This window comes from Centruroides sculpturatus, unplaced genomic scaffold, assembly GCF_000671375.1.
Source record: "Centruroides sculpturatus isolate CEXI.00-Female unplaced genomic scaffold, Cexi_2.0 scaffold140, whole genome shotgun sequence".
Classification (NCBI taxonomy): Eukaryota; Metazoa; Arthropoda; class Arachnida; order Scorpiones; family Buthidae; genus Centruroides; species Centruroides sculpturatus.
The window spans coordinates 777,925-850,013 of record NW_019384503.1 but is presented as its reverse complement, the minus strand read 5'-3'; the positions used below and the strand labels follow the sequence as shown (position 1 = coordinate 850,013).

Genomic DNA, 72,089 nt, shown 5'->3' with positions numbered 1-72,089 from the left:
AGGCGCTTAATTATTTCGGAAAGTAAAAAGTAATTAAACCAGGTTGATTAGTCTGGATAGCGTATAAGTCGCTATCTCCAGGAGAGTACTTTCTATGGGTGTTTAACACGCAAGAAAACCAAGTAACGTGGCTAACACATTAATCGAATTGTACTTTTTAATTGAACTTTTAATTTGAAAAAAAAAAATCCGTAACCTTTTTTCAAGAATGTCTTATCTACTCACTATTTAATCACTATTAAGTAATGAAATTCAAGTGTTTACTTAAATTAATCGCTGGCACGAACTCACCGCCGTATAAGTTAAAGGTCGACAAAGCGGTAGATATCGACCCAATAATATTATTGGGAATCGATGGAAACATTAAAAATAAAAAATTAAAACGTATATGCTAACTATACATATTATTATGTTTTTGAATATTGTTTCAATGAATTTCAAAGTTCAGTACTATATTCTGCAGATTAATTGTCAGTCACAAAAATTAAGGACAACACGAGCACGATAAGAATAAGTGAAATTTTTTGTAACGAATACTGCCATAAACTGTAAGAAAAGCGTTATTTATTGTCTACCAGAATGTACCCTTGTCATAGAACTGGTTGTAGTCAGTTTGAAAATTAAAAAATTTTCATAATAATACTACCTTTAAAAAATATAAAAATAGTTATCAGGCAGGATAGGTAGGTATATAAATTTGTGATATAAGTTGGAATTTACTACTAAAACAAAGAAATACAAGCCCAAAAATCTTATTTAATATTATAACAACGAAATACAAGTTCAAAGGCATATTTAAGCAAAGAAAATGTAAACAAAAATTAATTACAAAAAGAAATCAAACAGATAATAAATTAAAACATTCTAATACAAGATAAAGGCAATATAGGCCAAAATGAATTAGTGAAACAGTAGAAATGAAATATGCTTAACAGCAAATTGTTTATGCCCTATGCCTATCGCAAATAAACTAAATTAACTCGTTTACAACTTCTGTGCAGCCACATCAGCTGACAATTCGCACTTGCAGCAGTTAATCCATTTTTCCTGAGTATTGTTTATTGCAATATACTCAATAAATATGCCTATTTTTATCGTCATTTTCCGGTTCTATAGGACTTTTCTGCCCCTTTAGTAAACTTCGAATCCGATTTTTTTTCAAATTCATTGCATTTCTGCAAGTTCCTGAATTTTTAACTGTACTCTTGTCTTCTAGTTTGGCTTTATATGAAAATTCAGTTATTTCTTCTGCTTGTTGTTGTTTGCGCTCAAATCAAACCATAGCAAAACACGATAGAAAACAAAATCGGCAACTCTGCCGAAGATGTCCCAATAGCCATAATTTGTAAACATTGAGTAGAGCCTTGAGAAATGGGTACCAAGCCATGTTCTGACTACGTAAATAAGTTAACGTTTTATTCTTCTAACAGGTAAAATAACTTTCTTTGTTATGGAATTATAACAAAACATACCAATTCTATATAAATGACAGCAAAATATTATAACAAAATGAATGATACCAAGTATATGAAAACGTAAATTTAATTGTTGCCGAGACGTGCACACATTGATGGCTGCATCTATCGTAAACAGTACGCTTCCTCTCAAATACTGAGTCAAAATTACGGTGCTTTCCTTCCGTTATATATAATGTATAACAGAGCTGGGAAAGCAAAATTAAGCTTCGTGCTATTTTTATAATATTTACTGTGGGAGCTTGGTAGAAGTCAATAATTGGATTACGTGAGTTTACGGTGAAACGGACCCTGTCATCAGGTATGTATTATCGGACACACCTCAGATTTAGACAAGAAAAAACAAAAAGGCAGATAGTTAAGGCGTGAAAGTAAGAGTAATTCCGTCAGCCTACCACGAGGATAAATGTAAAGTCGAGTAAAGTAATTGACGAATAAAAGAGAAAAGCGAAACAACATTTGAAGTTACTGTAAAGTCTTTTTTTATGCGGATTATTTTTATGCGATTTTGAAGTTGTGCGGTTTGTATTTCATCCAAAATTTTCTTGGACAAACATACATGTTTAGGAAGCCCGCGTGTATACAGTCTCCAAAAATCGTGGAACGCTCAAAGATCACTCCATTTGTTCCACTGACATATAACGTTTATGGATGTAAAGGACAGCTAGATCTAGCTTAATTACTTTAGTTCCTAGCAATTTTTGATATAAATGTAATTAAACATAAAAATTACTTAAAACTGAAAAAAAACGAAAGAAATGCGTTAGTTTTGAAGAAAAAGCTTTAAAGTTTAACTTCCTTTGTCTCGCCCTTCTGTGAAATTTAACACNATACAGAACCGGGAATGGTAATTTATGGTTTAGCCTAGTAATAAGTAGATTCGGAGACAAGTAAATTCGACTTACGTCGTTTTTCGACTTACGTCGTTCTCCTGGAACCAATTACCGACGTAAGGCGAGGTATACCTGTATAGCTTTGTAATGAAACGTACATGAAAGTAACATAAAATATTCTTTACTTTTTAAATCTTAACCACTTAGTCAAATAGCTCCCTACGAGTGGAATCAGAGACGGTCCTGCTAGTGTGCGGTGTGTACATGCATGCGGGCTGCCAAATCCCGAGGGTGTGCCGATACCGGTCAATTTGAAATGTCAAAAGACACGACAGGGTTCTTGTAAATTTTAAACGTTTCTCATCATAGCTGTAAAAGTCTAAATATGTTAAACTTAATAGATTGTCCGTCGTTTGTTTTCTAATTCGTTTTAGGAGCAGGTGTTGTCCACGGAAATTTTCAAAATTTACAACTTTTCGGTCACTCTCGTCGAACTGGAAAAATGTCTGTCTTTATTACATCTAATATTTCGAAGAAATCACTCTCACTGTACTCGGCTAGAGATTTGTTCGGTTAGGCTTTTGTTCAAGTAAAATTTCGGCTCTTTCATCAGGGTTTTCTGTCTCCAATTCCCTAATCGCTTAATTATTTAACTACTACTTAAGTAGAAATAAGTCGAAACCGGTTACTTTGTACTCGAATATTTGTAGTCTTGAGAAAAAAATGAAAAGACAAATTTTTATGACAAATAGATACATAAATCGTAAATTTAAGGAAAATAAATTCTAGAGCTTTTTCTGTACCTAGTGCATCTTTCTCGTTCATTAAATTTAGTTGTAAATGACGCTGTCGAAGTAACGGTTAATTTTTAACATTATACAAAAATTATACACGTTTTTTTCTACATGCCCTTAAAGATGGGATATACAAAATCGTAATATCACCGGTTTAACATTGAAATCCGTGAGTAACATAAAATCGGAGAGCGGAATAAATATATCAAATATTTTAATAAATTTTTTTTAACTCCTGTCAACTATACAGAACTATCGTAAAAACATACCAGTAAATTCTTATCGGTTGGGTTAAGTTATAAATCTATTCGTTATTCACGTAATCGGCCAAATATCTGGCGGGCGGGCGGCTAACAGCCCAGAACCGGTCCCGGATAGAATTGGAAGCGTTGGAATGTGTAGCATCGACTCAAGGTCGTAGGCTTCCACCGGCTAAACCAGATGAAATTGACTGGCGTCTAATTACAGAACGATTCCGTAGCCGTAGTTCTGATTTTTACCACGAGATGCCGCTAGTCTCGTGACGTTCAGATAGCGTATACCTCATACTGTACGGTGTGCTTGAAATTTTTTGTGGATATTTTAGCTTTAAAACCATACTTTATTATCGATAATTGGTTTTGAAGTATTCCCGCTACGTTGCTAAGAAATCGTTATGCAAAATATTGCGTTCGATATACCTTGTATTAGAAAATACTTATTGTTATTGCGATAAGCACTTCTCCTCAAAAGGAAATCTTACTAACAAGCATGTAGATTTAGAAGATAAGCAAATCCTGGTGGAGGAAAAGTCTATATTCTGTCGGAAGACTTCATGTTCTGAAGGATTTTCTACTTTCCTTCAATTACGTGAACATCTGGAGAAAGTACTGTACCTGTATAGTACATAAATTTGCCTGTGAAATTGAGAAGCTGGAATTCAAANTATGTTACCTGCCCGAGTTAACTCGGGCGAGGAACTAAAGGCGTTTTAATTAACTCTTCACATCCAGATGTCAGTTATTTGTTTTTAGAGTGAGTATTTTAAGCTTCTATGTGAATTTCTTTCAGACATTCGAAGTAATTTATTAAGCAGCCTATTTCTTTTAATTTCTGCAAAGTTTTTTATGCGGTTTTAAGTTAATTTTAACTCGTTGTTTTGGTTTTATGCGATTTTAGAAAATTAGAAAAAGTATCCCTATTTTTTCAAGGCAAGTGAAGTCTTTTTTTATGCGAATTTTTTATATGCGCTTTTCTGTAGAACGTATCCACTGCATGAAACGAGACCTTACAGTAATTTGAATTAATAGTAAGTACAAAAACATTTTTAGAAAGTTATCCTATTTTTATTTGTAAAACGAGGATCACCTAGCGGAGTATCCGAACTTCGCGACTCACCATATACCAGAAAATGAGTTTTCTTCTCTTCTAGGAGTTGACTTCCTTTCAGGATACTGTGTTTTTTCTTTTTTTCCTTTTCTTCCTTCTGCTTCTGCATTTTTCCTTTCAGGATTCTGTTTCAGATTGTTCCCCAGCTTTCTTCGCAAGATATCCATTCTTCTCGAAATTTGTCTTCCTACTTTATCAAGCGTGAAATTGTGTTTCTGAACACACCGTCATCTCCGCAAGTTGCTAGTAGCTGGTGTTAGGGAATACTCTTCTGATTTGATCGAGCAAATTAAGTCTCTTAGAAAACGTCAATTCTGCTTGTGCATTTTGATTCGAACACTCGAAAACCGATTGGTAATTGTTCCATCTGCCCAACAGACAGTAAAAGACACAAAATCAAAAGTGGGTTAGAAAGTGAGGTACAGAAAAAATAATTTTAAAATAGTTTTGTCATTTTATATGGCAGCGTTACACATCTTGTTGAAACATGTGGTCCGTATGAGAGATCGAGTCAATTTGACACGATTGAGTGAGAAAAGGAAAGACAAGGCCTGACATTTTAAAAAATTTTTTGTGTTTCTTAATCATGGTTGACATCTGATGAAAAAAAAAACAAATAGAGGTCGCGTATGGAGAAACCGAAAATGTCCAAACTCGTGTTTGTATTGTACAGCTTTCAAAGAAAACTACTGTGCCACTGCAGGACTACTAGGTAGCATTTTCGAGTCAGTAGGCGAAGTAAATTGCGTTATAGAATTTCATTCCATTTTTCAATGTTTTGTCTGAATATGCGGAATGTCCTACTTACCGACCGGGCTAATAACTGTAATCAACTGTATTAATATTACACTCCTCTGCCTGCTTCCTGCCTGTGTTCATGAGCTTTCTGCCGAAGTCTACTTTTGCGTGTCGTTGGCTCTATTGAGTGTTTTTTTTCTCTGCTGTTTTTTGCCATTTTAGTTAGTATTTGGGTTACTGCTTAGATTTTGAGTCAGTTTTTCATTTACGATAGCTAGATTCTTTATTTTCACGTGTTTTTCATTTGTTAGACTTAGTAATTAGGGTTAGGTACCTGAACTTCTGTTTTGACTTTCCAGGTAGAAACAGTTAGTTTCTTTGACTTAATCGGTTTAGTTATAGTTAAGTATTTCCGAAACCATGTCTTCCCTTATTTATCTTTTCTACTAGATGCATTAATAGACACAAGGCATTTGTATATACATATACAGTCGACCCCTTATAACACGGTTTCCTATAGTTCGTATTCCTATATCACGGCGAAAAAATTGCGACAGTATTCGTACAAAAATGTAAAAAAAAACTCGTATAATTTGGTAATACGACATCGCCCACTCGTGTCGCGACAGGATTGCACAAACTGTTAAGTTTAAACGAGCAGCGGATCTACTAAAAACCATTTATTTTTAACGTCTATAAAAATTATGTTTATATTAACGATGTCTCCAAAGTTCAGCGAATTTTTCGCGAATGAAATAACTTATCAGGAAGCACGCGAGCGCCATTCGACGGCATTTTCCGCGACGAAAACAAGCTGAAGCAACGACGTAGTAGAATGGTGTACACTCGGTAAGTAATTTTACAATTTTTTTGTTTATTGTATAGTTTATATGGATTATTCAAAAAAAATTATACGTATTCGAAAATGTTGAGTCGAATTAGTCTAGAATCGATTAATTTTATGGAAGAAACCTTTCAAACAGCCGTAGTCCGTAAACTGCATACGTGCCGTGCTGTGATTGGCTGGACTCGTAAGAAATGCATTCATAAAAACAGGAACGTGTGTACCGTGTTATAGGGGAATCGACTGTATATAACAGTCGATTTAAACGCAATTTTAAAAAATTTTCAGATGTAATGCCGACAGATCAGGGTTCTCTGCCCGAAACTCGTATCATTAAATGGAAGATTAATAAAGATTATATAAATGCGTTAATAATGCATCTAGTAGTGAAGAAAACAACAAAAATAATCAATCGATTTTATCTACTTCTTTTCAGCTTCTGTTCAATCATATTTTTTAACATATTTAAAGATAAATAAATTAAGTATATTGTCTTTCTAAGTGATGTTCTAATATCGAAACAATCACAAAGATAAACTCCGACATCTGTTAACCAATTAGTTAATTGTGAAATATTGATGCAATTTTTTAGAATAAAGTCTAAATGCCGATTCAGTAGTGTAGAAATATTACTAGACAATTGTTGTCTTTACAACAACTATTACAACAGTCGTCTTTAGGTCAATAGCAACAAAGCTATTGACCTACTGACAACTGTTGTACAGCACAGCATATTGCATACTATTAAGATCTTTAACCTGTAATTGCATAAGTTTTTATTTTATATTTGTATAATACAGTCGAACCTGCAGTAACGGTCAATTCTAACAAGAAAGAATAGAAATCACATTTTGTTGCCATGTTAATCACATCTTGGATAAGGTCAGTAAAATAAACTACATGCTGTTAAAATGTGCTTGATGTACCTGGGATTAAATCATAAAACTTGTAAAAGCCTATATAATGAGGCAATACAATCAATGCTGCTTTACGCGGTCACTAGCTGGGGTCATGTAACTAGAAAAAATTCAGTACCAAGTAAATTACTCTCTCTTCAAAGACAGTTTGTCATCAAAATTTCGAAGTGCTTCAAAACTGTTTCTACTAGTGCCTCTGACACTAGCAGAGCCCTTTTTTCACTCTGTATTGTAAAAAAAAAAAAAAAATTTTAAACTACTACATCAGAACTAAAAACATCAATGTTCAACAACAGTCTCTACTCCTATCTACTGCTGTTCATATGCTACCACATTGCAATTACCCTACTAAATGTGATTATCACCCTGTAATCAAAATGATGATCACATTTAGTGTACACAGGGTACATCTGGTGTCATCTGCATCCTCCATGGATAACCATTCAGACAATTTATCTAAACAAATGGGTCTAAAGTTCTCTTCATGTTAACTCAAATATCTATATTTTCCTCCAATATATTTTGCGTAAAACATATGAGAAGGTACAAATACTTCCAACATACCTTCATCTATCAAGCTGAAAAGATGCTAACTATCAAGCTGTTCAGTGGGCCACTTCACTACCAAACAAAACCATGTCTATCAACATTTACAATGATTCTCAGTCTGTCCTAAAAGCTCAATTAAATCCCAATTGCAATAGCAATAAAATCACACATATCCAGCACCATATTAAAAATCTTGTAAATAAGATAACTTTTTTATATTTTTCTGGCCATACTGGCATACTTAGAAATGAAAAAGCCGACTTTGAGGCTAAGTCAGCTGCAAAGAACACTGACTTGGATGAATTACACACAAATCCCTCTTTCACGTAGCAGCCTTAAAAATTATATTTATGACAACGCTACGCAAAAGTTGAATTGACAATGGTTGAGCAGTAAAACTGGTAGAATAACATAACTTTATTTTTCTAGTGTTGAATGCAGGATTTTTCATTGCTTAGAGATTTAACGATTTCCATATGATCTATCATCACCCAATTTATGATCAACATACGCTCATTCTGGAATTAGAAATCTTTAAGCTTGGTTTCAGGTGGTGAGGTCAACTCGATAAGCTTGTTCAGAAGCCGGTGTTTTATGCTTCATATAATTATGTTAAAAAAACATGGAATAAAAGAAAAATACTAATCTTATGTTTACTTTGTATCATGTATTTCGGTTTATCTATTCTTAGTGCTTANTCGTGTAGTATAAAAATTTGTAATAAAATATATAATGCGGTTATAATAAAATATTGTGCGATTATTTTCATATAATTGAAATTAATATGTATTTATTTTTTATAAAATACAAGGGAAGCGGCGCTTCCATCGCTTCTAATGAAGGCACGCCACTGATATACATATACATTCGGCTCCCCAATAACACGGGTTCCTACAGTTCGAATTCCTATATCACAGCGAAAAAAATTGCGACAGTATTCGTACAAAAATGTAAAGAAACTCCTATAATTCGGTAAAACGTCATCGCCGACTCGTGTCGCGACAGGATTGCAGAAACTGTTGAGTTTAAACGAGCAGCGGATCTACTAAAAACCATGTATTATTTAACGTCTATAAAAATTATGTTTATATAAACCTTGTCTCCAAAGTTCAGCGAATTTTTCGCAAAAGAAATAATTTATCAGGAAGAACGCGAGCACCATTCGACGGCAATCTCCGCGACGAAAACAAGCTTAAGCAACCACGTAGTTGAACGGTGCACACTCGGTAAGTAATCCTACAATTTTTTGTTTATAGCTTAATTTATACGGATTATTCCCAAAAAACTTATACGTATTTTGGAAATGTTGAGTCGAATTAGTCTAGGAATCAATTAATTTCATGGAAGAATTCTTTCAAACAGCCGTAGTCCGTAAACTGCATACGTGCCGGGCTGTGATTGGCTGGACTCGTAAGAAATGGATTCATTAATACAAAAACGTATGTACCGTGTTATAGGGGGTCGACTGTAGGCTATATAACATATATATGTATATAAGTGTGTAAAAACGCAATTTAAAGAAATTTTCGGATGTAATGCCGACAGATGAGAGGCCTTTGTCCGAAACGCGTATCGGCAAATGGAAGATTAATAAAGATGATATGAATGCCTTGTGTCTATTAATGCATCCAGTAGTGAAGAAAAAACCAAAAAAATAAATAAAATCCATCTATTTAATTTACTTCTTTTCAGCTTCTGTTCGATCATATTTTTGAACATATTTAAAAGTAAATTAAATTAAAATATCCACAACCGTGAGGCACATAATAGTGAGGGCTTATCAGACCAACGGTTGTGGATATTTTAATTTAATTGATATTATTATATCAAGGGCTAGAAGCAACTTTTGTAATAATTTAGTTATATTTAAAAGTATACTAATTATTTACATTGTCTTTCTATGTTATATTCTAATATCGAAACAATAACAAAGATACACACTGACATCTGCTAACCAATTAGTAAATTGTGAAATACCGATGCAATTTTTTTAGAATAAATTCTAAATGGCGATGAAGTGGTGTAAAAATATTACTAGCCTAAAAATACTTGATTAACTAATAAACAGTTGATACACAAAATTTTACATCACCGTACATATATGTTTTAGGATATATCACTAAAGTCTGAAAATTAAGTAATGTTCCATTTTATAAGGAGCAACAAAGCTATTGACCAAAAGACAACTGTTATACAGCCCAGCATATTGCATACTATTAAGATGTTTAATTTGTAATTGCATAAGTTTTTATATTATATTCGTATAATACACTCGAACCTGCAATAACGGTCAATCCTAACAAGAGAGAATAGAAATCACATTTTGTTGCCATGTTAATTACGTCTTGAATAAGGTTGGTAAAATAAACTACATGCTGTTAAAATGTGCTTGGTGCACCTAGGGATTAAATCATAAAGTTTGTAAAATCCTATATAATGGGGCAATACAACCAATGCTACTTTACGCGGTCTCTAGCTGGAGTCATGTAACTAGTAAAAATTTAATAGCAAGTAAATTACTATCTCTTCAAAAGCAGTTTGTCATCAGAATTTCGAAGTGCTGCAAAACTGTTTCTACTAGTGCCTCTGTTACTAGCAGAGCTTTTTTTTACTGTGTGTTGTAAGAAAAGGTTCTAAACTACTACATCAGAACTAAAAACATAAACGCTGAACAACAGTTTCTACTCCTATCTACGGCTGTTCATACTCTACCACATTGCAATTACCCTACTAAATATGATCATCACCCTGTAAGCAAGGTAATGATCACATATAGTGTACATAGGTTACAATTAGTGACATCTGCATTCCATAAATAACCATTCAGACATTAATATCTACACAGATGAGTCTAAAGGCTCCCTTCATGTATACACAAATATCTGTATCTTCCTATAAACTAACATATTATACCAAATATATGTTAGAAAGTACAAATACTTCCAACATACCTCCATCCATCAAGCTGAATAGATGCTGACAACCAAGCTGTTCAGTGGGCCACTTCATTACCAAACAAAACCATGTCTATCAACATTTACGTGATTCTCAGTCTGTCCTAAAAGCTCAATTAAATCACAATTGCAATAGCAATAAAATCACACATATCCAGCACCATATTAAAAATCGTGTAAATAAGATAACTTTTTTATAATTTCCTAGCCATACTGGCATACTTAGAAATGAAAAAGCCGACTTTGAGGCTAAGTCAGCTGCAAAGGACACTGACTTGAATGTATTACATTCACATCCCAGCCTTAAAAATTATATTTGTGACAACGCTACGCAAAAGTTGAATTAACAATGGTTGAGCAGTAAAACTGGTAGAATAACAAGACTTTATTTTTCTAGTGTTGAATGCAGGATTTTTCATTGCTTAGAGATTTAACAATTTCCATATGATCTATCATCATCCAATTTATGATTAACATACGCTCATTCTGGAATTAGAAATCTTTAAGCTTGGTTTCAGGTGGTCAGGTCAACTCGATAAGCTTGTTCAGAAGCCGGTGTTTTATGCTTAATATAATTATGTTAAAAAAACATGGAATAAAAGAAAAATACTAATCTTATGTTTACTTTGTATCATGTATTTCGGTTTATCTATTCTTAGTGCTTACAGGAGTAATGCACTACACTTATTGTAATAAAAAAACAGAGAGAGAGAGATCACCACACGGCCTTTTTCCCATTAAAAAAACGTGTGGAGCGTGAGTCTGCTAGCGTTATTATTTTATCACGTCACACGCGATGGCTTTAGTACATAGATTGTTCTTAACTGACAAATTGAAGCCAAAATCAAAACTCCGCCATTCAACGAGATAAAAAAATAAAAATAAGAATATTACGTAAGACGTTCACTTTGATCCCTGATCGTTTGTGTCCCTCATTGGTCTGATAAACCCTCACTATTATCTGCCTCACGGTTGTGGATAATTTAATTAATATAATTATATCAAGGGCTAGAAACAACTTTTGTAATAATTTCGATATAATATACCCATCCATGTGATCGGTGTTTAATCGACTGTAAAGATGCTATTCTGATACGTACTGTACGTTTCGTTTTTGTTTCCGTAGCCACGTGCGATGACTAAGTGTTTCTTATCGATCACTCTCGAGCTGCGGGAATGAACGTAACGAAAGTAAAAAGAACACGGTGACTTTAAGTGTAAAGATGACATTACTTCACCAGCAATTGGGGAGAGAGTAAATTAAGACCTGGAGTTTAAACAGAACTCAAAAATTTCTACAAAAAAGAAAATTGAAGTTCGACCCCCTATAACACTGTTGATTATTCCGTTTTATTTGAACTCCATGTTGTACCAGTCACTTAGATTTTACAAATACGTCAGCAGTTCACAGCCCGGCACACGTATTTGTAAAATTTAAGTGACTGGTACAACATGGAATTCATATAAAATGGAATAATAAACAGTGTTAAGGAGAGTCATCTGTAAATCTTTTTTGGAATCAACAAACTGTTCTTTAACTAGTTTAATAAAAATGTGATGTTTATATTCAATTTCTAGTGGTTTTTTATATTAAAATTTATTTGATATTTATAGTTATCTTTTCTTAGCTTTTAATAGCATTTTTGCTATCAAATATGACATAAACGACATTTTTAAGTGTTCTTTTCTCTTTAAATCATACCTTATTTTATAATCTGTTGTAAATACATTTTAACAACAAAATATTATTAAATTGTAAAGGTTGGGTAAGTGATTTCACACAGAGTTCGGCTTAGGGACTCGAAATGCCTAAATTTGGTTCTGCCTACAATCGAAGTATTTTAACTATTAGCGAGGTCGTGAAAACGTAATAATAATGGCTTCGGAAGACGACTAAGTTCTATGAAGTGTGTATCATTTATCCGAAAAGCATTATCTAAAAGACGAAAAACCGAGATTCGTAACGTTCAATGTTGATTTTCTCTATCTTTAATTGCTCGTAAAGTAATATCATGTACGGATCATAATAGCATTTTTATAGTTGATCGAATTTGATAAAAGCGGTTCATATTGGTACCACTTTAATATAAACCGCTTTTATCGTATTCGATAGCTGGACCATATATTCAGAATAGGTTACCTCCTGTTTACACATGTTTCACTGTACAGTACCTGTACACTACATACATGTAATATGTAGAAGTATATATATATATATATAAAATAATGACATCTAAATAATTAACACTCTTTTCAAAAGGTGATTTTCAGTCATATTATATTCTAAATTACTACATAATTAAATTTAAACTACATACTTCCTTGTAAACAAGCAAAAAATATCACTTGTTTAAAAGAAACTCTGTACTTTAAATTTGAAATTAAGTATATACAAATATTTTATTTTTAATCACTCATTTTACTCTAAGATTTGCTGTTTAAAGAATATGTATGATTTGTACGTCTGTATTTATATCGTATACTTTAAATAATTTATTAATTAAATAGTACATTAACCTTCCCTCAGTAACGTAACATTAAATTATATTTTCTTTGCTTATAGTGTCACTCGTACTCGTATAATTATAATTACATAAATAGAATTTCGCATTATAATTAAATAAATAGAATAATAATGTACCAACCTATCAATTTTGATGATTTTTGTTAAGTGGGTAAACTACCTATCGATTTAACAAATGTAACGTCCAGACAAAATGTCGCGTGCTTAAATGAATCATACGTCTGTTACGTAAACTGTTACGTAGTTATACCTTGATTTTTCCATAGCGTTATCTTTTCTACCCATGCGCGTGTACTTTTAGTTTCGGTTTGATTTTTTAAGAACTTACAAATTAATAAATCACTATAAATCAATAAAATTCAAGTGTTTACTTAAATTAATCGCTGTCACAAACTCACCGCCGTATAAGTTAACGGTCGACAAAGCGGTAGATATCGACCGAATAATATTATTGGGAATCGATGGAAACATGAAAACTAAAAAATCACAAATGTAGGCTAACTATACATATTATGTTTTTGAATATTGTTTCAACAAATTTCAAAGTATTACATTCTGCGGATTAATTGTCAGTCACAAAATTATTATTTTATTAAGATATAGGGGAAAACAGGACAACACGAGCACGATAAGAATAAGTTAAATTTTTTCTAACAAATACTGCCATAAACTGAAAGAAAAGCGTTATTTATTGTCTACCAGAACGTACTTAACTGCCAAAACGTCATAGAACTGGTTATATTCAGTTTGAAAATAAAAAAATAATCATAATCATAATAACTTTATAAAAAAGATAACAATAGTTATGAGGCAGGATAGGTAGGTATATAAATTTCTGTTATAAGTTGGAATTTACTATTAAAACAAAGAAATACAAGCCCAAAAATCCTATTTAATATTATAACAACGAAATACAAGTTCAAAGGCATATTTAAAAAAATGTAAACAAAAATTAATTACAAAAAGAAATCAAACAGATAATAAATGAAGACATTCTAATACAAGATAAAAACAATATAAATGAATTAGTGAAACAGTAGAAATGAAATATGCTTAACAGCAAATTGTTTATGCCCTACGCCTATCGCAAATAAACTAAATCAACTCGTTTACTACTTCTGTACCTCCACATAAGCTCATAATTCATACTTGCAGCAGATAATTCACTTTTTCTGAGTACAGTATTGTTCATTGCAATAAGTAGGCCTATTTTCATCGTCATTTTCCGGTTCTTTAGGACTTTTCTGCCCCTTTAGTAAACTTCAAATCCGATTTTCTTTAAATTTATTGCTATTCTGCAAGTTCCTGAATTTTTAACTTCAATCTTGTCTTTTAGTGTGGCTTTGTATGGAAATTCAGTTATTTCTTCTGCTTGTTGTTGTTTGCGGCCAAATCTAACCATAGCAAAACACGATAGAGAACAAGATCGGCCACACTGCCGAAGATGTTCCAATAGTCGTAATTTATAAACATTATGTGGAACCCTGAGAATAAGCTACTAAGCCATGATCTGACCGCGTGAATAAGTTAACTAACGTTTTATTTTTCTGACAGGTAAAATAACTTTTTTTCTTATGGAATTATAACAAAACATTCCAATTCTATATAAATGAAAGCAAAATATTATAACGAATTGAATGAAACCCTGTATATAAAAACGTAAATTCAATTGGTGCCGAGACGTGCCCACATTGATGGCTGCATCTGTTGTAAACAGTACGCTCCCTCTCAAATATTGAGTCAAAATTACGGTGCTTTTCTTCCGTTATATATAATTTATAACAGAGCCGGGAAAGTAAAATTAAGCTTCGTGCTATTTTTATAATATTTTCTGTGGGAGCTTGAAGGACGTCAATAATTGGATTACGTAAGTTTACGGTGGGACCCTGTCACCAGATACGTATTGTCGGACACACCTCGGATTTAGATGAGAAAAAACAAAAAGGCAGATAGTTAAGGCGTAAAAGTTAAAGTAATTCCGTGAGCCTTCCAGGAGGATAAATGTAAAGTCGAGTAAAGTAATTGACGAATAAAAGAGAAAAGCGAAACAACATCAGTAAGTACAAAAACATTTTTAGAGAGTTACCTTATTTCTATTTGTAAAACGAGAATTACCTAGCGGAGTATTTGAACTTCGCGATTCACCATATACCAGAAAATCAGTTTTCTTCTCTTCTAGGAGTTGACTTCCTTTCAGGATACTGTGTTGATTTCTTCTTTTCCACTTTTTTATTCTGCTTCTGCATTCTTGCTTTTACGCTTCTGTTTCCAGATTATTCCCCAGCTTTCTTCGCAGGATATCCATTCTTCTCGAAGTTCGTTTTCCTGCTTTACCAAGCGTTAAATTGTGTTTCTGCATACACCTGTCATTTCCGCAAGTTGCTAGTAGCTGGTACTAGGGAATTCTCTTCTGATTTGATCGGCAAATCAAGTCTCATAGAAAACGTCAAATCTGCTTGCGCATTTTGATTCGAACACTGGAAAACCGAGAAATAAGTGTTCCATCTCCCCACTAGACAGTAAACGTCACAAAAAACAAAAGTGGGTTAGGAAGTGAGGTACAGAAAAAATAATTTTAAAATAGTTTTGTCATTTTATATGGCAGCGTTACACATCTTGTTGAAACATGTGGTCCGTATGAGAGGTCGAGCCAATTTGACACGATTGAGTGAGAAAAGGGAAGACAAGGCCTGGCATCTTAAAAGGTTTCTTGTGTTTCTTAATTATGGTTGACATCTGATAAAGGAAAACGGATAGAGGTTGCGTATGGAAAAGCCGAAAATATCCAAATTCGTGTCTGTTTGGTATAATTTTCAAAGGAAAATACTGTGCGGCAGGATAGTAGGTAGCATTTTCGGGCAAAGTAAATTGCGTTATAGAATTTGATTCTATTTTTCAATGTTTTGTCTGAATATGCGGCATGTCCTACTAACCGACCGGGCTAATAACTGTAATCAACTCTCTTATTATTACACTCTTTTGCCTGCTTCCTGCCTGTGTTGATGAGCTTTCTGCCGAGGTCTACTTTTGTGTTTCTTGGCACTATTGAGTGTTTTTTTCTGTTGTTCGTCAATTTCTCTCTTCTTGTAAAGTTGTAATTATTTTAATTATTTTTATTTTCAAACTGATTTTAACCAGTTCTATAGTAAGAAAACATTCCAATAGACAATATGCAAAGCTTTTTTTTCAGTTTACAGCAGTATTTATTACACAAAATTTGAGTAAAGCTTAATATGCCGATCTTGCCCCGATCTCCCCTATACATCAGGGGCGTGCCGTGACATTCGATCATAGGGAAGCTGTGTTTCTATAATAAGCCGACTTCCAGGGGCAATCAGTTAATTTTTTTAATGTATGTTTAATAGATTATATATCTGACGTACTTAATAAATAAACAAGTTCAATATAATTACCTCTGTTATTAGTTTCAATAGGTTTCCATTGCCCCCTAAATGCCAATTCTTGCTCTGATAAAAACATATAACATCTATTTATTTAGATATAATATATCTATAAACCGTAACTATCGCGTTATAATTGTCAATATTTATTTGATATTATTTACTAACGTTAAATTGTATTCCGCTTCGATATCCAAATATCTTCAAATACGAAAGAATCGACGATTTTTCGTGCGTTTTGCCAGCTAAATTGTCAAAGCCATTCTTATTTCCACACACTAATTTCATTTAAAAATAGTAGGCAAGCCAACAAAACAATTTTTGCATTTTTNCGAGAAATAAGTGTTCCATCTTTCCACTAGACAGTAAACGTCACAAAAAACAAAAGTGGGTTAGGAAGTGAGGTACAGAAAAAATAATTTTAAAATAGTTTTGTCATTTTATATGGCAGCGTTACACATCTTGTTGAAACATGTGGTCCGTATGAGAGGTCGAGCCAATTTGACACGATTGAGTGAGAAAAGGGAAGACAAGGCCTGGCATCTTAAAAGGTTTCTTGTGTTTCTTAATTATGGTTGACATCTGATAAAGGAAAACGGATAGAGGTTGCGTATGGAAAAGCCGAAAATATCCAAATTCGTGTCTGTTTGGTATAATTTTCAAAGGAAAATACTGTGCGGCAGGATAGTAGGTAGCATTTTCGGGCAAAGTAAATTGCGTTATAGAATTTGATTCTATTTTTCAATGTTTTGTCTGAATATGCGGCATGTCCTACTAACCGACCGGGCTAATAACTGTAATCAACTCTCTTATTATTACACTCTTTTGCCTGCTTCCTGCCTGTGTTGATGAGCTTTCTGCCGAGGTCTACTTTTGTGTTTCTTGGCACTATTGAGTGTTTTTTTCTGTTGTTCTTTGTTATTTTAGTTAGTTTTTGCGTTACTGCTTAGATTTTTAGTGAGTTCTTTGTTCTTAATAGGATAGATTATTCATTTGTCAAGGTTAGCTTCCTCAATTTCTGTTTCGGCTTTGGCAGGCAGAAACAGTTCGTTTCTTTGATTCAAATGATTTAAATTTACTCAAGTTCTATTCCATCACATTCTTGAACATATTTAAGGATAAATAAATTAATTACATTGTCTTTCTAAGTGATGTTCAAATATCGGTAATAACAAAGTTACACTCCGGCATCTGCTAACCAATTAGTAAATTGTGGAATAATAGTGCAATTTGCTACAATGAAGTTTAAGTGGCGATGCAGTAGTGTAGGAATATTACTGGCCTAAAAATACTTGATAAACTAATAAACAGTCGATACACAAAATTTTACGTAACCGTACATACATGTCCTAAGATATATCACTGAAGTCTTGAAATTAAGTAATGTTCCATTTTATAAGGAGCAACAAAGCTATTGGCCTATAGATAACTGTTGTACAGCACAACATATTGCATACTATTAAGATGTTTTACCTGTAATTGCATAAGTTTTTATATTATATTTGTATAATACAGTCGAACCAGCAATAACGGTAAATTTTAAACGGCCATCAAATTTTCAGGAACCTTACTTTCTGTAATAGGTACTGTACATACTAACCTGCAAACAGAGATAATTTTTGTTTCCTGCAGTGGCTGTTTTTCACATAGGTGACTGTATCTTATATAAATACAGTATCAGTTTAATATTTTAGATAGAATTTTACATAGTATTTTACATCATATACTATTCTATTGTGTAAAATACAACACTAGAAGTTTAAATATGCAAAAATATAATCGATTTTTATAACTGCGTTTAATGCTTCTTGTGTCACACACATCGGGGTTCTCTCTCTCTCTCTCTTTTTAATATGTATACTGAACAAAATTTCCTATCTCCACAAAACCTGTTTTAGTCGGACAAACTTTTTTAAGCCGGACCTGTCTAAAACGGACACACCTGTCGAACGCCTTGAAGTTGTCTTCACAGGACATATACGCAGAAGGCATATATACGTTGTAAGGCGACTACAAGCTATATTACTTACACTAGATTTGTGACTAATTTTGAATTAATTAATTAACTAAGCTATGTCGCGCGTATCGGAGAGAAGTTTTATAAAGTTTCTAGCCTCTAAATACCTTTCAGGATAAGTATGGAAAGCAGTATGCGACAATCGTGTGTGCATGAAAACCGTATAAGTCCGCGATGTCTTCTCCTAGCATGGAGGTCCGGAAGACGAAGTGGACACTATCACAGAAATACAACTTCCGATAAAATAACGAAATTTAAATAATTAACACTATTTTCAAAAGGAAACTTTCAGGAATATTATAGAGTAAATTACTGTATAATCATATTTAAAGTACATAGTTCCTTCTAAACAAGCGAAAAATATCACTTGTTTAGAAGGAACTCTGTACTTTATAATTAAAATTAACTATAAAACAATATTTTGTTTTTTAATCACTCGTTTCACTCTACGATTTGCTGTTAAATGAATACAGGGCCTACATGTTTCGTACGTCTGTGTGTATATCGTATACTTCAAATAATTTATGAATTAAATAATAAATTAACCCTTCCTCACTAACGTAACATTAATTAAATTCTATTTCCTTCGTAAATCGTATCACTAGTACAGTACATATAAAACAGAAATATCAACAGTGTTTTAGGGGGGTTACTCCCTATAACACTGTTGATAATTCCGTTTTATATGAATTCCATGTTGTACGAGTCACTTAGATTTTACAAATACGTGAGCCATTCACAGCCCGGCACACGTGTTTGTAAAATCTAAGTGACTCGTACAACATGAAATTAATATAAAACGGAATTATCAACAGTGTTATAGGGTGGTCGACTATACTGGTATAATTATAATTACATAAATGAATAGAATAATAATATACCAACCTTTCAAATTCGATGAGATTTGTTTTAAGTGTGTAAACTTCCTTTCTATTTAACAAATGTAACGTTTAGACAGGATATCACGTGCCTAAATGAATCATACTTCTGTTACGTAAACTGTTACGTAGAACTACTTCGATTTTTCCATACCGTTATCATTTTTACCCCTGCTCTTGTAATTAACATTGCATAACACCGTGAAATAAATATGAACACTCCTTCGAACTTTATTTAAATTTTTTCTGTTCCTTGGATAAGAGCGACGAGGAATTTAATTATTTCGGCAATTAAGCAATAATAAAGCAGATTAATTAGATTGAATAGCGTATAAGCCGCTATTTCCAGGAGAAACTTTCTATGGGTGTTTAACATGCGAGAAAACTAAGTCACGTGGCTAGCACATTGATCGAAGAATTGTACTTTTTAATACCTTTTAACGTGGGTTTTTAATTGTCAAGAATAAAAAAAAATCCCTGCACTGTTACACTACAGTAGTTTGATAGTAGCAGGATACGTGAAAATTAAACCAGTTGTGTGCGCTGTACTACCATTGGAGAAAGTGTCAATTCTTTCGTAATTAATTAGATGCTGGTGATTTAAGCACTAATTAGCTTTTATTTACATAGTCTAAGTCTGTTTGAACGAATAAGATATTTGTTACCGCCCCGTATTTTTAAATTTACTCTCAAAACTGCTCCTTTCCATGTTAAGTCTATGGGAGACCCTTCTTTCGTTTATTGGAAAATAAAATCCTCTTTCGCCCGCCTATTCAGCTCTAATTGGTATATTATAACTAAATGACAATCCTTTGACGAATAAGCATCAAATTGAGTTTGTGAAGTGGGAACTTTCTTGGAAAAAGTCACGGATACATTGTCAGTAACAAACGTAAACAAACAATTATAAGTCATCATTTTCATCTATTTTTAGCTTGAATTTAGTAAATGTTTATGTATATTTACCGTATTTAACAAACGAGAACGATTTACATAAATTATAAGGTGTATCAGCAACACCAAAACATGGTATTACGTGTTTAAATTTGTCCATATAAATTTTAACGTATCGGCTGTTCTTTGCAGCTGCAACTCGTCGTAAAGAACGTTGCACAAATTAATGAAACACGTGTTTTCATTGGTGGAATGAATTTGGATTCGGATACGGTAAACAATCCTATACAGTTCTATATTATTTATTAAATAGTAATTATTATAATTTTAAAACACTTAAAAATTCTCCCACCCTATCCGATTGGACGAAAGCAGTAAACAGTAGTTAGTGTAACGTGAAATCACGTGTAACTGCCACAGAAGCTGTGCCACGTGGAGTTTTAAGCCTAACACTTTCCTCTATAATTGATATTAACTATAAACAAATATTTTGTTTTTAATCACTCATTTCACTCTAAGATTTACTGTATAAAGAATATTCATGTTTCGTACGTCTGTATGTATATTGTATACTTCAAATAATTTATTAATTAGATACAATATAAAAATGAATATTTTAATTGCAACAAATAGTTCAGCGAGTAAATACAGCTGATGACAAACATATAAGCAAAATATCAGTGAATAATCATTACGGGGTTAAATTCGACATGCTCTGTTCTAAACTAAACGATTGTAATTTTAATTATTAAAGGTATGAATGAAACTTTAAATAAGTAAACATATACAAGAGAAAAATACAACCGGATTTAAGAAAATATTAGAAAAACATAAGAGTACAAAAAATTATGAAAAAATATATAGTAGTAATTAAAGAAGAGTATAAAGGAAAGACAATACTAATTATTAATAATATGAGCAGTATTATTGTTTAATATATTGCTATATTGTAGCTTATAAACGAATATGGTCTATGCCAACATGTTAGGCTAATTTCAGGTATAAAAATTTTAAACTATTTTCAGTATATTTTTACTTTAATTTTCTTTCACATTACATAATACAGATATTTTCATAATTACAGAAATTTTTTTAGTTATTACATTATAAACCCAAATTGTTTAAAACTCTACATTGCAGTGCATCTAAAGTTTTTTTTCATTAAATAATTATATAATTCTACAAAAAATATAAATATAAAACTTTCAACAATCCCTCTATGAAATTTTCAAATTAACGTTGTTAAATGATAACAATCTCAAGTGATTTTACAAAAATAGACGTTCGTGCAAACATACAATAAAGATTTTTATCAACACTTAAACAAAATACATTCTATTTTGCATTTCGTCAACCACTTTTATGGCTTCTTTAATGCTTTCTTCAATAATTACTTCTGCACGTTCCGACACTTCACTACCAGAACTCGACATACTTTTGGTTTTGTTTATAAGATATTGCTTGGCCCTGAAAGCTGCCAGATCGGCGTACATAACGGGACAGGGTATAGATATGCTCCTGGTGCATCTGGCATACGTGTGGCACAGGTAGTAAGTTAACACTTGTAGCTCGTCTGCCGTGAAGTCGTTATCGTCCCATAAAACCGTATAATGAGCTGGTCTGCTGGTACCCTGTATTCCAATATGACTGCATACGAAGAAATCGTAGAACACGGGATGTACTACAGCCGTATCCACTGTAGTGCCGGGTGGAACGTTTCCCGGTCTGCCCACACCGTCTCTTCGATTTTCGGGAAGAAAACGCGTGTGATGACGTTTTCCAGTTATGATAAAAGTGATGGGGGGTCGGTAGGTCTCACCACGTGCCATTTCTTCGCACGCCTTTCTAATTTCTCTCATTTCGTAATCCATCACTTTCTGAAATTCGCCTTCGCTAACCCCGTCTCTAAAAACAATAATTTTTTGTGGTTTTTTTCCTCCGGTATATTTATAGAATGCCTCGAAAAGTTCCTTCATCATGTCCTTGAGCTCGACAACAATATCTTGTCCAAACCTCTGTCCGCCCATTTTCTGTTTCTTATGCTGAACACGAATGGACGCTTTAAATTTTCCACAATAAGCATCCAAACTTCCTACTACTGCTGCGATCGAGTATCCAACTTTGTCACCAGGAGCGGGATGATTACAATCGATACCCACAATCATCACAGGTCTATTCATAATTTCAGGTCTGTACTCCTGTGCTAATGAATTGTTAACCCCACCCATTTTTGCATTAATGTTTTGACATAAATTACATATGAACTGTGCATTAAACTTTCTGCGATCCACAAGGTTTGCATCTCTTACACATTGTGTCATAAGTCCTAATTCCCTTTCTGCAACTGTTTTAACTTCAGAATAAATATTATCTGCTGGTAATACTATTACTGCTAATTCCAATTCAGGCTCCATCTGTTTAGCTTGCCTTAATATATCTCCTGGTTTTCCATCACGCCGTGTAAATCCTCTCACTACCAATGGATCTGCAAAATCTACCCCTACATTTCTACCAGTTTCTATTAGCATATTGGCTGATTTTATTAACACTCCTTCGTTACAGCAACAATTTTTCGAGAAACTCAGCAGCATCCATTTCTTAATTGTCACTCCTTTGTAAAACTTCTTATTTACCATATTCCAGCTTCCGTTAGAAGGTCTGATGGTTTCTCCTCCATCGTACATAACTTTTGGAGGATCCAATACTCTGCCTGTACACTTTAGAAAATCCGTACTCACACGAATGCCAAATTCTCTCGAGAATGGTTGAAAGTCTTGCATCATAGCATTAACAGAATGTCTGATATCATTGAACCTTTCTGCAGGAGGTCGAGCCGTGTAGCGAATCATATCTGAAGTTTGTCTGTCCGTTAATTTCTTATTACTGTGCTGACCTTCCACAATATTGCACACTTCCAATGGTAAATAGATATTTTTGTTATTATTTCCCACATTTAAACAAGGTAAATTAGGATATTTTAATGGTTGGTATTCGGACCGAAAATATTCTGATACCGAACAAGGAGCTTCCATATTATTAATTTTTCTCATAAAAAAGGTGTTGTCAGCAGTCTCTCTTGTTATGTCTCGAATTCTATATTTTCGGGGATAAGGCAAATGAGTTACTTCAACTCTTAAATTTTTCATTTTCTTTGTAAGTGTTCTTCTTTCAGCATCCGTGAGACCTCTCATCTGTCTTGCAGCCAACTCAAAGTTCTCAGTTCGTGGATATAATATTTCAAACATAAACTCAACAACGGAGCAGCTTCTATAAAATGTCGTTGCCGATTTATCAATGTTTAGCATGGGCTTCCATTGACAAAGCCGCATGCTTTGATGATGACCAAACCAAATTTCTCTTCCTCCACCTAACAGAGGAACTTCATCCATGTGAGGCTTTATGAAAAACGATCTTCCAACTGGAACCAAATGTAGAGCAGGACCGTGTCTTAGTATGGTCTCTATGGCCATTATTCCCATAATAATGCTTTCTGTTATATCACTGCATCTACCCGCTGACAACTCGTGTAATGGTTCTAAACTAATTGAATTATCATTTGACCTATCAGTTGAGTCTCTCCTATTGACAGGTTTAATTTTAATTTCATATGTTATTGTTTTTTCGGGGTTAAACTCATCCGTAACTCTTACAGAAAATACTGTTGTGTCTTTTATTGGTAACGGTTTTCGAATGTACAAGTTTTTTTCTCCATCAAATGCCGGTCTAATATTTCTGAATAGAGGAACTTCGCGAATCATTTATTCAATAACTCTTCTCTTCAATTTAAGAAAATATTAGAAAAACATAAGAGTACAAAAAATTATGAAAAAATATATAGTAGTAATTAAAGAAGAGTATAAAGGAAAGACAATACTAATTATTAATAATATGAGCAGTATTATTGTTTAATATATTGCTATATTGTAGCTTATAAACGAATATGGTCTATGCCAACATGTTAGGCTAATTTCAGGTATAAAAATTTTAAACTATTTTCAGTATATTTTTACTTTAATTTTCTTTCACATTACATAATACAGATATTTTCATAATTACAGAAANTGCCAGGTCTTCTAGCAAAGTTATGTCTTGTAGATCCAGTATTAGTTATTTCAAGACCCAGTCTTTTCATCGCGGTCGTAATAATATCCACTGAACGTTTTGACAGCGATACAGAAGCAAGAGTCATGGCTGAAGATGACTGTTCACGTTCATGAGAAACTGAGGGATGTTCCATTAGAGCAACATCTTCTAAAGGAATACATATTACTAAATTACACTTGCAAATAGAATATTTTTGTAACAATTATTTTGTATGTAACTTACCTGTACGTAAAGATGGTCTTATCATACTCTCAACAGGTGTAATTATTGCAGGCGATCTACTAGTCGTTGCATCTTCTGTTGCTATCGAAGAAGGTAATTCTTGTGTACTTGGAAATTCTCCACCAAGTTCAAAATCAGGGAACTGTGCTCCACCTTTCATATATGAATATTATATGTGAATTAACAAAAACAGAAACATTATTTATATTAATTTTAATGTAATGTATTGTAATCGATTTTAAATCAAGAGTATGAATGTTTAAGTGCAAAACATTTTCATATCATTTAGTACTGACATAAGCTGATATGTATATAAATGCATACTTATTGTTACATCTGTTAAATTACTTATGGTTCTGCTACACTCACCAAGATTAGTTCTATCTCTTGCTGTACTAGCGGATTGCCTTTCATCGAGTCTTGATGCTGGGGAAAGTGAGTCTTGTATACCTCTAATTGGAATGTCATACTGAGATTTGTAACCTCTCTCTCTACCACGACTTCGTCCTCTGCGTGCTCGGCCTCTACCTCGATCGCCATCTCCTACAAAAAATATTACTTTTTAATATAAATGAAAAAAAATTATGGTATTTTTATCAAAAATACTCATGTGGTAGTGTAACGTATCAATATCTCAGCTTTAAAAATACTTAAATTATGGGTAACAAATCTTCCCTGGCGTTCTTTCAAATAAACTTTTCCCCACATTCTATGCTTTCTCCTATTCTTATCCGCCCTCAACTGTTCTATTAAACCAGCTATTCATGCAGTTGTTTGTGCCAAAATTTCAATAAAATAAACCTAAAATATCCATAGAATAACAATTATAAGAATTTTAGTAAAATAATTTCTATTTATTCATATCCCTTCAGTTCATTTCTTCCTACAGATTACAAGTGTACTTATAAAACCTTTGAAAATTTATTCTTATATTATTTTCCTATAATTTTCTCTTGTTATTATCATTAAGTTTTAATTTTAGAGTTTACTATATTATTTTATTTATTTATGATTACTTTATTTAAAATTTATTATTATAAAATGGCAAAAAACTTAATTTTGAAGGTAGAGATAAATTTATAAAAAATTGTGAATAGAAATTAATAAATAACACCTTAATTTAGTCTGACCCCACTCGAGACATGAGATGTGACTCCCTATATCTCCTCTTTATCGCTCGACCTTTACCACCAAAATTTAATAGCATTCATCTCTCTGAGATGTAAACCTCTGCGAAATTCCAGAAAATTTTGATAAAAGGAGTTATTGAGCTTTAAAGAAGGTGAACAAAGTCATAAGTATCACACACGTGCACAAAAACTCCCATAAATACCCAAAATATACCCATATTTGCATTAAATAGATACATTTACTTTGTACACATAATGTCTATGTTATTCATCAGAAAATGTTATGTGTGATAAGTTCTACATAGCAATTTTGTGCTTCTCCCAAAAATAAATGAAAGAACAAGAAATAATCGAGTAATAAAGATACATAAGCTTTACAAATTTATATTAAAAAAAGATTCAAGTGAACTATGTTCAATTTATATTATTTGGTATTTTTTATAGTTTTATTTACTTCTTTTCATTTTCATACATAAAAAAAATATAATTAAGAAACAAATTCATATCTCTCATAACATTCATCAATTGCAATCTGAATCGAGTAGTACAATCGAAATTATGAGAAATTAGAAAATAGAACCAAAGCTATAACTAAACAATACTCTCTCCAAACAAGTTAACAATAGTGAATATTATAAATTTTCTAAAATTGTTATATTACTTCATATACATTATAAAGTATTGAATTTTAAATTAAGTATATGCATTTGTTATGTAATATTATGATTTTAGATTTGTTTGGATCTTTTTTATATAAGATAATCTCTAATAATACACTTAATTTGAAAAACAAATGCAAGTTTTTTTATATTCTAACATCATTTACTGTTAATACTATTTGTATGTAAATATAGTAAACACAAGGTAGCATAGAAAGAAAATAAGAAAATCAATATACAATATACTCTGACTTAGAGTACTGTATTATGCTTAAAAATAATAAATGAACTTTTTATTTAGAAACCAATAAAATTGAAATTAAACTAAAATATCATCATCCTCGCACACATAAAGACATTCAGAAAGTTTAATCTTTTGACATGTTCTATTAAGTTCAATGTATCCTTGATTTATTTACTTTTGAAGTACATTCCAGTTTTTCTAAAGTTTATAGTTCGTAGACTAATTTCGTTCGGAAATTTTTTAAACAGAAGTTTTTTATATTGAGTCAGATAAAAAAATTAAAATAAAGGTCAACTTTATTTCTCATAAATAAATAAAGTAATCAGATGTATTACTTTCCCATAAAAAGGCCAACTTGGGAACATAGTATTGATTCTTATGTTCTCAAGGGTCAAAAAGTGACAAAATTTCAAAGACATTTTTAAAGTTTTTTTTAGTGATTCTTCTTTTCTTGTGAATTTTAAGTATACTTATTGTCCTGGACTTTTTTACACAGCATTGGGTAATTTGCTTTCTCTTTCAGTAAGTGTATTTTAAAATTTAATTGAAAAATAAAGTAATGAAAATTACATTTTATATCTTCTTTTCATTTCATCCTCTTGTAATTCTTATAGTATTTATCACTGTTAAATTAGTTATCCATTACTTTTTACATAAAAATGACCTTTACAAGTTAATTCTCACTGTAGCTATTAAAAATTTAACAGTGATAAATACAGTAATTACTACTAACAGTAATTACAACTAATTTAACAGTGATAAATACTATAAGAATTACAAGAGGATGAAATGAAAAGAAGATATAAAATGTAATTTTCATTACTTTATTTTTCAATTAAATTTTATTATAATACTCTATTATAATACTCTATAATTGAATACTCACTGATTAGTGAGTATTCAATTATAGAGTGATTTTCTGAAATGTATTAAATTCAGGTTCTAAATTCAAATTACTTAATAATATATGATTTAATTAAAATGCTTAGAAAAAGTTTCTATATCTGAGAAATAATAATGGTTACTTTAAAACCAGTTCTTCAAGAATTCTACAGATCATACAACAAATTTATTTTCATATTTATTAGATGATTATGAAATATTAAGCAATCAAAACTTACAAAAATATTTGAGCATTTTAAAAGATAAGTTTAATATATCCAATGAAATACTAAAGTTAAACAGATAATTTTCTAGCAAACATTTTATCCAGTTTAAAAATATGCACAACCACCAATAATAATTAGGCGTCTCTCCTTCATATTTTGTTTTGAAAACAACTTCTTAAATAGACTAGTTTATAGAGGCCAATTTCCCATAGAAAAGCCTTCTGGAAGACACTCCAACCTCAGAAGATTGTCCATGTATGTTATCACATTACGCTATTCCTAAAATAAAATTTGTTGTGTTTTCAGGTAATTAAAGCAGACTAAGGGCTGTTTCACACTATGACCGACTGGACCGATTGGTCCGATTTGACCGATCCGAAAATCGGACCGACTAGTAATAGAAGCATTCACATTGAGTACGATTATATGTCGGTGGCCAATTCGTAAGGCCCAATCAGAACGGATGTTAGAAATTGTTTTAAGTTTTTCTAATTATTAAAAATATTTTTGTAATCTACTTGGTTAAACTTTGTAGAAATTATCCTATTTGTAGTCCAACAANCATTAGAGTTCTTCTAAAAGAATTATGGAGACTTGCTATTTTATAATATTGGACTTACTTATGATAACTACAATTGTTAAATTTACAAAAATGTAAAGATATAACACAAGAGACAATTAGTTGTAACCTCATTAGATGAAACCAAACTGACAGCAAAAAACCTTTAACCAACATAATAAAAACTCGCAATACAACAATTCCAAGTCTTTGCTTACAACTGACTGGCACTTAGCTTAGAACACACTACATATAAATAAAAATTATAAAACTGAAAAGAGCTAACTTAAACAATTTGGCCATATTTGATTCTTTGCTATGATTATAACTCACACAGAAAGAGTGAAGTTTAATTTTAAATAAGAATCTGTTGTTTTATTTTGTGAGAAATTTAGATTAAGTAGCATAATGTGAATAAATTTCTTATCAATTTAGCATATGCTAACTATTGTTTAGTCTAATGGTTCCATTCAGAACCAGGGCCGGATTAACCCACTTTGGTGCCCTAGACATTTTCTTCTTAACGGGCCCCCTCCCTCCCTCTCCCACAAGAATTAGAGCACACAAAAAATATAAAACAATAAATAAAACAAAACTAAATAATGTGAAAAACTAAAACAAATCTTAAATTTTTATTAATAAAAAATATTTAACATACAACAATAAATTTTAGTTTTTCTAGAAAAGTTTGAACAATTTGTTTATAAATTTAAAAAAATTGAAATTTATTTTAAATGTCTAACAAAAGTTGTTATACAATAACAATATTACCTTAAAATATTAATTGTCAACAAGACTATGCCTTGTTTATAAAATCGTATAGCCTGCTGTGTTACCAGCTTAGAGTAATGGTTCTCAATTAGTGGTATGCCTACCCCCAGGGGTACGCGAAATTGCATGAAGGGGTACGCGCGGCAATCTAAAATCGATTTAAAATGCAAATGCATTAGATGAAGCAATAAAAAAAAAAAAAAAAATGGGCGGACCATCAAAAATTCGGCAATCTACAACGTGATGTGGAATGCACAAATTCGTTTATTTATAACTAAAGATATTCTCGAAATTTCATCAAAAAAATGCATTTGTGACAATACCTAAATTCTTACGCAAGAAACAAAACTTGTACAATTAACACAATTTGTGCTAATTGTACAATTATCAATATTATCATGTCAGCGAAGCGGCAATAAAATATTTACTACCATTTTGCATAATACAGGTATACCACACCTTACGTCGGTAATTGGTTCCAGGAGAACGACTTAAGTCGAAAAACGACGTAAGTCGAATTTACTTGTCTCCAAATCTACTTGTCACTAGGCTAAACCATAAATTGCCAATTCCGGTTCTGTATTTTATTTATTAATGCATTTTTAATAATGTATGGTTAATAAGGATCTATTTTAAGCTTACAAACAAATAAATTTTAGTTTTTAATATAGTACAGAAAAAAAGTAATCTAAATTTACGAATGCATGTACTGTAAATACAGTACATACTTGTAAATGTATATATTTTAATATGATTTTATGTGCTTTAAACATTTTTCTAGTGATATTACGACTTCAATATTTGTGGCGGACAGACGTAAAGTCGAATAAAATGACTTAAACTTGATTTTTATTTTTCCATATACTTTTTTGACAAACGACGTATAATCGGGAACGACGTAACTCGAAACGACGTAAGTCGAGGTATACCTGTATACCTCTGCGAGAGCGGATTTTCGGCCATGACAAACATGAAAACTAAACATTGTCACCGACTTCAACTCGAAGATGACTCGAGACTGAAGCTGACTAAAAAGCAACCAGATTTTACAAAGTTGTGCAAAGAAAATCGTGCACATTTGTCACATTAAAATTAAATAACCTTATGTTATTTTCATTATTATTAGAATTGCATTTTAAAGGTAATAAATGTAAAAAAAAAGTTATTCTATTTATTACTAGCTGTCTACCCACAGCTTCTCCCGCATTACATTGAATTTTCTCAAGGGAGTAAGATATTTTCTTGCAGTAAAATGTAGCCTATGTCCATCTCAAACATGTAGGCTATCTCTGTGCCAAATTTTATTAAAACCTGTTCAGCGGTTTAGACGTGAAAAGGTAACAAACAGACAGACAGAAATATTAATATCTTAGAATTTATAATATTAGTATGGATTAATATGAATTTCTGCTATAAGGGGTACGAGAGTTTGAGCTCTTTCTTGAAGTGGTACGCAGGAAAAACTAATTGGGAACCACTGGCTTAGAGGTATGAAGGAGTACGTGTCAGGAGTTGAAATTTGGCACAGAGTATTAAGTGCCCAAATCATGCGCGCTTAAAAAAAAACAGACTTGTAGGTACTCAGGGGACCGAGAACCGAGTCAAAGTAAAATACAAAATGGAGACTCTCTCTACAAACAGGGAAACCGAAGTCAGGTGGTAAGAGTACAACCCACAGTCGTTCTAGGAAGTGGACTCTGACCCTAGAATTGGACACGTAGTATTTTCTTTGTTAAATAAAATTTGTAATCTAATTTTATAAATTTGGGAGTGCTTCAAATATGACGTTAAAACGGTTTTATGTCGTTACAAGTAAGTTTTTTAACATTATCTAGTATAGTAAAATCGTGGGACCGATATAAATTTGACATTATATTAGAGTCGTCGTTACATCCGATGACGTTATAATCGGGTTAAACTGTATATTGTTTGTGCAAAATACAAAAAAAATAATTTTGGACGATACAATAGCCACGATTATTTTTTTTTCAAAAACGGGAAATTTTCGTTACGCATCGACAAAAATTCAACCCGGGCCGACACGCAACGGAGAGAAATTTCGAAATTGGATAGGTTAATTTCATCGAAAATGCATCGTAGCCGGCGAAGTTTGAACGATCGCGCCCAAAAGCAGCGATACCAAAAAAGATTGGAGAATGAGAACGAGATCCGCTTTGAGCGTCAAAGTGATTCTGCTTAGTAGTGTCTCCGAGACATAGTCGTGTCCAAAATACGGTTTTGCCGTTTTACTTGATTAATTTAATCTTTTTGGTTAATATTTAAATAATATAATATCTTACCAGTTTTACCAGTATTTTACCAGTTGTCTAACAGAAAAGTAAACTAACTTATTTACAAATCTTTTGAAAATAGACAGTTTGACCGGGCCCTTCTAAAAACAGGGCCCTAGACATTTGTCTAATTTGTCTATGCGATGATCCGGCCCTGTTCAGAACCCACATTTCTTAAGAATGGATCTGTATTTAAATACGGTACATTAGTTCCATGATCCTAATTACTTAGTTATGCGAAAGCAGAAACTTTTAAAATATTACTTTGCATTTGCAAATAAACTATGCATATTCATTAATTTGTTTATTCATTTTAATAATTTAGTAAAATGTAATGTCAATATGTATGCAAATCAGCAAGGAAACATTGAGAATGTTGTTGAACTTAAACAAAAATAAACTTCCAAAACTACAAATAATGAAAATAAAAAGGCAAATATCATGAGTAACTAAACATAAACTATGAAAAAAAATTTTTGTGCTACTTGACTATGCAATAATATTTAGCATTTTTATCAAAAATTTGACTGGTTTGCCTTCTGGGTTGGCTTGTCATATAAGGCAAAGCAGCAAGTCAGGCGACTGCCACAACTAGCAAAATGAACAGTCAAAAATGCTCAAAAGAAAAAGAAAATAGTTAATATTAATAAATTGAATACAATAAAGTTCTATAAATGTACTTTAAAGTTGTTTATACTTGAGTGCAAGTACTAGAAGTGCTCTTTATTATATTTTACCACATTCTTCTAGTACCTCTACCTTTAGTACTATTCTAGAACCACAGGTAGTGAAACTAATTTTTGCCTCAGATGTAAGTTATTTAACTAGCACTGTCTGCATTAGTACATTCTGATGTTTTTTCAGTGTAAATCCATTTTGCAACTATGGGATTCTGATGTGTCTTTATTACTGGCAAATGGTGAGATTAGAGAATCAAAATCAACTGAAAAACCAGAAAATAAACTCTAGTGTGTATTTTATTGATGGAACATGGATTAATGTTTTCCAACACTGGATATTCTTCAGGTACCATATTTTTTAAACAAAATGCAAAAAGAACTTCCTTGTAACTATCTCAAATACTCAATATCTCAAATGCATTTTAAAATTTAAAAATTGGTGTTGTTCATCCGAAATATTAAAGTAATAGCAATATACAAACTATGGGAAAATTAACACCAAAAACATTAATAATGTTCAAGTGACATTTTTAACTTTGTTTTGCAATAAGATACTTAATATATTAGCACCAGGTTATGGGCTCTTGAATAATGATTTCCTTGTAAAAAATGAATGTCTTTGATTCTTAAACTCATTACTTTTGTTTTTCATTTCAGCCTTGTAAATTTCAAGTGCCTCAATGGCAACAATGATATAAAATCTTTGTGATGAATGCATTCGGGATGTGTTCTCGAAATCGACATGTATATCATCTTCTGATACATAAATTAACAGTGCAGTAGACAGTTTTCAATTGTTAATATCATATTTATACTCTACAGGTCTTTTTTGTAATGAGAAACTGACGAATCTGATATATTCCAACTTACAATTAAGTCTGTACTCTACTGTTGGTATTTTGTATATCCCCAGTAGTTGCAATTGGTTGACAGCATCTTTGTTGTTAAATAATAGACTGTACAGTACATAGACAGGTTTTGAATGTAGGAAAGTTTATCATTCTTGCATTGGACTATTTCTTTGTACAGGTTATTCATGATGTCGTATATATTCATATGTTTCAAACATGCATGATATATATAATGCATGTTTAAAAGATTGTTGTGAGAAATTTGTGTAAAAGCAATTTCAAGAGGAGCAGTAAAAAATAAGATGGCGTGTTTGCTTCACAGAAGACATATTTTATAAATTTCTTTAATGACTATGTTTATAAAAGTATTGTATTAGAAGCAACAGTCAACAGAAGTAGACAATAATAAATGATTGTTTCAATACCTGGAAAAAGAAATGGTGCACAGGGCAAGATTTGATGAAATGCATTTACAGTTTTTCCATAGTATTCATCTACCTATTGTTAAACCTTTTATTATTTTATCAATATAATGTTAATAGGTGAATTTGTTGTTGACTATAATAGTTGTCATTAAACAGCATTGACAAAAGTAAGATTGTGAATTCAATTCCTCAAGAGTGAAAATATATTAATAAACACTGCACATACCTTACTATTTTTACCTCTGTCCTTAATATTTTACTTTTTTGTTTGATCTTGTTTATAAATAGGACATATTATACTGGTGTAGTTTCTGATTATCAAATAGTGGAAATCATATTCAAAAATCAATACAAAATATCTTTATTTTCACTAGTATATATATAGTAAACATTTGAGAAATCTTAGTTTTATTCCAGTATTATCTTAAAAACGATAAACGTTAAATTAATAGAAAATTAAAAGAAACACTGCTAATTTAACTAGATCAGCTGCCATACTATATTTATTTAGAGTAGGATTTTAGCTTCGAGTAATATGCAGAGTCCCCAAGGTTGCTGATTTGCCATTTTTCAAAAAAAAAAATTGAATAATGTAAAATTCAAGCTTCGAAGAAGACAGAGACATCACCCTGAAAGGTTGTCTTTCCCTCTGTACCTTGAAAACAGTCAAAACAACAGGATTTTAAAGAATTAAATGCTATTAGTTTGCAAAAAATTAATTCGTTAAAATCCACAACAAATCCAGTAACAGAATGTTTAATCCTTAGAACAATGCTCAAAAAATACAATCTTATTCCTTACCTCTACCAGCTTTTCTCTTAGAATCCATCCTTTTTTCTCACTACTTAACTAAACACAAGGAAGGATGCAGTAGAAATGAAACCGAAACCGAAACCACAGTTCAATACACAGTGTACCGGAACTGTACATGCAACCAGTCTGTCGAGCAGTGGCGTGCCGTGACATTTGATGATAGGGAAGCTGTGTTTCTATAATAAGCCGACTTCCAGTAGCGATTAGTTAATTCTTTTTTTATATGTATTTTTAATACATTATTTATCTGACGTACTTAATAAATAAACAAGTTCAATATAATTACCTCTGTTATTAGATCCAATATATTCCATTTGCCCTCAAAATGCCAATTCTTGCTTTGATAAAAACATATAACATCTATTTATTTAGATATATTATGTCTATTAACCGTAACTATCTCGTTATAATTATCAATGTTTATTTTATATTATTTACTAATGTTAAATTCTATTCCGCTTTGATCTTCAAATTACTTCAAAGAATCGACGATTTTTTCGTGTCTTTTGCCAGCTAAATTGTCAAAGCCATTCTTATTCCACACACTAATTTGATTTGAAAATGGTAGGCGAGGCAACAAAGCAATTTTTGCATTTACAGAGCCATTTTATCGCGAAAATGTCGAACAAATTTTTTTATTCAAGCGTTTATATTTAATTTAAGCATTGGCCTTTCTCTTTCAATAATGTTTTCTTTTTCATTATATGATCTCGAGCCGAAACTTTTTAAAAATAAATTTTCAATATGGCAATTACATTCCGAATCACTAGCTACGATATAAAGGCTAAAATTAAAAATAAAATTATAAAAACTTACTCGGTGAAATAAAATGTGTGGTGGATATACATACTGTATATATATAATCTGTCTGTAGCAAATATATTGACTGCATTGTGGCTGATTTTATACATCTTTTTCGTGTTTATTATGCTTTAAAAGAGCTTTTTAATAAGACCCTTCTTTAATAATAACACTATTAACCGTAGCATTATCAGTAATCGAGCATTCAACAATAACACCGAGAGAAAAACATGACTACCTAAAATTTAATACAGTAGAACCTTGAAAACTCGGCCTAATGTGGACCGAAGGGTGGCCGAGTTTGTGAAAATGCCGGGTTATCGGGAATGGGGTTAAAAAAAATAAGTACGAGTGTTTCCTCAGAAAATACTGTACTGTACTTATATGTATTGTTTACTTGAGAATATAACAGAGAATAAACTGCCCAAATACCCTTAAACAAAGGAAAACTACGTACTTTATAAAGGCATAGAGCCTTTACTACATGAAAATGAAAATTAATGAATACACTGTGTACAGTAATTTATCTGACAACACAGACCTCAGAAAAATACTTTATGAGAGATTTATACTTTTATAAAGCTGTCTATAATGAAAATTAATTAACTAAGGATTTTTTTGCCCTGCCAGGGTGTGGCCGAGTTATCCGGAGTGCCGGGTTATCGAGAGCCGAGTTTTCGAGGTTCTACTGTATAACTTAAAATTAACAATTATATTTGTTATAATGGTAATTATGTTTCAAATATACACATTAAATGGCCTTATTTATAATTTTACCAACCGAAAAGTTAGAACGAAATGAACGGTAAAAATTAAAATTCTAATATTGCTGCAGCCATACCTAGTACAAAACATTCTTCAATTGTATGAATATACTTTTAAAGAAAATTATAATTAAATATAGCTTTGTAATGAAACGTAAATAAAAGTAACATAAAATATTCTTTACTCTTTAAATCTTAACCACTTAGTCAAATAGCTCCCTACGAGTGGAATCAGAGACGGTCCTGCTAGGTGTGCGGTGTGTACGTGCACGCGAGCTGCCAAATCCCGAGGGTGCCGATACCGGTCAATGTCAAATGTCAAAAGACGCGACAGGGTTCTTGTAAATTTTAAACGTTTCTCACCATAGCTGTAAAAGTCTAAATATGTTAAACTCAATAGATTGTCCGTCGTTTGTTTTCTAATTCGTTTTAGGACCAGGTGTTGTCCACGGAAATTTCCAAAATTTACAACTTTTCGGTCACTCTCGTCGAACTGGAAAAATTTCTGTCTATATTACATCTAATACAGTATTTCGTAGAAATCAATGTCCACTGTACTCGGCTAGAGATTGGTTTGGTTACACTTTTGTTTAAGTAAAATTTCGGCTCTTTCATCAGGGTTTTGTGTGCCCAATTCTCTAATCGCTTAATTATTTAACTACTTCTTAAGTAGAAATAAGTCGAAACCGGTTACTTCGTACTCGAATATTTGTAGTTTAGGAAAAAAAGTGGAAAGACAAATTTTTATGTCAAACGGATACATAAATCGTAAATTTAAGGAAAATAAATTTTACAGCCTTCTCTGTACCTGGTGCATCTCTCATTCATTAAATTTAGTTGTAAATGATGCTAACAAAGTTACTGTTAATTTTTTAACATTATACAAGAATTATACACGTTTTTTTTCTACATCCCCTTAAAGATGGGACATAGGAAATCGTAATACCACTGGTTTAACATCGAAATCCGCGAGTAATATAAAATCGGAGAGCGGAATAAATCTATCAAATAATTTAATGCATTTTTTTAACTCCTGTCAACTATACAGAACTATCGTAAAAACATAGTAAATTCTTATCGGTTCCTGTACTGTACATGCAACCAGTCTGTCGAGCAGTNTATTTTCATATAATTAAAATTAATATGTATTTATATTTTATAAAATACAAGGGAAGAAATGCTTCCATCGCTTCTAATGACGGCACGCCACTGTCCTGAAGTAATATTATGTACAGTTCAGAATAGCATTTTTATAGTTGATAACGTGGTACCAATATAATCCGCTTTTATCGTATTCGATAGCTGGACCATATATTCAGAATAGATTACCTCCTGTTTACACATGTTTCACTGTACAATACCTGTACAGTACATACATGTAATATGTAAAAGTATATATATAGAAAAATAAAATAATGACATTTAAATAATTAACACTCTTTTCCAAAGGTGATTTTCAGTAATATTATATTCTAAATTACTATATAATCAAATTTAAAGTACATACTTCCTTCTAAACAAGCAAAATATATCACTTGTTTAGAAGGAACTCTGTACTTTATAATTGAAATTAACTATAAACAAATATTTTGTTTTTAATCACTCATTTTGCTGTTTAAAGAATATGCATGTTTTGTACGTCTGTACGTATATCGTGTACTTCAAATAATTTATTAATTAAATAATACATTAACCTTCCCTCAGTAAGGTACCATTAAATTTTATTTCCTTTAGTAATAGTGTCACTCGTACTCGTATAATTATAATTACATAAATAGAATTTCGCATTACAATTAAATAAATAGAATGATAATGTTCAAACCTTTTATTTTCAAATAATTAATTAATTAAATAGTACATTAACTTTCTCTCAGTAATATACCATTAAATACTATTTCTTTTTTAAATCGTGTCACTCGTACTCGTATAATTATAATTACATAAATAGAATTTCGTTTTACAATTGAATGAATAGAATGATAATGTTCAAACCTTTTAATTTCGATGATNATTTATTATATTTATTATATTCCTGTTCCTTGGATAGGAGCGACTAGGCGTTTAATTATTTTGGCAAGTAAAGAATAATTAAACCAGGCTGATTAGACTGGATAGCGTATAAGCCAGGAGGGTACTTTCTATGGGTGTTTAACACGCGAGAAAACCAAGTCACGTGGCAAACATATTAATCGAAGTGTACGTTTTAATTGAATTTTTAATTGTCGAAAATAAACAAAATAAAAAAATTCGTAACCTTTCTTCAAGAATGTCTTATCTACTTTTAGTTTCAGTTTGATTTTTAAGAAATTACAAATTAATTAATCACTGTTAAATAATGAAATTCAAGTGTTTACTAAAATTAATCGCTGGCACGAACTCACTGCCGTATAAGTTAAAGGTCGACAAAGCAATAGATATCGACCCAATAATATTATTGGGAATCGATGGAAACATTAAAACTAAAAAATCACAAATATAGGCTAACAATACTACATTCTGCAGATTAATTGTCAGTCACAAAAATTATTATTTTATTAAGATATAGGGGAAAACAAAACAACACGAGCACGATAAGAATAAGTTAAATTTTTTGTAACAAATATTGCCATAAACTGAAAGAAAAGCGTTATTTATTTTCTACCAGAATGTACCCTTGTCATAGAACTGGTTATAGTCAGTTTGAAAATAAAAAAATAATCATAATAATAATAACTTTATAAAAAGAAAACAATAGTAATAAGACAGGATAGGTAGGTATATATATTTATGTTACAAGTTGGAATTTACTATCAAAACAAAGAAATACAAGCCCAAAAACCTATTTAATATTATGACAACGAAATACAAGTTAAAAACATATTTTAAAAAATGTAAACAAAAATTAATTACAAAAAGAAATCAAACAGATAATAAATGAAAACATTGTAATACAAGATAAAGGCAATATAAATAAATTAGTGAAACAGTAAAAATGAAATATGCTCAACAGCAAATTGTTTATGCCCTACACATATCGCAAATAAACTGAACCAACGTCGTACGAGTCACTTAGATTTTACAAATACGTGAGCCGTTCAAAGCCCGGCACACGTGTTTGTAAAATTTAAGTGACTCGTACAACATGGAATTCATATAAAACGGAATTATGAACAGTGTTATATGGGGGTCGATGTACTGGTATAATTATAACTTAATTACATAAACGAATAGAATGATAATATACCAACCTTTCAAATTCGATGAGATTTGTCTTAGGTGTGTAAACTTCCTTTAGATTTAACAAATGTAACGTCCAGACAGGATATCACGTGCCTAAATGAATCACATTTTTGTTACGTAAACTATTACGTAGAACGACTTCGATTTTTCGATAACGTCATCATTTCTACCCTTGCTCTTGTAATTAACATTGCATAATACCGTGAAATAAATATGAACACCGCTTCGAACTTTATTTAAATTTCTTCTGTTCCTTGGATAGGAGCGACTAGGAGTTTAATTATTTCGTCAAGTAAGGAATAATTGAAGCAGATTAATTAGATTGAATAGCGTATAAGCCGCTATCTTTAGGAAGGACTTTCTATGTGTGTTTAACACGCGAGAAAACTAAGTCACGTGGTTAGCACATTGATCGAAGAATTGTACTTTTTAATATTTTTTAATGTGGATTTTTAATTGTCGAGAATAAAAAGAATCCCTGCACGAGATGTTACACTACAATAGTTTGATAGTAGCAGGATACGTGATAATTAAACCAGTTGTTTGCGCTATACTATCATTGGAGAAAGTTTCAATTCTTTCGTAATTAATTAGATGCTGTTGATTTAAGCACTGATTGGCTTTTATTTACATAATCTAAGTCTGTTTGAGCGAATAAGATATTTGTTACCATTCCGTATTTTTAAATTTACTCTCAAAACTCCTCCTTTCCATGTTAAGTCTATGGGAGACCCTTTTTTCGTTCATTGGAGAATAAAGTCCTCTTTCGCCCGCCTATTGAGCTCTAATTGGTCTATTATAGGCAAGTGAAAATCCTTTAACGAATAAGCATCGAATTGGGTTTGTGAGGTGGGAACTTTGTTGGAAACGTCAGGAATACATTATCAGTTACGAACGTAAACAAACAATTATAAATCTTCATTTTTATCTATTTTTAGCTTGATTTTAGTAAATTTTTATGTATATTTACCGTACTTAACAAATGAGAACAATTTATATAAATTATAAGGCGTATCAGCAACACCAAAACATGGTTACACGTGTTTAAATTTGTCCGTATAAACTTTTATCGTATCGGCTTTTCTTTGCAGCTACAACTCGTCGTAAAGAACGTTGCACGACTTAATGAAACACGTGTTCTCACTGGAGGAGTGAATTTGAATTCGGATACGGTAAACAATTTTATACACTTATATACTATTCATTAAATAGTAATTATTATAATTTTAAAACACTTAAAAATTCTCCCACGTTATCGGAGTGGACGAAACCAGTAAACAGTAGTTAGTGTGACGTCGGTTCACGTGTAACTGCCACAGAAGCTGTGCCACGTGGAGTTTTAGGCCTAACACTTTCCCGTGAAAATTTCTCCATAAGGCGGCCTTTTTTAAATTAATTTCTGTATTATGTTTAATATAAAATATGAAGTAATTTATTATTTTATACTTTATTTATATTTTACATTCATCCATGTTTAATTAATAGTGCAAAGAGCGATTGCATGGATATAAAAATGGGAGAGGAGTATCGAAATAAGATTGATGATTCTTTCCTTCAAGGTAATTATCTTTATATTAATTACATATTTTATTTAAAACATATTTGAAGTGAATAAGATTTAAATTGGGTTAATGTTTAGGGTCGTAGACTGTCATGGCAGCTCTTCCTGTTTTAGCCTCGAAACCGGACCGCTTTGGAGACGACGTGTCACGTGACGACGCGAGCGAACGGCGGCGGCTGCTGCGCCGCGATAAACGGGGAAAACCGACGCGCGGGTTAACGTCCATATACGTAGACTCATGGCGGCTCATCTCTGATTCCGCAAAAAAAAAAGGAAACAGTGGGGACGCACGTTCTAACCTAACCTAACCTATTCTAATAAATTACCACAATTATTACCGATTAAATTATTAGAATAGGTTAGGTTAGGTTAGAACGTGCGTCCCCACTGTTTTCTTTTCTTTTTGCGGAATCAGAGATGAGCCGCCATGAGTGTACGTATATGGACGTCAACCCGCACGTAGGTTTTCCCCGTTTATCGCGGCGCAGCAGCCGCCGCCGTTCGCTCGCGTCGTCACGTGACACGTCGTCTCCAAAGCGGTCTGGTTTCGAGGCTAAAACAGGAAGAGCTGCCATGACAGTCTACGACCCTAAACATTAACTTTAAATTGTAATTGGGAAATGGATTTTGATATCCTCACATCCTATGTATTTATTAACGGCGAAACAAAGGTGTCGTTGGCCTCACAAAATTTATGTTGTCTATGTTACAAGTATATTTCGTAGTATTGTATGAAGTATTTGAAAATCATTATTCGTAACTAAAGTATTAATGACTAACCGAACCCCAATAGACCCGGTCCCAATGCAGTAAACATGCTTGTAACGGCTTGTCAGTCATTAACATTAACATTGTCAGTCATTACCATATGAATTCAACACACATCGGTGAATGAGGGGATAAAAGCACTGACCACTGATAACTTAGAGCCTGGCGAATGACCCGTCCATGTGAAGTTTTCCGTATTTCCCTCACTTTTCAAACACTTAAATATGGGTCACTTTTTTAAAAAATTCCTCCCGGGTGGCATCCCCCTTCGGCAGATAACGCATGTGTTGCGTTGCGATATAAAAATAAACTGCACAATATGAATTCAAGTTATGTCATTGGTTTTGTTTTCTTCGTTTACGATAACTTGGCATGTGGACATTCATGTAGTCATTTAGATAGGTTCGTTAGAAAGTAGATACTATTAAATTTTAACTGAGAGATCGAGCTTAATTAATGAAAGGCAATCTTAATTGGTACTTTACATACCAATTAAGATAAAGATCATTTTACAGTAGAAATGTTTACTTAAATCCGCTATCATCTAAGTGTGACACATAAAAAGAAAATCTACAAAATGTCATGTGGGCAGTATATTAGAACTGGTTCATTTCAGAACAAAATAGGTGCTTTAGGTCTGCCACTAAGAATATACAACTTCTATTCTTTAACTCACGAACATAGAATTTCTATTCGTAATTTTTATACCTGCATACAAATTTTCTTTTCTAATTTAAGATTTTCTTCATTTCAGAGGAATTAAAGGTCATTCAAGAACAGCTAATGAATAGATACAAGAACAATTATGCATATATGACACATTTCCTTTGTAGTGAAGATAACAACTTTCCAATAGAAGAATGTTTTATGGATGTAAAACTTCAAAAAACCGATATTTTTCGATGCAAAACTGGAGAAACTATTCAAATTAAAGATATTTTTCCTAAAGAAACTAACAGGCGTCGAACAGTTTTGATCACAGGAGATCCAGGATGTGGTAAAACGACCATTTGCAGAAAAATCGCATATGATTGGGGAAAGAATGAAGAATGTGATTATTTAAGACAATTCGATGTTATAGTGTTAATTGAATCACATGAATTAGTTAAGAGGAATACGTGTAAATCTCTAATCAATTATATTAATGAGAATTTCAACTTAAGGAATCAACTAAGAGAACCTGCATGGAACTTACTGATCATTTTAGACGGATTTGAAGAAATATGCTATAAAGAAATTTTAAAAGACTTTATATCAATCGACTCATGCTTCATTTTTCCAAAAGTGACAATTGTTCTTACCAGTCGTCTACCTATCTCAGATCAAATTAGTATACACTTCAAAGACCAATATTGCATCGAAGGATTCTCTTTAGAACAGAAGGTAAATTACATCGACTGTATGATTAAAGAAGACAAAAATAAAAAGGATTATCTCACCAATTTCCTAAAAAACGATGCTTTTGAATTAGCACAATGCCCACTAATGTTGCAAATGTTATGCTTCCTTCCTGATAGTTCTGTTTACAGTGACATAAAGACAACGACTGATTTGTTCATCTCCACTTTTCATGCTATTATAGAAAGATATAAAAGGGAGAAAGCACACAATCAAACACTGAAAAGGGGAACATTTTTTGATGGAGAAGATTTAATNAAGACCTACGTGTAATTTTCTGATCATGCTGGATGGATTTGATGAAATCCAATATAAACAATGCTTAAAAAACTTCATAACTGGTGAGCGGACCTTTATAATTTCGCATATATCATTTATTGTTACCAGTCGTCTACCTATCGCAGATGAAATTAGTATACACTTCGACAACCAATATTGCATCGAAGGATTCTCTTTAGAACAGAAGGTAAATTACATCGACTTAATGATTAAAGAAGACAAAGATAAAAAGGATTATCTCATCAATTTCGTAAAAAACGATGCTTTCGAATTAGCACAATACCCAATGATGTTGCAAATGTTATGTTTCCTTCCTGATAGTACTGTTTACAGAGACATAAAGACAAAGACTGATTTGTTCATTTCCACTTTTCATGCTATTATAGAAAGATATAAAAGGGAGAAAGAACACAATCAAACACTGAAAAGGGGAACATTTTTTGATGGAGAAGATTTAATCCTAAAATTAGGAAACTCGTGCTATATAAAGGAATTTCAGCAACTCAATAAGGATGGTGTTTCAGGTACACAGAGATTAACAGATGATGATTTCCGGAAAACTTTCAGTTATGATGATGAATACCAATTTATCATTGGGCTGGATATATTTAAGAAAGATTCGGAGGGAAACAGTGAACAATGTATCGAATTTATTCATAAATCATTTATGGAATTTGTTGTGGCTTTTTACATTTTTCATTCCATGGACACAGTTACGATTCCATACGTACGTGGTATTTTGTTATTCATTTTAGGTTTGTTTAGAGACGATCCGTTTACAGGAAACTTCTTAAATTTTCTCAGAGGAAACTTCTTTCATCCTGTAACATGGAGGAATTTCTACAATGAGATTAGAAACGAAAACAATAGAGAAATATTTCGAGAGGAAACGAGAATTGTCTTTTATTACGATTGTTTTGACGAATTATTGAAATTATCAACTACTTCTGCACTCAATCCAATATACATTTGCATACCTGATCCTTTTGATATTTATGAGTTATTTACCATCTATTTAGATTTATGCGAAGATTTTTATAACACTATTAAAATATACAGAAAGACAAAGAAAGAATTGATGAAATTAGATAAAAATCTGCCCTGTAACCATACTAAAGTATACGTCATAATACAAAAGACATTTAGTGAAAATCCACCTTCTGATCTTGGCAATAGATACAGAAATCTTCATAAATTCATTCACTTTTTAAGATATTTATTCAAGGGAGACAATTGGGAAAACTTCAGACTTTATTTTCACGGCATTGTTCACAGTTTTAATTCAGAATTTTCTATTATCTGCGAGGAAAATGTTGAGACTTTTAGTAAAGTTGATCGAGATTCTGCAGAAGAGATGAGAAAGGAACTTAATTCGGTATTCATAAGAGAAGTTATAAACAAGGAGAGTGCATCCGGCGACCCATCCGAAGGACCAATGGATTGCTTGGAACCATTCAGATTGATCGATTTATCTTCAGATGAGGTTAATTTAATTGTACATTAAAATCTGTTGTGTTGTTTACTAATACAATATATTTTTACATTTAATATTTTACAGAATATAATATAACTTGATAAACATCTCGAAAGAATTGATTGTTGAAAATTGGAGGTAAGTAAAATTAGTAATTATTAAATTATTCTATATCTAGAATACATATTTTATTTTCTGCCCCTCTTGTCAATCAGGAGGCATGCCAAACAAACTAAAAGATAAAATTATTAGACCACCTAAAGGGAAAAATATACTAGACTATCTTTTGTAAAATTCGGTTGTACCGTTTTTGCTTTCATTACTGCCGTAATTTATTGTCATATTTGTTTAATTTTATATTGACACACTCCAGGAGATATCCCAGACGAATAGTGTAGAATTGTATTTTTCAACTCCTCTTTAGTACAGGGGGTATCTTTTCTGTCTTTTTTGTTCAATATAGCCCAAAGGGTTGTAATTTAGTTTAAGCTCAGACTATTTGCTGGCCAATCCAAACAACTGATATATTAAGGACAAGGATGAGTTTTATAAAAGAAATAACATGAAAGCTTTGTATAAAGTCGTACATAAAGGCAACATATCCCTGTTAATTGTCTGTTACTTCTAAATTGGTCTGTGAAACAGGAAAAGAAAAGATCCTAAAAATTTATATTTTTTGTAATTACTTCAAATGTAAAATCTTAATTAAATCTCATTTCAACTTATATGATACTTGACCACACTAACTTCCCACCACCTGGACTTTTAGTCACTCAAATTTGAGTAAAGATCAAGGAGAAGAGTTCGAGTTTGTCGCGACTGCTCTTTGTGCGCTTCTTTTCTACCATACAGCAAAAGGATGTATTTAGGATATACTACAACATGGGCATCAAAAGAAGAAGCCTACATATGAGAGAAATTAGGAAATAGAATCAAATCATGACTAAAAACAATACTCTTGCCAAATAAGTTAACAATAGTAAATATTATACATTTTTTAAAATTCTTAATTATTTCATATACATGATAAAGTATTGAATTTTAAATTAAATGTGTGCATTTCTGATATAATAATATGATTTTAGCTTTGTTTAGATGTTTTTTTTATATAAAATATATTTGATAATACACTCATTATTAAATTATTAGCTTTTTCTGTAGAAGACAAATTGAAAAATGATATAATAATTGTAGCAAAAGCTTTATTATATGATATTATCTAGGTTTTAGTTATTTCCCAATTGCATTTTTCTAATTTTGATGAAAATTTTATATGAATTCCTTAAAATTATTTCATTGTTGTTGATTTTTGGCTAAAGATTGTGCTTTAAAATGCTTAACAGGATCCACAACTTCAATGTAATGAAAAAATAAGAAATTTACAAAAGAAACAGCTGTTTTATTCTAACATCACTAATATTATTAATATATAAATATAGTAAACACAAGCAAGGTAGCATAGTAATAAGTAAATCAATATACAATATTTTCTGACTTACTTACAGTACCAGTCGACTCCCTTATAACACTATTGATTTTTCCGTTTTATATGAATTCCATGTTGTACGAGTCACTTAGATTTTACAAATATGTGAGCCGTTCACAGCCCAGCACACCTATTTGTAAAATCTAAGTGACTCGTACAACATGGAATTCATATAAAACGGAATAATCAACAGTGTTATAGAGGGGTCGACTTGTACTATATTATGATTAAAAATGATAAATGAACTCTTCATTTAGACTCCAATTTTTGAACAAAAAACAGTATCTTTTATAACAATACGACAACTTAAACAAAAAGTTCAGTTTAAAAATTTTCATGCAAATTGGTTTCTCCATGTTAAAAAATCTATCGCATAAAACGACGATTAGTTTTCTCTTGTGAACCACATTATATTAAAATTGTGTAAGAAGACATATAGGTATAACCAAATGTCTAAACATTAAATATTAAAAATAATAATGAATTAGATGAATAACTTTATAATGTAACACAAAGTCGGTAGACTCACTGATTTCATTTTGAAGTTTACATTTAATAGAGACTATTGGGTGAAATTTCCATGTAAAACCAATAGGATCTATTTGATCAATAGATTGTATTTATTTTAAAAGGAAATTTAGATCCAACATATCCTATCGGAACACTAGATCTATTAGATTTGAGTGTCCATGTAAACCAATAGAATATTTTTTAGCAGAAATGCTATATTAAACCTCAGCCAGGTCTGCCATAGTTAAAACATTAACTTGTTTGCTATCCCACTTTTTACTGTTGCTTCTGCATCTTCTTTTCATCATGTCAGATTTACTTTTCCTCCTTTAGAGTGGAATTTGAACTAAAATATCATCATCATCATCATCATCATACACATAAAGACATTCAGAAAGTTTAATCTTTAGACATGTTCTATTAAGTTCACGGTATCCTTGATTTATCTATTTTAGGGAGTACATTCCAGTTTTTCTAGAGTTTATAGTTCATAGACTAATTTCAGTACGAAATTTTTTAAACAGGAGTTTTCTATCAAACATTTCATCCAGTTTAAAAATATGCAGGTCCACCAATAATAATTATGGTGTCCCCTTCATATGTTGTTTTGAAAACTACTTCTTAAATAGACTACTTTTAAAAGATGCGAAAGAATTGATTGTTGAAAATTGGAGGTAAGTAAAATTAGTAATTATTAAATTATTCTATATCTAGAATACATATTTTATTTTCTGCCCCTCTTGTCAATCAGGAGGCATGCCAAACAAACTAAAAGATAAAATTATTAGACCACCTAAAGGGAAAAATATACTAGACTATCTTTTGTAAAATTCGGTTGTACCGTTTTTGCTTTCATTACTGCCGTAATTTATTGTCATATTTGTTTAATTTTATATTGACACACTCCAGGAGATATCCCAGACGAATAGTGTAGAATTGTATTTTTCAACTCCTCTTTAGTACAGGGGGTATCTTTTCTGTCTTTTTTGTTCAATATAGCCCAAAGGGTTGTAATTTAGTTTAAGCTCAGACTATTTGCTGGCCAATCCAAACAACTGATATATTAAGGACAAGGATGAGTTTTATAAAAGAAATAACATGAAAGCTTTGTATAAAGTCGTACATAAAGGCAACATATCCCTGTTAATTGTCTGTTACTTCTAAATTGGTCTGTGAAACAGGAAAAGAAAAGATCCTAAAAATTTATATTTTTTGTAATTACTTCAAATGTAAAATCTTAATTAAATCTCATTTCAACTTATATGATACTTGACCACACTAACTTCCCACCACCTGGACTTTTAGTCACTCAAATTTGAGTAAAGATCAAGGAGAAGAGTTCGAGTTTGTCGCGACTGCTCTTTGTGCGCTTCTTTTCTACCATACAGCAAAAGGATGTATTTAGGATATACTACAACATGGGCATCAAAAGAAGAAGCCTACATATGAGAGAAATTAGGAAATAGAATCAAATCATGACTAAAAACAATACTCTTGCCAAATAAGTTAACAATAGTAAATATTATACATTTTTTAAAATTCTTAATTATTTCATATACATGATAAAGTATTGAATTTTAAATTAAATGTGTGCATTTCTGATATAATAATATGATTTTAGCTTTGTTTAGATGTTTTTTTTATATAAAATATATTTGATAATACACTCATTATTAAATTATTAGCTTTTTCTGTAGAAGACAAATTGAAAAATGATATAATAATTGTAGCAAAAGCTTTATTATATGATATTATCTAGGTTTTAGTTATTTCCCAATTGCATTTTTCTAATTTTGATGAAAATTTTATATGAATTCCTTAAAATTATTTCATTGTTGTTGATTTTTGGCTAAAGATTGTGCTTTAAAATGCTTAACAGGATCCACAACTTCAATGTAATGAAAAAATAAGAAATTTACAAAAGAAACAGCTGTTTTATTCTAACATCACTAATATTATTAATATATAAATATAGTAAACACAAGCAAGGTAGCATAGTAATAAGTAAATCAATATACAATATTTTCTGACTTACTTACAGTACCAGTCGACTCCCTTATAACACTATTGATTTTTCCGTTTTATATGAATTCCATGTTGTACGAGTCACTTAGATTTTACAAATATGTGAGCCGTTCACAGCCCAGCACACCTATTTGTAAAATCTAAGTGACTCGTACAACATGGAATTCATATAAAACGGAATAATCAACAGTGTTATAGAGGGGTCGACTTGTACTATATTATGATTAAAAATGATAAATGAACTCTTCATTTAGACTCCAATTTTTGAACAAAAAACAGTATCTTTTATAACAATACGACAACTTAAACAAAAAGTTCAGTTTAAAAATTTTCATGCAAATTGGTTTCTCCATGTTAAAAAATCTATCGCATAAAACGACGATTAGTTTTCTCTTGTGAACCACATTATATTAAAATTGTGTAAGAAGACATATAGGTATAACCAAATGTCTAAACATTAAATATTAAAAATAATAATGAATTAGATGAATAACTTTATAATGTAACACAAAGTCGGTAGACTCACTGATTTCATTTTGAAGTTTACATTTAATAGAGACTATTGGGTGAAATTTCCATGTAAAACCAATAGGATCTATTTGATCAATAGATTGTATTTATTTTAAAAGGAAATTTAGATCCAACATATCCTATCGGAACACTAGATCTATTAGATTTGAGTGTCCATGTAAACCAATAGAATATTTTTTAGCAGAAATGCTATATTAAACCTCAGCCAGGTCTGCCATAGTTAAAACATTAACTTGTTTGCTATCCCACTTTTTACTGTTGCTTCTGCATCTTCTTTTCATCATGTCAGATTTACTTTTCCTCCTTTAGAGTGGAATTTGAACTAAAATATCATCATCATCATCATCATCATCATACACATAAAGACATTCAGAAAGTTTAATCTTTAGACATGTTCTATTAAGTTCACGGTATCCTTGATTTATCTATTTTAGGGAGTACATTCCAGTTTTTCTAGAGTTTATAGTTCATAGACTAATTTCAGTACGAAATTTTTTAAACAGGAGTTTTCTATCAAACATTTCATCCAGTTTAAAAATATGCAGGTCCACCAATAATAATTATGGTGTCCCCTTCATATGTTGTTTTGAAAACTACTTCTTAAATAGACTACTTTTAAAAGATGCTGTAACTCAATACCTACTTAATTAAATAAAATTATTGCTCTAAACTTAATTTGACCCACTGAACACTGGTAATTGGTCAGGCACAAACCTATGACTATTGCGCCAATCACATGGAGTTTTCTTGGTTTTATTTCTAACACCTAAAATAGAGTCCATTTTCCTGTAGAAAAGCCCAAATGTTATTCCATTACTCCACACCTAAAATTAAATATGTTGTGTTTTCAGGTAACTAACCTAGACATCAAAGTCAATTTCCGCTAAGCACATCTCTTACATAACTCTTTCAGGTAACTCTTCCTCAAGCATCTGCAGCAGGTGGAAATATATAATGTCACCCTCAGCTATAAACTTTTGTGATGTTGACTCCTCCCACAAAACATGGAAGTCTTTCTATGAAATATAAATCTCATTATTCTACTCCTCCTCATTCTCTTATGTTATGTCATTTCCCCTGCGCAAGTGTTCTGCAATTCCCCATTTGTCTCATAATTTGTTTACCTGATGCTTAATCAACATGGGCAAAAATGTTCCCACTTGTTATAAAAACTGCTGGTGTGTAGGCTTTGTGTTTGTGTTATTTTCAGGTAATTAAAGACGACAAATACTGCAAGTTTTTCTCTGAATAATGAGACAAAGGATCTTGCATTAGAATTCTTCTAAAAGAATTATGGCGACTTGCTATTTTATAATATTGGACTTGTTAATAATAACTACAATTGTTAAATTTACAAAAATATAAAGATATAATACAAGAGACAATTAGTTGTAACCTCATTAGATGAAACCAAACTGACAGAAAAACACCTTTAACCAACATAATAATAACTTGCAATATAACAATTCTAAGTCTTTGATTACAACTGACTGGCATTTAGCTTAAAATACACTACATATAAATAAAAAAATATGAAACTGAAAAGAGCTAACTTAAGCAATTTCACCATATTTGATTCTTTCCTACAATTATAACTCATACAGAAAGAGTGAAGTTTGAATAATGAAAATAAAAAGGCAAATATCATGAGTAACTAAATATAAACTATGAAGAAACATTCTTGTGCTACTTGACAATGCAATAATATTTAGCATTTTTATCAAAAATTTGACTGGTTTGCCTTCTGGGTTGGCTTGTCATATAAGGCAAAGCAGCAAGTCAGGCGACTGCCACAACTAGCAAAATGAACAGTCAAAAATGCTCAAAAGAAAAAGAAAATAGTTAATATTAATAAACTGAATACAATAAAGTTCTATAAATGTACTTTAAAGTTGTTTATACTTGAGTGCAAGTACTAGAAGTGCTCTTTATTAGTAACTATTCCAGAATCACAGGTAGAAAAACTAACTTTTGCCTCAGATGTAAGTTATTTAACTAGCACTGTCTGCATCAGTACATTCTGATGTTCTTTCAGTGTAACTCCATTTTGCAACTATGGGATTTTGATGTGTCTTTATTAGTGGCAAATGGTGAGATTAGAGACACAAAATCAACTGAAAAACCATAAAATAAACTCTAGTGTGTATTTTATTGATGGAACATGGATAAATGTTTTCCAACACTGGATCTTCTTCAGGTACCATATTTTTTAAACAAAATGCAATTAGAACTTCCTTGTAACTATCTCAAATACTCAATACTTCAAATGCATTTTAAAATATAAAAATTGGTGTTGTTCATCGGAAATATTAAAGTAATAGCAATATACAAACTATGGTAGAATTAACAAAAAAACATTAATGATGTTCAAGTGACATTTTTAACTCTATTTTGCAATAAGATATTTAATATTTAACACCAGGTTATGATCTCTTAAATAATGATTGCCTTACAAAGGATAAATGTCTTTCATTTTCTTACACTCATTACTTTTCTCTTTCATTTCAGCCTTGTAAATTTCAATGGCCACAATGATGTAAAATCTTTGTGATGCATACATTCGGGATGTGTTCTCGAAATCAACATGTATATCATCTTCTGATACATATATCGACAGTGCAGTGGACAGTTTTCAATTGTTAGTATCATATTCAAGTCTTTTCTTGTAATGAGAAACTGATGAATCTGATATATTCCAACTTACATTGAGTCTGTACTCTACTGTTGGTATTTTGTATATCCCCAGTAGTTGCAACTAGTTGACAGCATCTTTGTTGTACATAGACAGGTTATGCATGTAGGAAAGTTTATCATTCTTGCATTGGACAGGTTTAATGTTGTATGTATTCATATGTTTCAAACATGCATGATATATATAATGCATGTTTGAAAGATTGTTGTGAGAAATTTGTGTAAAAGCAATTCAGGAGAAGCAGTAAAAAATAAGTTGGCATGTTTATGTAACAGAAGATATATTTTATAAATTTCTTTAATGACTATGTTTATAAAAGTATTGTATTAGAAGCAACAGTCCACAGAAGTAGGCACTAATAAATGATTGTTTCAATATTTGGCCAAAGAAATGGTGCCTAGGGCAAGCTTTAATGAAATGCATTTACAGTTTCTGTATACTATTCATTTACCTATTGTCAAATTTTTTATTATTTTATCAGTATAATGTATATAGGTGATATATTGTTTACTACAATATCTAAGTTATTAACTGTATTGACAAAAGTAACATTACAAATTTAACTTCTCAAAACAGAATATGTTAATAAACACTGCACATATCTTAATTATTTTTACTTTTATGTCTTTAATATTTTACTCTGTTGTTTCTATATTGTCTATAGGACTTTTTGAATAACACTTCCTCACTTTACTAATCAGAAATTACACCAGTATATAGTAATCATCTCAGTAACTTTAGTTTAATACCAGTATTATCTTAAAAATGATGAATGTTTTTGAACACCTTGACTGTTCTGCTTCAGGTCAGGTCAGGTCAGTTATACCAGTAATAATAAGTCTTATTTATAAAAAAAAATCAAGTAGACAATACAGTCGACCCCCTATAACACTGTTGATTTTTCCATTTTATATGAATTCCATGTTGTACGAGTCACTTAGGTTTTACAAATACGTGTGTCGGGGTGTGAACGGCTCACGTATTTGTAAAATCTAAGTGACTCGTACAACAAGGAATTCATATAAAACGGAAAAATCAACAGTGTTATAGGGGGTCGACTGTATATAAAACAAACAAAACTGCAGACATCTGCTTTCTTGTAATTTCTTCTTACAGGTTATTGGTTATATATGTTACTAATAAGATTATGGTTTTAAAATCAGAATGAGATCTTATCAATTCAAAGTACATTGTTACATTCTTGTTTAGATTAACGATTACAGATGCTATCCAAAAGATTATCCACATTATGCTGTAGGATACTTGGGTTATTATTTATAATTTTAATATGGTTGGTGTAAGCTCTTGTTAAGGAACAATCTGTATTTTTTATATAAACAGATCTTGCGTATTTTCAGCATAGTTTTAAGAATAACTGTTATAGTATTGTAGTTAAATTTTAACATGAATTATTTTATTTCACATTGAAGTTAAATATTAAAAGGTAACAGAAACAAATCAGAAGAAAAGTAGCAGGTTCACTTTCAAGTTTGCCTGGGATAATCTGGATTCTACTGAAAATTATGTTTTTATAATCATAACTGGCAGAATTGCATTTAAAGATGTAGGATATGTGTATGAATATATTTTAAAGTATTAAAATAGAAGGAACAAGTGCCAATGTTATTGTTATAATAGAATTGAGTAGTAAAAATGGATCACATTATCATCTTACTTCATCCAGTAAAAATGAGATAATTTAATACAGTAGAGTCTCGAAAACCTGGCACTCGATAACCCAGCAGTCCAGATAACTCAGCCACACCCTGGCAGGGCAAAAAAATCCTTAGTTAATTAATTTACATTATAGACAGCTTTATGCCTCATAAAGTATTTTTCTGAGGTCTGTCTTATCAAGTAAATTACTGTACACAGTGTATTCATTAATTTTCATTTTCATGTAGTAAAGGCTTTATGCCTTCATAAAGGATGTACTTTTCTTTTGTTTAAGGGTATTTGGGCAGTTTATTCTCTGTTGTATTCTCAAGTAAACAATACATACAAGTACAGTACAGTATTTTCTGAGGAAACACTCATACTTTTTTTTTTAACCTCATTCCCGATAACCCGACATTTTCACAAACTCGGCCACCCTTTGGTCCACATTAGGCCAAGTTTTCGAGACTCTACTGTACTGAAAGGACTTTGCATAGTTTTTAGACCTGCATAAACCTTTAAATCAGCATTCATCAATCAAAATTTAATGCATAAGTAATGTTTTCTGCACAGTCACATTATTATAAATGAGTGTAACTAATTTCTTGTTATAATACTTTGTTTATAATTTTGTAACCAATAAATGTTAAGTGCTTACATTCCAAAACACATTTGAAATTCTTTTAATTAGTGTGCCATTTCATATTAATAACATAAAATTAAATACCTAAGCATTAAGCCGATTAGTACTTTAAGTATTGTACTTTACTTGTGTATAACACTGTATAAATTCTTTAAAAATAATCTAATTGAATTATGTTATATAAAAATATGTAATTAAAGAATGTTTTTAATATCTTTTAACGTCACCAGTACAGAATAGCAAATACTTTCTACTTAAATATAGTTATTGTCAGTGCTTTTTTGGGGGGAAAAGAAAGGTGGTGGAACGCCATTCCATTGATTTTATGACCCAAAAAAACCGCTGATTATTGTATTTTATAAAATTTTAATAAGTATTTCATTTGCCGTTTTCGTCGTGTGGAGGATTCTAAAAATGACCCCGAACATTTCTTTATTTTTGTACTCAACGAATCTTGAAACCTCCAGAATTGCACATAAAGTCGAGAGGTTCTGTATGTACACGTGTGTATATTGGGCATACGATTTTGTTACTCAGTTTGAAGCGTAATAACTCCTGCTCCTATGGTGGAAAATTTCTGAAATTTTGCAGGAAATTTGTGTATTAGAGGCACAAATATTGGTGGTTAAAGGTCGAGGGAGTAGTGAGAAAGGGGCCGCTTTTCAAACCTCGATGGGATCCTGCCATATCAAGATTATACTGGTTACTAGCATTTGCAACATTCTTTTAAATCAAACTCATCTCTAAATTCAGCTTTTTGCCATTTTTATAATAATTAATGATATAAACGATTTTTATAAATACTTTACATTGTGGTTCGTGTTGCTTACTTTACCGTATTTGAGATTTTGTCATTACATTTGCACCTCATGGATAGAAAGAAGGCTATTTTCGTAACCTTGGAGAGTTTGGCAAGGGCAGTGAGGAAAGTGTGAGGGAACCATCACATTCAGCATTAACTACCGATGAAAATTAACTCGGTTTTTTGGGGGGTAAAACTACCGCCTCAATACCGTAAGTTGATATCGCAATACCTTGATCCCTCGGCCAGATGTTACACTTTATCTTACGTAGTTCGATAGTGGGACACGTGCCAAACTATTGTCCTGCTACTATCAAGCGGCATCAACGCCCTGGTGTTGGTTTGGCGAATTGTTGAGGATGTCTCCCGAGAGGACTTTCTATAGGAAGTTGCCACAATTTATATGTCGGAGACGAGATTAAGGCTGAAAAACTCCACAGACAGTTGGTGGACAACCAACCCCTGACCTAGTGTTTAATTGTTTTATCTATACGGCCACTGCTGTGTCTTTCATTTTTATTGCTTTTTAAACAACTTCAATACATAATTATTTTTAATTAAAATGTTCATTCATATAAAAAAAAACTATAAATATTAATATGCAAATTTACACTTCAACTGGGAACTAAGAAAGTAACTGATCCAAACACAATATAACTTCTGTTCCTATTACGACGCTTCTTCCAATGACGTAATCTCATCGTAAACTGCTAACTTCCTGTATTTCGTTACGTTTGCTAGTCAGATTATAATAAGAAACATTACTTCTATATATTATATTATTATCCAATAATTAAATGCCGCTAACGACACATTTAAACCAATAAAATTGCAAAACATATTTTCTAATTATTTTAAGATTTCGTTGATAATGGTTGCAATTCCCGAACAATTTACGTAAAGTATAAGATGTATCCGCAACACCAAAACACGATATCACGTGCTTAAATTTGTCGTTAATCCGTCCGTATAAACTTTTTCGTATCGGCTTTTCTTTACAGCTACAATTTGTCGTTACGTAAAGAACGTTGCACAACGTATCGGAAGTGACGTCACATTCCTTTTTTTAAATTGTTTATATAAGAAGAGAGAGACGTTTCGTCACGTTGCTCAACATTTTTTCTCAATACCACGACGTTTAGAATAACTTTAAAAAGATAATTTCGTGAAGGCACTCGTCTACAGATGTGATTATCTTATCTCGACGCTATTGCTACACGTTAAGACACTGGGCACATTGCCAAGTATTATAGCTTTAAATACAGTTAGATAAGTAATTAGGTATCATCGAGTGGGGGTTGTCCTGGTGAGTATACGATAAAACTCCAGTTGGGTGTGAGTAGAGCAAGTTCTTTATGATTTTCGAGCGTTGCATGATCCTAAAACTTCCTCCATTCATCCATATCTTTGGTGGCATCTTTTCCACCTGAACTGATAACACCTGTATTTTCTTCTACCTTTAACGCTTAGTGAAGGGTTTCTCACGTGGAGTTTTGTGGGTTTTCATAACCTGCCTAACACTTATATTGAAGTCAATTTTCCATTGTATGTATTTATTATATTACGGATTCTACAACGTTTTAAAGTGCGAAGATCGATTACACGGATATTAAAATGGGAGAAGAGTATCGAACTAAGACAGAAGATTCTTCCTTTAAAGGTAATTATTATTTTATTAATTACATTTTATTTAAGACATAGTTAAAATGAATGGAATTGAGATTGGAATTGGAAAATGAAGTTTGATATCCTCATATTTTATTTATTTATCAGCGAAAGAAATGTTTAAACCTCACAAAAATATGTAAGTTTTGTATGTTACGAGTATGTTCTATAGATATTGTAAGAAATATTTGAAAATTATCAAAGTATTAGCCCCTTTCCAAACCTAAAACACATGGTCCGAATGTACTAAAACTGCGTATAAGGGTACTCAGCCATTGCAAATTTGTTAACAGTATTCAAGAATTTCCTCTTTTCTATACTAATAATAATCTACAGTATAAAAACATGAAATTAGAAACGTTGTATTAGACCCATTGTATGTTCTACTAGCCCTCAATGGGCCAACCGTATTGATAGACATTGGACATGAAATATCTTAAACAATCACTCCCGTAAGATTCTTCGGGGATTTTTATCTAGTGTAAATAAACACAAAAGTCTTTGGTGTTTATATGGACAGATTCATCAGCAAGTAGCCATTAGTTTATTTTCATTGGAAGATTGCCATTTAATTAAATAATGAGGGGAGATCTACCAACGGAAGGCACTTCACGGGAGACTGTTTATTTGAATCGAGTCCTATTCATGTGTTATAAATAAAAAGAACATCTAGAAAATGCCATAAGCTTAACTTATTGTTCGGGTTCGTTCCAGCGCAAACTAGGTACTTTAGATCTGCCACTAAGGTTATACGGCTTCTTTAACTCGTGAATACAGAATTTCTATTTGTAATTTGAATACCTGCAAAAATTTTCTTTTCTAATTAAGATTTCCTTCATTTCAGAGGAATTAAAGATTATCCAAGAACAGCTAATGAATAGATACAAGACAAAGTATGCATATATGACGCATTTCCTTTCTAGTGAAGATAACTTTTCAATAGAAGAATATTTTATGGATGTAAAACTTCAGAAAATCGATATTTTACGACGCAAAACTGGAGAAACCATTCAAATTAAAGACATTTTCCCTGAAGAAACTAAAATGCATCGGATAGTTTTGATCACAGGAGATCCAGGATGTGGTAAAACCACCATTTGCAGAAAAATAGCGTACGATTGGGGAAAGAATGCAGGAAGTGATTATTTAAGACAATTCGATGTCGTAATGTTAATTGAATCACGCGAATTAGTTGAGAAGGATATGGATAATTATATACTCGATTACATTAATGAACATTTCAAGTTCAGGAATCAACTAAGAAGACCTACGTGTAATTTTCTGATCATTCTGGATGGATTTGATGAAATCCAATATAAACAATGCTTAAAAAACTTCATAACTGGTGAGCGGACCTTTATAATTTCGCATATATCATTTATTGTTACCAGTCGTCTACCTATCGCAGATGAAATTAGTATAAACTTCGACAACCAATATTGCATCGAAGGATTCTCTTTAGAACAGAAGGTAAATTACATCGACTTAATGATTAAAGAAGACAAAGATAAAAAGGATTATCTCATCAATTTCGTAAAAAACGATGCTTTCGAATTAGCACAATACCCAATGATGTTGCAAATGTTATGTTTCCTTCCTGATAGTACTGTTTACAGAGACATAAAGACAAAGACTGATTTGTTCATTTCCACTTTTCATGCTATTATAGAAAGATATAAAAGGGAGAAAGAACACAATCAAACACTGAAAAGGGGAACATTTTTTGATGGAGAAGATTTAATCCTAAAATTAGGAAACTCGTGCTATATAAAGGAATTTCAGCAACTCAATAAGGATGGTGTTTCAGGTACACAAAGATTAACAGAAGAAGATTTCCGGAAAACTTTCAGTGATGATGAATACCAATTCATCATTTGGCTGGATATATTTAAGAAAGATTCGGAGGGAAACAGTGAACAATGTATCGAATTTATTCATAAATCATTTATGGAATTTGTTGTGGCTTTTTACATTTTTCATTCCATGGACACAGTTACGATTCCATACGTACGTGGTATTTTGTTATTCATTTTTGGTTTGTTTAGAGACGATCCGTTTACAGGAAACTTCTTAAATTTTCTCAGAGGAAACTTCTTTCATCCTGTAACATGGAGGAATTTCTACAATGAGATTAGAAACGAAAACAATAGAGAAATATTCCGAAAGGAAACGAGAATTGTCTTTTATTACGATTGTTTCGACGAATTATTGAAATTAACCACTACTACTGCGCTTAATCCAATATACATTAGCATACCTGATCCTTTTGATATTTACCAATCATTTAACGTTTGTTTACTTTTATACAATGATTTTCCTAATCCTATTAATATCTACAGAAACACGAAAAAAGAATTGATGAAATTAGATAAAAATCTGCCCTGTAACCATACTAAAGTATAGGTCATAATACAAAAGACATTTTGTAAAAATCCTCCATCCGACCTTGGCGATAGATACAGAAATCTTCATAAATCCGTTCAATTTTTAAGATATTTATTCAAGGGAGAAGATTGGGAAAACTTCAGCCTTTATTTCCACGGAGTCGTTCACAGTTTTAAATCGGAATTTTCTATTATCTGCGAGGATAATGTTGAGACTTTTAGTAAAGTTGATCGAGAATCTACAGTAAAGATGAGAAGGGAACTTAATTCGGTATTCATAAGAGAAGTTATAAACAAGGAGAGTGCTTCCACCGACCCAACCGAAGAACCAATGAATTACTTGGAACCATTCACACTGATCGCTTCATCTTCAGATAAGGTTAGTTTAATCGTGCATTGAAATATTTTGGAGTTGTTTACTAATATATTGTACCTTTAACTTTTTAATATATTTCAGAATATAATATAACCCGAAATACATCTACATAGTTGAAGATCGGAGGTAAGTGAAATATCTAGTGATTAAATTACTCTATATATAGGATACGTATTTTATTTTTCGCCCCTCTTGTCAATCAGAAGGTGTTTTAATCTCATCCTAGATTTGGCCAGGACCAGAATGGAACTCGTCGTATTACCGAGGAAAAATTCTTTGATTCGCTTAATTGAATTGGATTCTGGATGCTCCATAACTTAAGGCTCACGCTTGGGATGCCTCCACCATGTGGTAGCATTGTTCTGTATTATGAGAATCGCTAGGAATTAAAGGAGAGAGAAAATGTTGATTAATACTCGGTTCTTGCATCTGTTTAATTTGTCATATGAATATATTTATACTTACAAATGTAATATAAATAAATAAAAAATACAAATAATTCGTTTGTTTGAAATGCAATCCTATTTACATCATAATAAATTCATCTGGCATTAGTAGGTGGTTTTTTAGAATTAATTAGTAATTTAATGCCAGGAAGAACTTGCATTTAGAATTACTGCATTATACATTAAATTCTATAGGATGTTTTTTTGTAATATCTCCCTAATTCGATTACTAATATATAGGAATACTAAGCAGGTAAAACAAACGTCAGAACTAAAAAGAATATTCAAGGGCTCTTAGAGCTGGGAAAGTTCCTGATTTACATATTCAAGGTTGAATCTTAGCGAGAAAGTTTACTAATAAAATTGAAGACAGTCTGCCCAATAAAGGACCACCATTTATTATTTCCCTGTTCCAGACAATACACATTTTGCTTGGATATATATATTGTGTTTTTTAAAAGGACTTTTTAAACTTCTGGCAACAAGTAGCCTAAAAGGAAAGGTCTGTTGCCAAGAATGTGTATTGTCTGGAACACGGAAATAATAAATGGTGGTCCTTTATTGGGCAGACTGTCTTCAATTTTATTAAAAAATAATCTCCATCGGACGAAAAATTTACAGAGAAAGTTTACTGTTGAATCGCGCGAGGATAATTACCTCTATTAATGTTTTCTCTGGGGATGTCCCTACGTTCTTTGTTCTTTATGTCAGTTATATTCGTTGCACAGTAATTCCTAAGTCATTGACTGTCAAAGATCATTATCGATATTAGAGGAATCTTCTACCAGATCTGTGCAGTATGTCAGAAAAAGATGCACAAAGAGCACTCGCGAGGAAGACGAGCTCGTCTCCGTGATCTTTACTCAAATATCTTTTTATTCCATTGTTGCCCACTTCATCTGAATGATCAAATTTGGATCAGGGTCTTGCCGGCAGCTGAATCACTGTCCAATCCAAGATTTTCTACTAACTTTTCTGGGTGAGTGTTCCTCAACGGATCTTTTTAAGGGAAACTGGCCCCTATTTAGGCGTTACAGACGTGGAGAAAACACGGATAACTTCACGTGATCAGCCCGACCAAACGAGGCGCGAATTCACGACCGAACACCGTGTTTAAGGTACGAAGACCGCTTGGCCACTGATGGGCCGCGAAACATGTATCAATTAATACATTAAAATATCGAGTAATTTAGTGAATAATTGTATATAATTATATTCATTTCTGCTCGATTTCATGTAGTGTATTCGACACATAAAACATTGTATGTTATATTTCAATTGCGGGTGGTAAACTTTTTATCTGTGGTCGTGCAATATTTTCTTGTTCTTCGGTCTTTTTCCTGCGAAATATTAGAACAGTGGTTCCCAACCTTTTTTCATTAGCGTACCCCGTGACATGTCATTTCTCTATATTGTACCCCTCATTTAAGAAATTTAGTGAGTAATCGTATTGTTAATTTTACATGTTGTAACTTTAAATTAAAAAAAACTAATTTATAATGTTGATAAAGAGAATATATTTACGTTCATACATGTAAAAATAAACACATTTACAATACAAATATAAAAATTACAATAAAAATAAAATTGCACAAAAAACTAACTTCAAAGTATTTAATTTCGTATGAAAGGAGTTCAGTGTGAGCCTTGTCCTTGTTTTTTCTCGCATAATTTTTTTATGTCAGGTTCGACTGATGCGAGGTACAATCTCAAATCTGGAACTGCCTTCAGCTTATTGCGATACTTATTTTTAATATACAGATAGGAAGAAAAAGCTCTTTCCACAAGCACAGTACTTGTAAATGGCAACAAAAATTGAAGTGCTTTATCAGAAAGTAGCTCAAATTCTTTGTTAATGTCTGCCCAAAAGTTAAAAAGAGATTTTGATTTAAATTGGCATTTTAAAATCGAATCGGTTGAAATTTCGATCAAATTCTCTTTTTCCTTACTTGATAATTTAGCTACCTGAAAGTATTCCTCTTCAAATGGATTTAGAATCCAATAGTTTGTGTTGTCAGGTTTTGGAAAGTATTTCTGAAAATCCGATTTTAATCCTTGTAAATGTTCAACTATTTGTTGATTTAATTCTGGAGAAAGTCGTAATTTGTTTTCAGATAAGAAACTGTGCAATGTTTCAAATACTTCAGGTTGACTATTTTTAATACATAACTTCCAAAAATCAAATTTTTTAATTATAGATTCAATTTTGTCAGACACAGTAAATATCGTTGTTTTATCTTGGAATGCCAAATTTAACTTATTTATATGCAGAAAAATATCTGATAAATATGCGAGAGCCTGAAGCCATTTATCGTCATGAAATTTGGATGAGAGCTTGAAAGGATTGCTTTCAAAAAAAACTTGTACCTCATGCCTAAGCTCGAATAGTCTGGTAAGAACTTTACCACGAGATAACCATCTCACTTCTGTATGAAGGAGCAATGTAGAATGAAGATTCATCATGTCGTCACATAGAACTTTGAAAATTCTTGCGTTTGTGGGCCTCGATTTTATAAAATTAACCACTTGGACAGCTTCATCAAGAACAAGTTTCAATTTATGAGGAAGGCTTTTAGAAGCTAAATTTTGTCTATGGATGCAGCAATGGCTCCAATTTACGTTCGGGGCTACTTTCATTACACGACTGCGAAGACCAGAGTAAATACCTGACATAGACTTGGCACCATCGGTACATAATCCACAGCAGTTAGACCAATCAATTCCCTTTTCTTTGACATAAGAATCAATAGCATTAAAAATGTCCTCACCTCTTGTGCGTTCTGACAAAGGATGACAAAGTAATAGGTTTTCTTCAATTTCGTTATCGACCAAATATCTTGCTATAACAAGCAAAATAGCAAAATTGGCGACATCTGTGCTTTCATCAACTTGAATAGCAAAAAATTTACTATTTTTAATTCGGCTTATTGTTGTCATTTCAACATCATCAGACATCTCGTGAATTCTTCGAGATATTGTATTGTTCGAAAGAGGAATGTTGTTCATTTTAGGTACTTGGTCTTCTCCGAGCATACAGCGAACAGCATCTTTTATACAGGGAAGAATCAAATTCTCAGCTATGGTATGATTTTTGCCACATTTAGCAATACGGTAACTAATACGGTAACTAGCTTCAACGGCATTTTCGAGATTTTTGTCAGATGACTGGATGTACGGCTTCAAACTCGATTTACTCATATTTTGCTCCAAGCGTTTAAAAAAATTATGTTCCTTGTTTTTATAATTGGGATGCTTCATTCGTAAATGTCGTAGGAGTAAGGAAGGTTTCATGCAGCCATTAGATAAAACATCTCCACATACTACACATTGTGGTTGAGGGCAGTTTTCATTTCCTATATAAGTAAATCCATATTTAATATATTCATTGCAGTACTTTCTGTTTTTCTCTGTTTTCGAGACTTTTCCAGTGTTTACATCCGAAATGCTGTTGTCTTGAGAGGTATTTGCCAATTGAACCCTTTCCACATTATGTGTTAGCTCTTTTTTTGTTTCTTGTTTCAACCACTTATCCATATCTAATGATAAATCAAAAATGAAATTAACGTACCTAATTTCGAAATTTCTCTCCGTTGCGTGTCGCCCTGGGTTGAACTTTTGTGGATGGCTAACGACAATTTCCCGTTTTTGAAAAAAATAATCATGGCTATCGTATCATCCGAAAATATTTTCTTATTTTGCACAAACAATATATATATATATATATATATATTAATTAATGTAAAACGAAAACAAATTATATTTTGGAAGTTAGTTTTAATATAAAATTATAACTAGCGCCATTTGCTTTGAAAAACGTTCTGATGCTGAAACGAGATATCTAGGGAAAATCTGGAGAAACTAGCTATATGTCCTTTTCCTTGCTAACAATAAAAAATATTTTTGATAAACAAAAAACATACTTTTTGGAACAACGTGGGAATATTGTTGAGAGATAATAATAATAACGGTAACCACCCCATCATCAAAAGTCCGTAACATAATCACTAATCACGTATAATGGTATCCCCACTACCATTGACCGAATGCGCAACATTTATTGATCTGTTGCATTGTACAATCGGCAGAATAATTTTTTTTCTATTTTTGCATTTCGAAATATATAATAAAGTTGTGATTGTTGCAAGGAACATTTTTTACCTAATAATTTTTTAATACTATTAATTTGGGATACATAATATATTATTTTTTCCGCCATAATAACTAACTTTTTTCTGTACCCCTAAAGAACCTATCGTGTACCCCCAGGGGTACGCGTACCACAGGTGGGGAATCGCTGTATTAGAAGATAATGTATACTTGTGAACCAAGAGAATAATTAAATCTCTATAATTTAATTCTCGCTTTAAATCGGTATGAAACTTTTTAATTCTCTCCAAGAAAGCACCTACTAATGCCAGATGAATTCATCACGGTCTAAATAGGAATGCGTTTCAAAAATATGCAAATTAGTTTTATTTTTATAAATATTACATTTTGTAAGTATAAATATATTCATATGATAAATCGAATTGATACAAGAATGGAGTCTGAATCAACATTTTCTCTCTCCTTTAATTCCTAGCGATTGTCATAATACAGAATAATGTTGCCACGTGGCGGAGGAATCTAAAGTGTAAGCCTTCAGTTATGGAGCATCCAGGATCCAATCCAAGTAAGCGACTCTAAGAATTTTTCGGAAGATATTTCGTCCGGAATACGTCGGGTTCCATTCTGGTCCTGGCCAAATTTAGGATGGGATATAAGATGCCTCCTAATTGACAAGAGGAGCGAAAAATAAAATATGTTTCCTGTATATAATTTAATAAATTATAATGTATATAATTTAATTTCACTTACCTCCGACCTTCAACTATAGGGATGTATTTCGGGTTATATTATATTCTGTAAAATATTAGATGTAAAAATACTGCATATTGTATTAGTAAACAACACAAAAGATTTTAATGTACAATTAAATTAACCCTGTCTGAAGATAAATCGATCAATCTGAATGGTTCCAAGCAATCCATTGGTTCTTCGGTTGGGTCACTGGAAGCACTCTCCTTGTTTATAACCTCTCTTATAAATACCGAATTAAGTTCCTTTCTCATCTCTTCTGCAGAATCTCGATCAATTTTACTAAAAGTCTCAACATTTTCCTCGCAGATAATAGAAAATTCCGAATTAAAACTGTGAACGACTCCATGGAAATAAAGGCTGAAGTTTTTCCAATCGTCTCCCTTGAATAAATATCTTAAAAATTGAACGGATTTATGAAGATTTCTGTATCTATCGCCAAGGTCGGATGGAGGATTTTTACAAAATGTCTTTTGTATTATGACGTATACTTTAGGATGGTAACTACAGCGCAGATTTTTGTCTAATTTAACCAACTCTTTTTTCGTGTTTCTGTAGATTTTAATAGGATTATGAAAATCTGGGTATAAGTGTAAATAGATATTAAATGACTCGTAAATATCAAAAGGATCAGGTATGCAAATGTATATTGGATTGAGCTCAGAAGTAGTTGAGAATTTCAATAATTCGTCGAAACAATCGTAATAAAAGACAATTCTCGTTTCCTCTTGAAATATTTCTCTATTGTTTTCGTTTCTAATCTCATTGTAGAAATTCCTCCATGTTACGGGATGAAAGAAGTTTTTTCTGAGAAAATTTAAGAAGTTTCTTGTAAACGGATCGTCTCTAAACAAACCCAAAATGAATAACAAAACACCACGTACGTATGGAATCGTAACTGTGTCCATGGAATGAAAAATGTAAAAAGCCACGACAAATTCCATAAACGATTTATGAATAAATTCAATATATTGTTCACTGTTTTTACCCGAACCTTTCTTAAATATATCCAGACCAACGATGAATTGGTATTCATCATCATCACTGAACTTTTTCCGAAAATCTTCTTCTGTTAATCTCTGTGTACCTGAAACACCGTCCTTATTGAATTGCTGAAATTCCTTTATATAGCACAAGTTTCCTAATTTTAGGATTAAATCTTCTCCATCAAAAAATGTTCCCCTTTTCAGTGTTTGATTGTGTTCTTTCTCTCTTTTATATCTTTGTATAATAACATGAAAAATGGAAATGAACAAATCAGTCGTTGTCTTTATGTCTCTGTAAACAGTACTGTCAGGAAGGAAACATAACATTTGCAACATCAGTGGGCATTGTGCTAATTCGAAAGCATCGTTTTTTACGAAATTGGTGAGATAATCCTTTTTATCTTTGTCTTCTTTAATCATTAAGTCGATGTAATTTACTTTCTGTTCTAAACAGAATCCTTCGATGCAATATTGGTTGTCGAAGTGTATACTAATTTCATCTGCGATAGGTAGACGAGTCGTAACAACAACTGTCATTTTTGGAGAAATGAAGAACAAATCGACTGATATGAAATCTTTTAATGATTCTTTATAGATAATTTCCTCAAATCCGTCTAAAATGATCAGAAAGTTCCACGTAGTTTCTCTTAACGTATTCGTGAAGTGGAAGTCTTTATTCATGTATTCGAATACAGCATTATACACATCTCTTTTTCCTAATTCATGTGATTCAATTAACACTACAACATCAAATTCTCTTAAATAATCATCACTTTTTCTGTTCTTTCCCCAATCGTATGCGATTTTTCTGCAAATGGTCGTTTTACCACATCCTGGATCTCCTGTGATCAAAACTGTCCGATGCATTTTAGTTTCTTTAGGAAAAATGTTTTTTATTTGAATAATTTCTCCAGTTTTGCGTCGTAAAATATCGGTGTTTTGAAGCTTCACATCCACAAAACTTTCTTCTATTGGAAAGTTGTTATCTTCACTACAAAGGAAATGTGTCATATATGCATAATTGGTCTTGTATCTATTCATTAGATGTTCTTGAATGATCTTTAATTCCTCTGAAATGAAGAAAATCTTAAATTAGAGAAGAAAATATGGTTATATCAAAGTGCACTTCTAATTACAATTTCAATCTTATTCGTTTCAATTATGTTTTAAATATAATATGTAATTAGTAAACAGATAATTACCTTGAAAGGAAGAATCGTCAGTCGTAGTTCGATACTCTTCTCCCATTTTTATATCCGTGCAATCGATCTTCGCACTTTAAAACGTTGGAGAATTCATAATCTAATAAATTTCTTCATATTTTATGTTAACGTATTTTAGAAATTAAAAGAATAATAATAATAGTAATAAAGGGAAGGGCTGATGTCTAATGAACTTTCCATTGGAAATTGACTCCAATATAAGTGTTTGGTTAGGTTAAGAAAACACAGTACACTCCACGTGACAAGCTCTTCACTATGCGTTAACCTAGGGGTGGCCAACAGTTTTTGCCCCCGGGGCGGATTGAAAAGAAAACTTTCTCCACTGGCCGAACCAGAGGCTGCCCTAGGAAGATTTTGAGGTGGTACTAGATTTCATTGCGGTGTCACCCCGTAAAGACTGAATTGTAGATAGAGATTACAGCTACATTCTTCACATCATCATGCTTTACAACACTACTCTGTACTTACGAGATTTTTAATGGAAGGTTAACTCTAAACTCTTCAGTACCTAGTGTATTCTCTTCTTCCCGCAATAATCGTTAAATATTTGACGTACTCTAATTTTAATATGTATTTATAAAATCAATGTTTGTATCTTTTTATATAAAGTTTTATAACATTAAAATCGGTTAAATTATAATATACAATTATAACTTCAAATGTCGATCGAAAATCATCAGGTTAAAATTTTCATACTATTACGCGTGCTACTAATTCAACGAAAAAGTTGCTTAAGCTTATCGAATTTAAAGAGTGAGGAAAATACAGGTGTATTAATACAGGTAGAAAAGAAGACGCCACGAAAGCTATAGATGAATGGAGGAAGTTTTAGGATCATGCAACGCTCGAAAATCATAAAGAACTTACTCTACTCACACCCAACTGGAGTTCGTTTATCCGTATACTCACCAGGACAATCCCCACTCGATGATACCTAACACACAAACACGACACCGGGTTACTTATCTAACTGTATTTAATGCTGTAATACTTGGCAATGTGCCCAGTGTCGTAACGTGTAGCAATAGCGTCGAGATAACCTAAGCACATCTGTAGACGAGTGCCTTCACGAAATTCTTTTCTTAATGTTATTCTAAACGTCGTGGTATTGAGAAAAAATGTTGACCAACGTGACGAAACGTCTCTCTCTTCTTATATAAAGTTTTTAATACAGGAAGCTTGAGGTTTACGACGGGATTACGTCACTGGAAGAAGCGTCGTAATTGGAACAGAAGTTATAATGTATTTGGATCAGTTACGTTCTTAGTTCCCAGTTGAAGTGTAAATTTGCATATTAATATTTATAGTTTTCTTTAATATAAATGAACATTTTAATTAAAAATAATTATGTATCGTAGTTGTTTAAAAAGCAATAAAAATGAAAGACACAGCAGTGGCCGTATAGATAAAACAATTAAACATTAGGTCAGGGGTTGGTTGTCTACCAACTGTCTGTGGACTTTTTCAGCCTTAATCTCGTCTCCGACATATAAATTGTGGCAAATTCCTATAGAAAGTCCTCCCGGAGACATCCTCAACAATTCGCCAAAGCAACACCAGGGCGTTGATGTCGCTTGATAGTAGCCGGACAATAGATGCTTTACATATTTTTTCCTTACTGAATTAACATTAATTTAAGTATTTTTATGTGGATATTGGCTATTCCCTACTAATGACGTTAAAACTGACGCAAAAGGTCTAAGATGTCTCACGTGGATACTTTCGTCACTGTCGACGTAACAGATAGCTAGCTATCTGTGGAGATCTCTTGCTTTAGTGTTACCCTGATTTATTCATTATCATTATTTATAAATGGTAATCGATATTACATATTTCTCCAAAATTATCAAAATGTAAATCATTGCTTTCGTCATAATTTCGATTAAAGTTTTGTTTCCCATTATTTACTTGCCTGTCCGGATGACGTAATTAATACTTTACAGAATAGCATACACAAAATCTACCTAGCAATCTTATAATAATGTCGTTTTTAATTAAGGAACAATGATAGAAACTAAGTACGAACTCAACAGGCGTAACAGTTTCGCATGTTTAATGGGCGAACAAAGAATAACTGTGTCTTCTGTAGTTGTTATATAACACTGATAACATTTCTGTTGTTACTAAGGGGTCGATAACCTCTCCAAACGGTCTTCTTACTGCACCATGTAAGAATGTCGGAGTTGTTTGCCAGCATGAAACTGTATTACTATTATTTTTCACCTTATACTTACAAGGGAGAGATTTGTATGACGTAGCTGGGTTAATTTTAATCATTCTGTACTTCATTTCTTACTCTCTATTTGTCTAATAAGTGAATTTTTCCGGGATGTTATTCAGTGATAAATCGGGTACCGTAACTATTTAGTAACAAACACTAGAAAACCATTCGTAAAACAATTGAAAACGTGCCGATACCCTTTACACAAGTATATGTTTTAACAAATGTGATGANAAGAATTGATGAAATTAGATAAAAATCTGCCCTGTAACCATACTAAAGTATAGGTCATAATACAAAAGACATTTTGTAAAAATCCTCCATCCGACCTTGGCGATAGATACAGAAATCTTCATAAATCCGTTCAATTTTTAAGATATTTATTCAAGGGAGAAGATTGGGAAAACTTCAGCCTTTATTTCCACGGAGTCGTTCACAGTTTTAAATCGGAATTTTCTATTATCTGCGAGGATAATGTTGAGACTTTTAGTAAAGTTGATCGAGAATCTACAGTAAAGATGAGAAGGGAACTTAATTCGGTATTCATAAGAGAAGTTATAAACAAGGAGAGTGCTTCCACCGACCCAACCGAAGAACCAATGAATTACTTGGAACCATTCACACTGATCGCTTCATCTTCAGATAAGGTTAGTTTAATCGTGCATTGAAATATTTTGGAGTTGTTTACTAATATATTGTACCTTTAACTTTTTAATATATTTCAGAATATAATATTACCCGAAATACATCTACATAGTTGAAGATCGGAGGTAAGTGAAATATCTAGTGATTAAATTACTCTATATATAGGATACGTATTTTATTTTTCGCCCCTCTTGTCAATCAGAAGGTGTTTTAATCTCATCCTAGATTTGGCCAGGACCAGAATGGAACTCGTCGTATTACCGAGGAAAAATTCTTTGATTCGCTTAATTGAATTGGATTCTGGATGCTCCATAACTTAAGGCTCACGCTTGGGATGCCTCCACCATGTGGTAGCATTGTTCTGTATTATGAGAATCGCTAGGAATTAAAGGAGAGAGAAAATGTTGATTAATACTCGGTTCTTGCATCTGTTTAATTTGTCATATGAATATATTTATACTTACAAATGTAATATAAATAAATAAAAAATACAAATAATTCGTTTGTTTGAAATGCAATCCTATTTACATCATAATAAATTCATCTGGCATTAGTAGGTGGTTTTTTAGAATTAATTAGTAATTTAATGCCAGGAAGAACTTGCATTTAGAATTACTGCATTATACATTAAATTCTATAGGATGTTTTTTTGTAATATCTCCCTAATTCGATTACTAATATATAGGAATACTAAGCAGGTAAAACAAACGTCAGAACTAAAAAGAATATTCAAGGGCTCTTAGAGCTGGGAAAGTTCCTGATTTACATATTCAAGGTTGAATCTTAGCGAGAAAGTTTACTAATAAAATTGAAGACAGTCTGCCCAATAAAGGACCACCATTTATTATTTCCCTGTTCCAGACAATACACATTTTGCTTGGATATATATATTGTGTTTTTTAAAAGGACTTTTTAAACTTCTGGCAACAAGTAGCCTAAAAGGAAAGGTCTGTTGCCAAGAATGTGTATTGTCTGGAACACGGAAATAATAAATGGTGGTCCTTTATTGGGCAGACTGTCTTCAATTTTATTAAAAAATAATCTCCATCGGACGAAAAATTTACAGAGAAAGTTTACTGTTGAATCGCGCGAGGATAATTACCTCTATTAATGTTTTCTCTGGGGATGTCCCTACGTTCTTTGTTCTTTATGTCAGTTATATTCGTTGCACAGTAATTCCTAAGTCATTGACTGTCAAAGATCATTATCGATATTAGAGGAATCTTCTACCAGATCTGTGCAGTATGTCAGAAAAAGATGCACAAAGAGCACTCGCGAGGAAGACGAGCTCGTCTCCGTGATCTTTACTCAAATATCTTTTTATTCCATTGTTGCCCACTTCATCTGAATGATCAAATTTGGATCAGGGTCTTGCCGGCAGCTGAATCACTGTCCAATCCAAGATTTTCTACTAACTTTTCTGGGTGAGTGTTCCTCAACGGATCTTTTTAAGGGAAACTGGCCCCTATTTAGGCGTTACAGACGTGGAGAAAACACGGATAACTTCACGTGATCAGCCCGACCAAACGAGGCGCGAATTCACGACCGAACACCGTGTTTAAGGTACGAAGACCGCTTGGCCACTGATGGGCCGCGAAACATGTATCAATTAATACATTAAAATATCGAGTAATTTAGTGAATAATTGTATATAATTATATTCATTTCTGCTCGATTTCATGTAGTGTATTCGACACATAAAACATTGTATGTTATATTTCAATTGCGGGTGGTAAACTTTTTATCTGTGGTCGTGCAATATTTTCTTGTTCTTCGGTCTTTTTCCTGCGAAATATTAGAACAGTGGTTCCCAACCTTTTTTCATTAGCGTACCCCGTGACATGTCATTTCTCTATATTGTACCCCTCATTTAAGAAATTTAGTGAGTAATCGTATTGTTAATTTTACATGTTGTAACTTTTAATTTAAAAAAACTAATTTATAATGTTGATAAAGAGAATATATTTACGTTCATACATGTAAAAATAAACACATTTACAATACAAATATAAAAATTACAATAAAAATAAAATTGCACAAAAAACTAACTTCAAAGTATTTAATTTCGTATGAAAGGAGTTCAGTGTGAGCCTTGTCCTTGTTTTTTCTCGCATAATTTTTTTATGTCAGGTTCGACTGATGCGAGGTACAATCTCAAATCTGGAACTGCCTTCAGCTTATTGCGATACTTATTTTTAATATACAGATAGGAAGAAAAAGCTCTTTCCACAAGCACAGTACTTGTAAATGGCAACAAAAATTGAAGTGCTTTATCAGAAAGTAGCTCAAATTCTTTGTTAATGTCTGCCCAAAAGTTAAAAAGAGATTTTGATTTAAATTGGCATTTTAAAATCGAATCGGTTGAAATTTCGATCAAATTCTCTTTTTCCTTACTTGATAATTTAGCTACCTGAAAGTATTCCTCTTCAAATGGATTTAGAATCCAATAGTTTGTGTTGTCAGGTTTTGGAAAGTATTTCTGAAAATCCGATTTTAATCCTTGTAAATGTTCAACTATTTGTTGATTTAATTCTGGAGAAAGTCGTAATTTGTTTTCAGATAAGAAACTGTGCAATGTTTCAAATACTTCAGGTTGACTATTTTTAATACATAACTTCCAAAAATCAAATTTT

The 72,089-nt window shown here is 32.0% G+C and overlaps 5 protein-coding genes and 1 pseudogene across 13 annotated transcripts; 2 read left to right on the top strand and 4 right to left on the bottom strand.

Moving 5' to 3' along the window:
• Positions 1-21,238: 21,238 nt before the first annotated feature.
• Positions 21,239-23,959, bottom strand: LOC111622140 (annotated as a pseudogene).
• Positions 23,960-24,144: 185 nt separating this feature from the next.
• On the bottom strand, positions 24,145-34,350 carry LOC111622152. The gene is made up of 5 exons (XM_023364487.1): positions 34,033-34,350; positions 24,882-25,055; positions 24,513-24,665; positions 24,243-24,437; positions 24,145-24,149 (listed from the first exon to the last, which is right to left on the bottom strand). The coding sequence occupies exons 1-5, from the start codon at positions 34,058-34,060 to the stop codon at positions 24,145-24,147; spliced, it is 555 nt and encodes a 184-aa protein (XP_023220255.1). The 5' UTR covers positions 34,061-34,350.
• A 5,484-nt stretch (positions 34,351-39,834) lies between these two features.
• Positions 39,835-53,316, top strand: LOC111622143. 7 transcript variants are annotated; one of them, XM_023364470.1, is made up of 6 exons: positions 39,835-40,000; positions 40,314-40,387; positions 41,912-42,805; positions 43,287-44,317; positions 44,393-44,446; positions 52,997-53,316. In XM_023364470.1, exons 2-5 carry the CDS (start codon positions 40,330-40,332, stop codon positions 44,402-44,404), a joined length of 1,995 nt encoding a protein of 664 aa, XP_023220238.1. In that variant the 5' UTR covers positions 39,835-40,000; positions 40,314-40,329; the 3' UTR covers positions 44,405-44,446; positions 52,997-53,316. The 7 variants fall into 7 exon arrangements, with proteins under 7 accessions (XP_023220238.1, XP_023220241.1, XP_023220239.1 ...); XM_023364473.1 differs by lacking the exon at positions 52,997-53,316 and adding an exon at positions 51,369-52,429; XM_023364471.1 differs by lacking the exon at positions 52,997-53,316 and adding an exon at positions 49,774-52,429.
• Positions 53,317-53,625: 309 nt separating this feature from the next.
• On the top strand, positions 53,626-69,339 carry LOC111622145. Of its 2 annotated transcripts, XR_002756201.1 has the most exons (4): positions 53,626-56,313; positions 57,163-59,081; positions 59,160-59,204; positions 59,305-59,344. XR_002756201.1 is itself a non-coding variant. In XM_023364479.1 (3 exons), exons 1-3 carry the CDS (start codon positions 56,268-56,270, stop codon positions 69,096-69,098), a joined length of 1,605 nt encoding a protein of 534 aa, XP_023220247.1. In that variant the 5' UTR covers positions 53,626-56,267; the 3' UTR covers positions 69,099-69,339. The 2 variants fall into 2 exon arrangements, 1 of the variants encoding a protein (XP_023220247.1); XM_023364479.1 differs by lacking the exons at positions 59,160-59,204; positions 59,305-59,344 and adding an exon at positions 69,064-69,339 and having other exon boundaries at positions 57,163-58,686.
• Positions 60,914-63,103, bottom strand: LOC111622144 (zinc finger BED domain-containing protein 5-like). Its single transcript, XM_023364478.1, has one exon. It carries the CDS (start codon positions 63,056-63,058, stop codon positions 61,160-61,162), a length of 1,899 nt encoding a protein of 632 aa, XP_023220246.1. The 5' UTR covers positions 63,059-63,103; the 3' UTR covers positions 60,914-61,159.
• On the bottom strand, positions 64,076-67,827 carry LOC111622142. Of its 2 annotated transcripts, none has more exons than XM_023364468.1 (5): positions 67,500-67,827; positions 66,570-66,643; positions 64,495-66,437; positions 64,382-64,426; positions 64,076-64,295 (listed from the first exon to the last, which is right to left on the bottom strand). In XM_023364468.1, exons 2-4 carry the CDS (start codon positions 66,613-66,615, stop codon positions 64,415-64,417), a joined length of 2,001 nt encoding a protein of 666 aa, XP_023220236.1. In that variant the 5' UTR covers positions 66,616-66,643; positions 67,500-67,827; the 3' UTR covers positions 64,076-64,295; positions 64,382-64,414. The 2 variants fall into 2 exon arrangements, with proteins under 2 accessions (XP_023220236.1, XP_023220237.1); XM_023364469.1 differs by having other exon boundaries at positions 64,507-66,437.
• Positions 69,340-72,089: the final 2,750 nt, after the last annotated feature.

Bases quoted from the DNA above. Each gene is read 5' to 3' on its own strand.
- LOC111622143 (XM_023364470.1), top strand. From the start codon at position 40,330: ATGGATATAAAAATGGGAGAGGAGTATCGAAATAAGATTGATGATTCT. The intron at 40,388-41,911 runs GTAATTATCTTT...TCTTCATTTCAG, and splicing joins TGATGATTCTTTCCTTCAAG to AGGAATTAAAGGTCATTCAA.
- LOC111622145 (XM_023364479.1), top strand. From the start codon at position 56,268: ATGGGAGAAGAGTATCGAACTAAGACAGAAGATTCTTCCTTTAAAG. The intron at 56,314-57,162 runs GTAATTATTATT...CCTTCATTTCAG, and splicing joins AGAAGATTCTTCCTTTAAAG to AGGAATTAAAGATTATCCAA. The intron at 58,687-69,063 runs ATAAAAATCTGC...TGATGAAATTAG, and splicing joins AAAAGAATTGATGAAATTAG to ATAAAAATCTGCCCTGTAAC.
- LOC111622144 (XM_023364478.1), bottom strand. From the start codon at position 63,058: ATGGATAAGTGGTTGAAACAAGAAACAAAAAAAGAGCTAACACATAAT.
- LOC111622142 (XM_023364468.1), bottom strand. From the start codon at position 66,615: ATGGGAGAAGAGTATCGAACTACGACTGACGATTCTTCCTTTCAAG. The intron at 66,438-66,569 runs GTAATTATCTGT...TCTTCATTTCAG, and splicing joins TGACGATTCTTCCTTTCAAG to AGGAATTAAAGATCATTCAA.